This window comes from Streptopelia decaocto, assembly GCF_964273445.1.
Source record: "Streptopelia decaocto genome assembly, contig: HAP1_SCAFFOLD_58, whole genome shotgun sequence".
Taxonomy (NCBI): domain Eukaryota; kingdom Metazoa; phylum Chordata; class Aves; order Columbiformes; family Columbidae; genus Streptopelia; species Streptopelia decaocto.
Genome location: NW_028115117.1, coordinates 313,348 through 384,686, shown reverse-complemented (window position 1 = coordinate 384,686; position 71,339 = coordinate 313,348). Strand labels below are relative to the sequence as shown.

The 71,339-nt window shown below is 50.6% G+C and overlaps 3 protein-coding genes across 3 annotated transcripts; 1 reads left to right on the top strand and 2 right to left on the bottom strand.

Moving 5' to 3' along the window:
• Positions 1-7,612: 7,612 nt before the first annotated feature.
• LOC309452935 (olfactory receptor 14J1-like) lies at positions 7,613-8,545 on the top strand (the record flags this gene model as incomplete). Its single annotated transcript, XM_082077590.1, has 1 exon — positions 7,613-8,545. One exon carries the CDS (start codon positions 7,613-7,615, stop codon positions 8,543-8,545), a length of 933 nt encoding a protein of 310 aa, XP_081933716.1.
• Positions 8,546-18,645: 10,100 nt separating this feature from the next.
• On the bottom strand, positions 18,646-19,572 carry LOC309452934 (olfactory receptor 14A16-like; the record flags this gene model as incomplete). The annotated part of the gene is made up of 1 exon (XM_082077589.1): positions 18,646-19,572. One exon carries the CDS (start codon positions 19,570-19,572, stop codon positions 18,646-18,648), a length of 927 nt encoding a protein of 308 aa, XP_081933715.1.
• Positions 19,573-48,643: 29,071 nt separating this feature from the next.
• LOC309452933 (uncharacterized protein) lies at positions 48,644-64,415 on the bottom strand (the record flags this gene model as incomplete). The annotated part of the gene is given in 4 exon segments (XM_082077588.1): positions 48,644-48,670; positions 48,673-49,610; positions 54,924-55,002; positions 63,489-64,415. Coding segments are annotated over 4 exon segments (1,971 nt in total).
• Positions 64,416-71,339: the final 6,924 nt, after the last annotated feature.

Here is a 71,339-nt window from a genome sequence, read left to right as displayed (position 1 = left end):
CCTCACTACTCTATTGTCCAGACCACACCTCCTCAACTGAGCTGTGAGGATGCTGTGGGAGACTGTGTCAAAGGCTTTACTGAAGTCAAGGTAGACCACATCCACCACTCTGCCATCATCCATCCACCTTGTTACATTCTCATAAAAGGCTATGAGGTTGGTCAAGCATGACCTACCCTTGGTAAAGCCATGCTGACTGCCCCTAATAACCCTCTTCTCCTTGATATGCCTTGAGATGGCACCAAGGACAAGCTGTTCCATTACTTTCCCAGGGACAGAGGTGAGGCTGACCGGTCTATAATTACCCGGGTCCTCCTTCTTGCCCTTTTTGAAGACTGCAGTGACATTTGCTTTCCTCCAATCCTCGGGCACCTCTCCCGTTTCCCAAGACTTGGCAAAGATGATGGAGAGCGGTCCAGCAATGACTTCAGCCAGCTCCCTCAGCACCCGCGGATGCATCCCATCTGGACCCATGGATTTATGAATGTCCAGACTATTTAATTGCTCCCTAACCCAGTCCTCATCAACTAAAGCAAACTCCTCCATTGACCTGGCTTCATCCGGGGTCTCAGGGGTACGGGGCTCCCCAGGACAGCCTCCGGCAGAGTAGACAGAGACAAAGAAGGCATTCAGTAATTCTGCCTTCTCTGTATCTTCTGCCACCAGGGCACCCACCCCATTCATCAGTGGGCCTACATTGCCTCTGGTATTAGTTTTATCTGCTATGTATTTGAAAAAGTTCTTTTTGCTGTCCTTGACCCTTCTCGCCAGCTGTAATTCTAAGGAGGCCTTGGCTATCCTAGCTGCCTTCCTACATCCTCTAACAGCAGCCTTATATTCCTCCCAAGTGGCCAGCCCCTGCTTCCATGACCTGTAAACTCTCCTCTTCTGCTTGAGCATACCCAACAGATCCCTATTCAACCACGCAGGCCTCCTGGCTCCCTTCCTTGACTTCCTGCGTGTGGGGATGCTCTGATCCTGAGCGTGGAAGAAGCAATCCCTGAATGCCACCCAGCTATCTTGGGCCCCTTTTCCTTCAAGCAGTCTTGCCCATGGGATTTCCCCCAGCAATTGCTTGAAAAGGCCAAAGTTAGCCCTGCTGAAGTCCAGGGTTGCAATTCTACTTGCTATTCTGTTCCTGCCACACGAGATGCTGAACTCCACCATCTCGTGGTCACTGCAACCCAGGCAGCCCTCAACCTTTACTGCTTCGACCAGACCCTCCTTGTTAGTGAGGATGAGATCCAGCAGTGCACCTCTCCTAGTCGGCTCCTCCACCATCTGCATGAGGAAGTTCTCATCAATGCACTGGAGGAACCTCCAGGACTGTGCCTGGCTGGCTGAATGGTCCTTCCAGCAAACATCAGGGAAGTTAAAATCCCCCACAACAACCATGGCCTGTGACTGTGAGGCCACTCTCAGCTGCCCATAGAAGGCCTCATCAACTTCCTCAGCCTGATCTGGTGCCTGTAACAGACGCCCACAACAGTGTCACCCCTGCCAGCCTGCCCCTTGATCCTGACCCATACACTCTCAACTCGCTCCTCATCCGCTCCTGGGCAGAATTTAGTACATTGTAGTTGCTCTCTCACATAGAGAGCAACTCCACCACCCCGCCTGGCTGGCCTGTCTTTCCTGAAAAGGGCATAGCCATCCATGACCACATTCCAGTCATGTGAACTGTCCCACCATGTTTCTGTAATTGCCACCAGATCATAATCTCCCGACCGAACATAGGATTCTAGCTCCTCCTGCTTATTCCCCATGCTGCGCGCATTGGTGTACAGGCATTTCAGGGAGCGAGCAGAGCACACCAGTTTCTCCCTGGGGGCATAGGAGGCCACCCAGTCCTCATCAGTTTTAGAATGCAGCCCCACTGGGACAAGCCCAGCTACAACCCCATCCCCCTTCGAGCCTAGTTTAAAGCTCTCCAAATGAGCCCAGCTAATTCCTGCCCCAGCATCCTTTTGCCCCTGCGAGATAAACCTTTCCCACGTGACAGTGTCCGGACTGGTGTCTTATAAAACCAACCATTATCAAAAAATCCAAAGCCCTGCCTGTAGCACCAGTCTTGGAGCCAACCATTTAGAGAGTGAATTTTCCTATTCCGTCCCACATCATCACTTGAAGATGGAAGGAGTGAAGAGAAGATCACCTGAGCCCCTGAGTCTTTCACCATCCTTCCCAAGACCTTGAAATCATTCTTCATCCCCCTCAGACTACGGGAAGCAGCTTTCCAGTCATGTTCCCATGTATATCCTGTGGGTGACGTACCATCCCACTCATTCACAATCCCAGGCCCAACATTCACACATCAGACATATGAGGGTGGTTTTTTGACCTGAGATATCATTCTCACTGGCCTGGGCTATCACTTCCTACACTCATAAAAAACATACTTGTGTATAATCTGTTCAAGATCCTTTAGCTGGAACTGCACATCCTACCGTTCCCATACCCTGGAACACCTAAACTTGATGAGCAGAGCATGTGAGTCCTCGTTGGGAATCCTGGCTCAGCTCCTGACCCATGTGCTGCTTCAGGCTGTGAAGGGAATCAAAACCAACTTTTGACTGGGTAGTTTATTTTACATGTGTCACACAGGGCAGATGAAGGGAGCTCAGAGCTCCAATCTCTGGTGCACTATAAGGCTTGATACCCCATCCATAGGTACATATCTAAGTGGTTCAGATACAGGGTGGTCTGGCAAAAGTCACCCTTTGTGTCCCCAGGTGCAAAACACAAATACCCTCACAGTGACCACAGGCAGAGCCTGAGAAGTATAAGAGAGAAAAGGTCTCCTTGTCCTGGGGTCAGGGCTCTGCCATCCTGACAGTAAATAGACATGAAGGGCTCACATGGCATCAGAGCCACCTCCACATCACCTTCACCACCTGTAACCAGTGTCTCAAGGCTTTTGCTTCAGCAGCCTCCAGGGACAGGGACCTGCACTGGTTGTTTCCTTCACAGCTGTGTCAGTGATGCCCCTTCATGGGGTCCCAAACACCCTCAGAAACTTGGGGTTTGCTTCTGCCTTTCACTTCATTAGAGGTTTGTTCATTCTCTCAGTAGCTGCAGTTCAGGATCATGGCAGCAGAGGGCTCATTAACATACAAAATGCTCTTAGAAGCCAAGGCTCTGTGCATCATTTTCCTAAAGGCTTCAAGTCTGGTGTGGATGATTAGAGGGATTTCAGGAATAGCCAAACAGAGAGCATTTCCATAATAAATAGCAATTAAGCAGTATTTCTTCTATTTCCTTCCCTGCTCACCCTTCCCTCCCTTTCCAGAAAAGGTGGTCTCAGCAGTTTCCTGTTCATATTGTTCTGGAGCGTCTCCTGATAAAGACTGAATGTATCGGAAAATTGAGTGCCTAAATCACCATGTGAGTGAGGAGATAGTCTGGGATGCCTCAAGAGGAGTCACACTCCTCTGGACCGAGAGGTGGTTGTACCTAGGAATTTCAGGTGCCACAGCACAGCGATACTTGTGTTGAGGGAGCTGGTCAAGTGACCCATCTCCTGTTCTGTAACGGTGTCTGAGTTTGCTCAGGTCACCCCTGAACTGAGCCCCATCCACTGCTGGGTGTTCTCCAGACTCCTGCCTTCAGGAACAAAGGCCCAGGAGACCTTGCTGGAGAAGATGGAAGCAAAGAAGCCATGAAGTACGTCAGTCCTGTCTGATTCTACTCTTATGAAGTTCAGCAGCAGGTCCACATTCACCCTGTCTATTCTTTTACTGCAAGTGAAGCTGTGTCAGCTCATCTTGCTGCCCTTCCCCTGCAGGTAACAAGTCCAGAGCACCTTTGGCGTCATCCCCCCATCCATGGACAAGGTTTCTAAATTCCTCCTTTGCAGCTTCCCCTGCTTCCACCTCCTGTTTCTGCCTTTGTGCCCTGCAGCTCCATCAGTTCAGAGGAGCAGTCTCACAAGAAAAATGCTTCTTCTCATGGGTATCTGGAGACCCCATTCCTGTGCTTGTAGCAGCCTGTCCTGTAAGATTGATCAGATTTCGTGAGCTCCTTCACTTTTCAGACCTACTTCCATGTCACTACCTCGCCCGCCAACCCCCAGTATGTCAAAGTCTTCTCCTCCGGAACCCACCAGCCTGTGCTGTGCTGCTGGCCTTCCTCCCTCCCCTCTGCTGCCTGGGACCCCTCTGTGTCCTGGTCATAACAGCCAAGGCGGACACTGATGTTCACATCCCTCACCAGCTCTTCCTTGTTTTCCAGTTCCAGATCCAGGTGAGCATCACCCTTGTTGGCCCATCAGGCAGACATGTTGAGCAATTTGCCCAAGATCCTTTGGACTGTTGGCACCTACAGCTTTGCCTGGCCAGTGAATGTCAAGGCAATTACAGTTCCCCATAGGAACCTACTCATTGACTGGTGACTTCCTTGCGTTGCTGACAGAAGATCAGGAATTTGATTTATGTCAGACAGAGCCGATTTCAGCTGCTCCAAGATGGACCCACTCCTTGCCAAATCTGAGCCACTCACTGATGCCGGCAGCACCTCTGTGATATTGTATTTGAGAAAGGGTAAAAAATGCTGCACAAAAGCAGGTGGGAGAGAGGAGGGAGGAAATGGGAGAGAAAAGCTCTGCAGACACCAAGGTCATATCCCATAGGACCCAACAGGTCCCTCAGGAGGCCAAAGCTTGCTCTCCTGAAATCCTGCTCTTGACCTTGTTCTCGTCTCCCAGGAGCCTCAGCTCCACTTTCCCATCCCTGACTGTGCCATCCTGACCAACTCTTTCTGGTTTGTAAGTGTGAAGTCCCACAGGGCACCTCACCTCACTGACTCCTCAGTCACCCGTGTCAGGAAGATGTTGTCAATGAGCTCCAAACCCTCCTGGATGGCTGGTACACTGCAGATATTAGGACATCTTAGGTCTTCCAGGAGGACACAGCCTGGAAACACGAGGCTTCTTTCATTTGTCTGAAGGAGGCTTCATCTCATTCCCCTTCCTCATCAGTGAGTCAGTAGCTGATGTGCAGTCACCACAACATTGCCCATGTTGTTCTGCCCTCTCATGCTGACTCCTCAACGTTCAGCTGGCATTGTCTGTCCCCAGGCAGAGCTCCACACATTCCTGCTGCTCTCCCAATTGAAGTGGACCTATCCGTTTGAGTCCAGACATCTGGCATTATGAGCAGCAGGGCCCCAAGACCCCACATTTCCTCCAGGAGATGGTATTTGTAGTGTCCTGTAACTCCTCATGCTGTTATCTCTGAAGAGACACCCTCATCAGAATAAACCATCTGTGTGCAAACATTAAGAGCTGAGAAAATGGAGCTTCAGTCATGGGAGAGTCCAGACCTTGTAAATATCTGGTATTCACCCATCAGAAAGCTCTGAAGTTGTACAAGGAGAAATGAGCAGTTCTGGATCAGGGCAGGACAATAACCCCATCCCTCATGAGAGAGCAGGACCTGACACGCTGAGCAGTGACCCTGAGGAGAAGGGCCTGGGCACTACAAGGTCCCCACACCAGCCCGTGGTGCACGCTCACCATGAACAAGGCAGCTGCACACGGGGCTGCATGAGGAGGAGCGTGGGGACCCAGACACCTGCAGTTCTCATCCCATTCAGTTCAGCACTGGTGTGACCCACACACACAGGTGTGTGCCAGTGTGCGGCTGCCCAGTTTGGAGCAGCAGGGAGGAACTGGAGAGTGCAGGGCTGTGCCAAGGCAGGTTCAGCACCTTGTGCACATGGGGTGGGGTGCTGAGGGACCTGGGCTGCTTTGGCCCAACAGCGCTGGGGAGGCTGCAGCAGTGCAGGAGTAGCCTGAGAGCACTTGAAGGGCGGAGCAGCTCCTCTGCACACGCAGCAGCGCTGAGGGCTCTGCCTGGGGATCTCAGGAGACGAGCAAGGCAGAGAGAGATTAAAGGTGGTCAGGACTGGGAGGATGACTGAGAGCTCACTGGAGGAGAAACCTTTGCAGCCCTTGCCATGGTAAGTCTCTGGTGCAGGGCAGTGCAGCTGTAGCTCCTGGAGGCATCTCCTAAAACTGGCACAGGCACAGCTTGTGGGATCTGTAAGGACGGGGCTCTTGTCAGGCCATGTTGAACAGCTGTGAAGCCGGGTGATCACCCAGGGGTGCCCAGGGCTGTCCTGCAGAGCAGGGTCCCTGCACCCCAGGGCTGTGCCGGGGCAGGGACTCTGCCGCCTGCCAGGGTCAGCGCTCAGCCTGCCCAGGGAGATCCCAGCAACAAGGAGGGGAGAAGGTGTGGGGGAAGGAGTGATCCCAGGCAGGACAGGGTCCTTCTGCCTTTGAGAGGGTGCTGTGTGGATCAGAGTTGCTGACAACTCACCCCCAGGGACATTCCAAGAGGGACAACAAGGCAGGGATTATCTGAAGGGGAAGCAATTATTGCCTGTTGTCCTCTACTCTTGGCTGGCTGGCCAGGAAAGGTAAGATGGAAATATGTCTTGCAGTTACGCAGGAAGTGCTGACACTCCAAATATTTATTTTTCTCTGAGAGCGCAATTCAATGCACTCTGGCTCACAGAGCAGCAACATCTCCTCTGCAGCCCCTTTAGGGCTGGTGTGATGTTCTCAGCAGAATCCGCACACACATAGAGCTGTTCCTGGGCAGTGCTGAGCTGCCAGGAGGTTTGTGCAGGGAAGAGCTGAGCACACAGGGGGTGGGACAGACTGACACTGAGAGCAGTGACAGGGAGGAGACACAGGGACAGAGAAACAGCTTCGGGCAGGGACAGCTCCAGGCAGTGGAGACCTGGGCAGGGGGAGAGAGGGACCTTCTGCCAAAAGTGCCATCACAGGGAGAACTTGGGCACCTCCCTGCCATCCCCTGCAGTGTTGATGTCTACTCCTTAGCAGTGCTGCCAGGCTCCTCTCCCTTCTGTCCTCAGCTTCTGTCCTCAGGTCTGTGGTGTCTTGAGCTGAGGCACTTCCTTGGCAGCCCAGCTTCCAAGAAGGAGAAGCTCCTGAGGGCCTGTCCGTGTCTCCCTGTTCTCTCTCAGCAGGGGCGCTGGGCCATGTTTCCTTGTCCACTCGGTGGCTCCGCTGCCTGTGTTCTTCCCTCAAACTCTCTGCAGTTGGGCTTTCAGCTGAAGATCAGATACTGATGCTGCAAGTCCTGCCATGCAGATGTCTCTGTGGGAGCAGACTCCCTAAGCCCATCATGCCCTGTGGGGCTCTGGGATGTGCGATGTGTGGGGCTGGGGAATGAGCCCATTCTGTCCCAGTCAGAACAGCTTTAGGACATCCCAGTGCTTCCCTGGCACGATATTGTGAATTATGATTACGATATAAGTAGATTATGATTATGTATAAACACAAGAACTGGCCCCCTTTCCCAGGTCCTGGTGCTGTAGGGCAGGGCTGACTCCTTGGGAGCCCGCAAGAAGAGACCCTGATCCTCACTGAACAATCAGAAAGAACAAACCAACGCTCCAGCCAGGAAGATGACCACAGGGGCTGCCAAAAAGGAGAGAACAATTTGCATTTCTGTATGCGGTGGCATAGGTGGGAATAGAAGAGGGATGTTGGTTGAGGGGGGAAAGAGATTTTCTGGGAGACCTCTGTCCTGATTTGTCAATGTGCTCCCCTGTTTCCACAGTGCCCCATGCCCACAGGCGGCAAATGTCCAACAGCAGCTCCATCACCCAGTTCCTCCTCCTGCCGTTCACAGACACACGGGAGCTGCAGCTCTTGCACTTCTGGCTCTTCCTGGGCATCTACCTGGCTGCCCTCCTGGGCAACGGCCTCATCATCACCACCATAGCCTGGGACCAGCACCTGCACACCCCCATGTACTTCTTCCTGCTCAACCTCGCCCTCCTCGACCTGGGCTGCATCTCCACCACTGTCCCCAAGTCCATGGCCAATTCCTTCTGGGACACCAGGAACATCTCCTACAAAGGATGTGTTGCACAGCTCTTTCTCTTTACCTTCTTGGTAGTAGCAGAATATTGTCTCCTCACCATCATGTCCTATGACCGCTACGTTGCCATCTGCAAACCCCTGCACTACGGGACCCTCCTGGGCAGCAGAGCTTGTGTCCACATGGCAGCAGCTGCCTGGGCCACTGGGTTTCTCCATGCTCTGCTGCACACGGCCAATACATTTTCACTGCCCCTGTGCAAGGGCAATGCCCTGGGCCAGTTCTTCTGTGAAATCCCCCAGATCCTCAAGCTCTCCTGCTCACACTCCTACCTCAGGGAAGCTGGGTATCTTGTAGTCGGCTTTTCTTTCGCTTTTGGCTGTTTTGTGTTCATCGTGGTGTCCTATGTGCAGATCTTGAGGGCCGTGCTGAGGATCCCCTCTGAGCAGGGACGGCACAAAGCCTTTTCCACCTGCCTCCCTCACCTGGTCGTGGTCTCCCTGTTCATCAGCACTGCCATGTTTGCCTACCTGAAGCCCCCCTCCATTTCCTCCCCATCCCTGGACCTGGTTTTGTCCTTTCTGTACTCTTCGGTGCCTCCAGCAGTGAACCCCCTCATCTACAGCATGAGGAACCAGGAGCTCAAGGATGCTCTGAGGAAACAGATGACTGGATTTCTTCTGAAGCTGTAAACTGTCTCTAACTTCTTCTACATAAGAGTCCAACTCATTGCAGGTCGTCCTGTGTGCAGTATTTTTTGTTTCTCCTTGTGTTTGCTTATTATGAAAATATTTTAATTCCCTTTGTAATTCACTGCCTGCTTTTCTTTTCTCACTGAGTGGCTGTGTCAGTGAGGAATTTGTGCTCTTTGTGTTTAAGTAAAATAAAGGGACCTTCCACAATTTTTTTTTCTACTGACATCGTAACTCCAAGGCCTTTCTGGGGCTGCAGGGACAGTTCCTGTGATGGGAGGAGGGGAAACGTGTCCAGTATGGCAGCACTGTCAGGGAGCAGCAGCGCTTGTTCTTCCAGAGCTGTTCTGGTTCCACTCCACACTCTCCTTCTCATCCCTTGTGTTGGTGCAAGGCCTGAGTGCTCTGGCAGCTTGGTCACCGTCCTGCTGTGTGTCAGTGCTGTGGGCGCAGGCAGGGACAGGCAATGGGAACAGCTGTGACAGAGCTGGCCTCAGAATAGCCTTTCCAGGTAGAAAGGTGATCTCCTATGGGCAGTACATGATGGGTTATATCTTCAAGCATATGAGTACAAAAGTGTCCCACAGATTCAAACACCAGGGTACAGCTGAACCGCGTGTGTGTGCAGGGCTGGCACACAGCAGTGTCCTCTCACAGCCAGGCTCCTGCCAGAGACCTGCAGGACCAGCAGAGCAGGGGCTGGGCTGTGCCCCTGTGCACTGGACACCCCGTGGAAGGAGCCTCAGGTCAATCACCATGGACTGGCCCCTCACAACCACCATTTGCAGCCCTGGCCTATCTCCCCAGCTCACAGAGGTTACTCTTCCCTCCATGGAGGGACCCTGAAATCCATGTTTTCACTGTTCAGATGAGATGTGAGGTGACATGAACCTGAGTGAGGAAAAATTCCATCAGCTATTCCTGGAGGTTCCATGAAGGCAGGGACTGTCACTTCACGTTGGGAGTAACAGCCCATGGGAAACCACCCACTGGGATCTTCCTCCTTGAACTGAGGTCCCTGTGTCCATTCCTCATGATGTGGGACATCTCAGATGAGTGCAGAGCATGTGTCACACCACAGGGCTGAGGTGCATCCCGACCCTTTGGAATGGCAACAGGAGGCCAGAGGGACACTGTGACTCCTGCCTCTGTGTGTAAAAGGCACAGACTCTGTCTCTGAACATCCCTGGGTGCATAAGGCGTCCATGAGGTCAGGTCACATGTGGATGCTTGATGAAACCCTGACATTTCTGTGTGTGACTCCAGGAACAAACTCCACAGGCCCACTGAGATTCATCTCAGCTACCATGGACAGGCTCGTTGCAAGTGCTGCAGTCTCCTACCTCACCCTTGCACCTGATTCTGGATTGTGCTCTCAAAAGTGCCATAGAAACCAGAATGCTTCTGGACTCCTTAGAAAATGCAGACCTCAAACCCATCTTCAAGAAGAGCACAAACAAGAACTGGGATAACTACAGGCTGGCCACCCTTCCTCCCATTCTGGGAAAGTGTTGGGACATGTCCTCCTGCAGCCATGTCCAGTAATGTGAAGGCCAAGGAAGGGACTGCTGAACCCAAATGGACAGGGAAAAGAAAGGCATGTTGTGTACAGGGCATTTGCAAGGCTTAGACAAGGTCTCCTTCCGGCCATAGTGGTGCTGACGGGGCTCAAGAAGTGGATGCTGGGTGGGAAGTTGGCTGAACCATCAAGCCCAAATATCATCAGCGGTACAAAGTCCTCTGTGCAGCCAGTTACTGGTGTCATCTCTCAGTGACCAGCACTTGGGTCAACACTGTTGAACGTCTTTATTCCTTTATTCCTTTTAACCTCACCTGGTTCACCCTGCCCTGAGCAGGAGAGTGAGACAAGATGAGTGAGACAAGGGCTCTCTGCAAACCTGAGTTATTCTGTGATTTGAATGAATTTTTGCCCTGGAGAGGTTTCTGGAGAGAGAATAGGTAGAAGAACAGGAAAAAAAAAAAAAAAAGGAAATGCAGAAGAGCTAAGTTGAGGAGGTGTGGTCTAGACAATAGAGTAGTGAGTTGGGTTGCAAACTGGCTTAAGGAGAGAAGCCAGAGAGTGGTAGTCAATGGTGCGGAGTCTAGTTGGAGGCCAGTATTTAGTGGAGTGCCTCAGGGGTCAGTACCGGGGCCAATATTATTCAATATATTCATTAACGATTTAGACGAGGGAATAGAGTGTACTATCAGCAAGTTTGCTGATGACACCAAGCTGGGAGGAGTGGCTGACACACCAGAAGGCTGTGCTGCCATCCAGCGAGACCTGGACAAGCTGGAGAGTTGGGCGGGGAATAACCTAATGAATTTTAAACAAGGGCAAGTGTAGAGTCCTGCATCTGGGCAGGAACAACCCCAGGTTCCAGTAGAGGTTGGGAAATTACATATTAGAGAGCAGTGTAGGGGAAAGGGACCTGGGGGTCCTGGTGGACAACAGGATGACCATGAGCCAGCACTGTGCCCTTGTGGCCAGGAAGGCCAATGGCATCCTCGGGTGTATTAGAAGGGGGGTGGTTAATAGATCGAGAGAGGTCCTCCTTCCCCTCTAATCCGCCCTGGTGAGACCACATCTGGAATATTGTGTCCAGTTCTGGGCCCCTCAGTTCAAGAAGGACAGGGAACTGCTGGAGAGGGTCCAGCGTAGGGCAACCAAGATGATTAAGGGAGTGGAGCACCTCCCTTATGAAGAAAGGCTGAGGGCGCTGGGTCTCTTTAGTTTGGAGAAGAGGAGACTAAGGGGGGACCTTATTAATGTTTATAAATATGTAAAGGGTGAGTGCCATGAGGATGGAGCCAGGCTCTTCTCGGTGGCAAACAATGATAGGACAAGGGGTAATGGGATCAAGCTGGAACACAAGAGGTTCCACTTAAATTTGAGAAAAAACTTCTTCTCAGTAAGGGTGACAGAGCACTGGAACAGGCTGCCCAGGGAGGTTGTGGAGTCTCCTTCTCTGGAGACATTCAAAACCCGCCTGGACATGTTCCTGTGCGACCTCACCTAGGCATTTCTGCTCCAGCAAGGGGATTGGACTAGATGATCTTTTGAGGTCCCTTCCAATCCCAAACATACTGTGATACCGTGATACTGTGAAGAGGAGATATAGAAGGTGTTAACGGAAGTACAGCAGTTCCAGTGAGGAGTGCTTTTCACTCACAGTGTTAATAGGAAATATATTTGACAAATTTGAACTAGGTGAGGAAGCGAGATGGGTGTCTACAGCCTGTGGGAAAGAGGGGCAGGTGTAGGATGATGTAGAACACACTTCAGTCTTGGTCAGGTCCGGGGTGCTGAGGAGGGGGATGGATGAGTGTGGTATCAGGAGGTCAGTTGTGTCTCAGACACTCATAATCCAGTCAGAATCATGTGGCTGTGAAGGGGACTGTGGGGTCAGTTCTGTCTCTGGAGGTGACAGCCCAGCAGCAGGGACATGGCTGGGAAAGAACCTCTGCCTAAGTGCCCACAGGTCCTACCCAGGAAGAGGCCTTGGAGACGGGTTTTCATGTCCATCCCACCTGAGAACATGATGGGACAGCAGCAGGAACATGGTCATGTCGGTCAGAGAAGCTGGAAGGCCAGCAGCACTCATGGGATTTAGGAGATCATGGTGAGCAACAAAACAAACCACAAACAAAACAACAACAAAAAAGTGCGTCTTTCCAGGCAGACATCAGTCATCAGCTGTCTCACCATAAACAGCCAGTGCCATTTTAGGGCCCCAGTGTACCTGAGGTGCTGGCCTGGGATTGGCATCTATGACACAGGACCTGGGGAGACCAGAGCACCTTGCAGTGCAGGTGCAGCCTGGGCAGGGGTTCCCGGGGCATCTACACTGGCACCCGGTGTTTGTGTCCCTGGAGCTGAAGACATTTGTGTCCTAAATCTATTCCCAGTTCTGGAAAACTCTTTCCATTTCAAAGAAAAGACCACCTCCTCACCAAAGAAAAATAAAGAAAGGTGTGTTGACACCTTCCTTTGCTTTGTATCTTTGTCTTCAGTTCTTCTTATGTTAATTTTCATTGACGTCAACTGACATCTGATGGGCCTGCAGGCATGAAGCCAAGATCATGTTGTGTCTTGCACAGCGCCCCATGCCCTCTGAACCTTCCCTGCCCAGGACTCCTCACACATTGCCCAGAGCGAGTCACACTGAGGTGCTGGCTGGTTCACGGGCTGAGATGTTGGTTTAGATGGTCACCTACAGCACAGGTGGATCCTGCCCCATCATCGCCTGCTCTGCTCCAGTCTGAAACAGAGCCCAACATGACAATGGGATCATGAGAGAACTGAGGTTGAAGGGACCTCAGGAGTCTGCAGTCCAGCCTGTCACCAACTGGGTCACACCAAGGTGTTCAAGCCTTGATTCAATCAGAGCTTTAGCAGGACTAGAGAAGTGATCATCCCTTTGTACTGGGCACTGGTGAGGCTGCACCTTGAATCCTGGGGTCAGTTTTAGGCCCCTCATGGCAAGGAAGACATTGAGGTGCTGGAGAGAGTTCAGAGGAGGGTGACAAGACTGGTGAAGGGTCTGGAGCACCAGTCGGACGAGGAGCGGTTGAGGGAGCTGGGGCTGTTCAGCCTTGAGAAAATGAGGCTGAGGAGAGACCTTATTCTTCTCTACAGCTGCCTGAAAGGAGGTTTTATCATGGAGGGTGTTGGTCTCTTCCCCCAAGTAGCAAGTGATAGGACAAGAGGAAATGGCCTCAAGTTGCACACGGGGAGGTTTAGATTGGATATGAGGAAAAAATTCTTCAGGGAAAGGGTTTTGAAGCAATGGAGCAGACTGCCCAGTGAGGTTGTGGAGTCCCCATCACTGGAGGTGTTTAAAACACAGATAGATGGGGCTCTTAGGGACATGGTTTAGTGCCAGATTTAGGTTATACTTGGACTCTATGATCATAAGGGTCTCTTCCAACCACAATTATTCTATGATTCCATGATAAGTCATTTTTGCTATTTTCTTTCTCAGAGGACCATGCAGCCTCCCTGAGATCCAGGACTTTTCTGAGGGGTTGGAGAGACGTCTCACGGTCACACCAGCCAGTTCCACCAGCCCCTGTCTGTCCCTTCCCAGACCAAACCTTTTCTCCATATCCCAACCTTCCAGGCGAGTTTCTGGGACACAGCAAATGCTGTGCTGGTCTTCTGGGCCTGTTCAGAGAGAACAGCTTGCCAACATGTTGATGGGCTCTCTGTGCACCTCTAAGCTTTCCTGACCATTTTTCTCAAAGATCCACTTGGACCCAACCTTTCTGGTCCTTGAGCTGTACATGAGGGGATTGAGCAGGGATGTGGGGAAGGTGTAGAAAAAAGGCTTTGTCAAACTGTCTTGGGAGGGCTGTTCTGGGCATCCCACAGTCCAGGATGAGGCTGCTGTAGAAACCAGTGGCACAGGTGAGGTGAGAGCTCCAGGAGGAGAAGGTCTTGTGCCCGTCTACACTGGGGCAGAGCAGTGATGCATTCATGGGATGCCCATGTGAACAGGAAGGGGACAAATAGCTCTAAAATGCCTTCCAGCCAGTTCTTTACCCATCGCAGATACACCATCCAGGCCACGAGCTGCAGCTTCTCCAGGAGATGCTGTGGGACACGGTGTCAAAGGCTTTACTGCAGTCTAAGGACACAACATCCACAGCCCGTGTGGCGGATTCACTCCCCACGACAGACTTTCCCTCATCTGCTCAGCCGGTCACCTTGTCACAGAAGGAGATCAGGCTGGTCAAGCAGGACCTGCCTTTCATCCAGCCATGCTGATTGGGCCCGATTGCTCGTCTCGTGTGTGTGACCTCACAGTCCTTTGCCAGCCATGTTCCTGCTGTTGGCCAATCCCCTGCAGAGGCAGAAGTGACCTCACAGTGTCCTCCACAGCCATTGGTTCCTACCGGACTATGAGTTCCTGAGACACAAGTGACCACATGGCATCGTACCCACCATCACCCTCCTTGTGGTCCAGTGCGTGAGCAGATCAAACTGAGCTGCTTTCATCAAATGTATCTGATAGATTTCCTATCAAGGGTTTGAGTGGAGAAATGTTCCTCAGAGGAGCTGCTGTATTTACTCTGGGACATTTTACATCTGTGCTTCTGCCTTTGATTGTTACTCCTTCCTCTGTCTATTCTGACGTGAAAGATCTCTCCAAGATAAAGATTCAGGGAATCCTGCAATAACGCAGTGTCGAGGGTTAAGATTGCGGGGTGACAAAACCCTGGCAGATGTATTGTTAACCTCCTCTCCCCCCCGCCACTTCCCCCTTTTGCCCCTCCCTCTCCCCCCTTCCACTCAGCACAGGCGATCAGGAGGGAAAGAAGGACAGAGAGAAGAGAGTTGGAAAAAATTAAAGATGTTTTACTAATGCTACTAATAAGAATAGAGAAAATAATACAAAATATACAAAACCAATCCTGTAAGTCTCAGCAACTGCAGAGCCGGTACCCGAAGTCCTGGATTAGACTCTGCAGCCAACCGGAGCTGGATTTAGTCTCTCACTAGGCCTCATTTCGCAGAGACGAGTAGCAAGGTCCTCTCCTAATGTCGCCATAAGGAAAAAGGAGAAAAGGGACGAGATCCTTGTGATCTCCCACTTTTATATGAAGTATTCACGTGAATGGAATGTTATACACAGTTGGTCAGTTTCTTAGTCACTTGTTTCTCGTCGCCCCTCTCGCGAGATGTCCATCCATGCTTATCAATATGTTTGCATTCCATTGCTAGGTTTACCAAAACATGTGTCTGGTTCTCCAGGAAAATGCAGTTAATATGAAGGCTTTAGCTGACAGGCAAAATTCACTGAAAGAGAAACTTGTTTTTAACAAAACCAGGACACGCAGGGTTGGAAGAGATCTCCAAACACCAGCTCTATCCCACTGACCTTTATGGCACCCCAAGGAACAGCTGATGGCATTTGTGCTCACATGGGTTCATCTCACCACATGCACACAGTGGACATGCACATGATGTGTACATTTACATCTAATCTGTACAATGAAAACATGGACTTTTGACCTAGTGTTTCATAGAATCATAGAATGTCCTGATTTTGAAGGACCCACCAGGATCATGGAGTCCAACTCCTGTCCCTGCACAGGACACCCCACAGCTCACCCCGTGTGTCTGAGGACGGTGTCCAGTCTCTTCTTGAACACTGTCAGGTTGGGGCTGTGACACCTCCCTGGGGAGCCTGTTCAGTGTCCAGCACCTCTGGGTGAAGAACCTTTTCCTCATGTCCAACCTGAACCTCCCCTGACACACCCTTCTTCCGTTCCCTTGGGTATTTTCATTGGTCACCACAGAGAAGAGATCAGTACCATCCCCTCCTTGTCCCCTTGTGAGGAAGCTGTAGCCACCATGAGGTCTCCTTTGAGTCTTTTCTTCAGCTCTGATGCTCAGAAACCCCTTGGTTTGCTTTCTGAAGCAGAAAGGAGAAGCCATGTCCTCCAGGCAATGGGAAGGGGGATCCTGTCCCTCACACACGGCTCAGGGCTCTTCCTGGGACCGTGGGATGTGGGTGTGCAAGGCCCAGGGAAGGACAACACTGGTACAACAGCTTCCAGCTTCCCCATGGGGCTGCAAGGAGGCGGCGAGGCCCCAGTGCCATGAGGACAACATGTCTTCTCCTGGGCCTCAGTGGCAGAGACAACTGCCCTGGCCAAGGGGACACAGACCTGGGTTCTGTGGGTCCCTTCCAGCCTTACAGCGCCCTTTGCCATCTCCACCACAGGCTGTTCTACACGGTGCTACCCCTGCCCCTCTTTCCCTGCAGGCTGCAGACACCCATCTCGCTTCCCCACCTGCTCTCACCCCAGCATTTCTGCACCTTCACTGCTGTGTCTGCACCCTCACCAGCTGCTCTTTGGAACACAAACCATGGGCTGATCCAGCTCCCTCTGGGTCACCTCTTGCCCCACAGCACTGCCCTTCCAGTGACATTTCTTCCTCCTCATATCCATTCCTCACCTTCCAAGTAGACTTCTTTTTTCTCTTTCCTGCTTCTTCCCACTATCTAGGAAAGCTCGACCATCTCATAAACTGCCCTTCATGCAGGGAACCCAACCCGTTAGGCTTCTTGTGGTCTTTTACCTGACCAGAGAGAAGTCACCTCGCCATGATCTTCTAAATCCCATGAGTGCTGCTGGCCTTTCAGCTTCTCTGACAGACACGACCATGTCCCTGCGAAGTCCTGTCATGTTCTCAGGTGGGATGGACATGACAACCCGTCTCTCTTCCTGGGCAAGACCTGTGGGCCCTTGGGCAGAGGTCCTTTCCCAGCCATGTCCCTGCTGCTGGGCTGTCACCTCCAGACACAGAACTGACCCCACTGTCCCCTTCACAGTCAAAGTCTTTCCACTCAATTATGAGTTTCGGAGACTCAACTGACATCATTATCCCACACCCATCCATCCCCCTCCTTATGGGCTGCGACCTGACTAGATAAAACTATGCTTGTTTTATCAAAGTGATCAAATCTATTTCCTGCTAAAGATCTGAGAGGAGAAGCATTCTTGACAGGAATGTGAAATGTTGAAACCTTTTCTATGTCCTCTCCTACCTCTTTTATTTCTTATTGTTTTCCTTCTTCCTGGTTGCTCATGGTGAATTCGCTACCTGAGGTGCAAAGCCAGTCCCACACCCAGAGATGAGATCTTGTTTATTGCAGAGTTGTGCAAGTCTGGATGCTGGAATGAAACCAGCACAACAGACAGAGAAGGAACATCTGTTATATACAAATCTTATCCCTACATTCAGACCCTCCCGGCAGTCCTAAAGAGCCAAGTGTTCACACATTGGCATATTGGTTACATAGTCATTTCACCACTACACATGCTTGTTGAGAGAGGGTCCCGGGCTGAGCCTGGGGCTCCCATCCTGGGGATGTGTGTTTTAGTATTATAATGAGCGTAAAAGGAGCAAAGCTCAGCTAAAGGACACTTTATGTCACAGTCTTGAGACAGATGTTAAAACAAGACTCAGCTAATTGTGCAGGTTCCAGAGTGTCTGCGCTGCAAGGACAGTATTCTTTGCAGGTTCTGATTAGGTGTTTTAAACGTCACTTTTATCTTTGTTAGAGCAGCAGACTGACCAAAACGGAGAGGATTTACATATTTTAGGTTAGCAATTGTAGGATGGTGTTTTTGCTGACTCAGGTTCATGTCACCTCATGTACATGATGTGCATGCTCACATCTCATCTGTACAAAGCAAACATCAACCTCTCACCTACTCATTCAGTGTAATTCCATGGAGGGACAAAGACCTCTGAGCTGGGGTGAGAGGCCAGAGTTAGAAATGGTGGTTGTGAGGGGCCAGTCCATGGTGATTGACCTGAGGCTCCTTCCATGGGGTGTCCAGTGCACAGGGGCACAGCCCAGCCCCTGCTCTGCTGGTCCTGCAGGTCCCTGGCAGGAGCCTGGCTGTGAGAGGACACTGCTGTGTGCCAGCCCTGCACACACACGCTGTTCAGCTGCATGCTGGGGTTTGCATCTGTGACCACTTTGTTGGGCATGTTCTGAGAGTATTTTTTTAAGAAGAGCTTAACCTTCACACCCTGCCCATAGGAGATCACCTTTCTCTGTGGAAAGGCTGTTCTGGGGCCAGCTCTGTCACAGCAGTGCCCATTGCCTGTCCCTGCCTGCACTCACAGGACTGACACACAGCAGGACGGTGACCAAGCTGCCAGAGCACTCAGGCCTTGCACCAACACCAGGGGTGAGAAGGAGAGTTTGGAGTGGAACCAGAACAGCTCTGGAAGAACAAGCGCTGCTGCTCCCTGGCAGGGCTGCCAGGCTGGACTCTTTTACCCTCCTCCCATGAACACAGGAACCATCCCTGAAGCTCTAAAAAGGGCTTGCAGGAAGGATATAGTGATAAACAAGTCACTAAAGAGTCGCTTATTGTGTTTAGAGACAAGGAGAGCACGGCTTCTCATTTACACAGGCAACAGTTATAAAAGAAAAGCCAATAGTGAATTAGAAAGGGGATGGCAACATTATCACAATAAGAAAACAATTAATAACAACAGAAAATCCAGATGACAGGCTGGACCTGTAATTAGCTACATTAAAATGGCTATTTAGAAGCAGATGGGCAGTTTATTGCTTTACAAAACAATAAGATATGAGTTTCCTCAGGGCATCTTTGAGCTCCTGGTTCCTCATGCTGTAGATGAGGGGGTTCACTGCTGGAGGCACCACTGAGTACAGAACAGACACCACAAGGTCCAGGGATCGGGAAGAAATGGAGAGGGGCTTCAGGTGGGCAAACACGCCAGTGCTGAGGAACAGGGAGACCACGGCCAGGTGAGGGAGGCAGGTGGAAAAGGCTTTGTGCCGTCCCTGCTCAGAGGGGATCCTCAGCACGGCCCTGAAGATCTGCACATAGGACACCACAATGAACACAAAACAGCCAAATGCTAAACAGACACTGACCACAATAAGCCCAATTTCCCTGAGGTAGGAGTGTGAGCAGGAGAGCTTGAGGATCTGGGGGATTTCACAGAAGAACTGGCCCAGGGCATTGCACAGGGGCACTGAAAATGTATTGGCCGTGAGCATCAGATCATTGAGAAATGCAGTGGCCCAGGCAGCTGCTGCCATGTGGACACAAGCTCTGCTGCCCAGGAGGGTCCCGTAGTGCAGGGGTTTGCAGATGGCAACATAGCGGTCATAGGACATGATGCTGAGGAGATAAAACTCAGCTGTGATCAAGAAGAGAAACAAAAAGAGCTGTGTCGTACATCCCAAGTATGAGATGGCCCTGGCATCCCAGAGGGAATTGGCCATGGACTTGGGGAGAATGGTGGAGATGCAGCCCAGGTCGAAGAGGGAGAGGTTGAGCAGGAAGAAGTACATGGGGGTGTGCAGGTGCTGGTCCCAGGCCATGGTGGTGATGATGAGGCCGTTGCCCAGGAGGGCAGCCAGGTAGATGCCCAGGAAGAGCCAGAAGTGCAAGAGCTGCAGCTCCCGTGTGTCTGTGAACGGCAGGAGGAGGAACTGGGTGATGGAGCTGCTGTTGGACATTTGCTGCATGTGGGCATGAGGACCTGTGCAAGGAGGAAAAGATAGTGAAGTTTTAGATGAGACTTCTCTGGGAATTATCTAAACCATTTCCCACAGACCCTCCCACCCTGTCACACAAAGAGACACTTTTCTTTTTCCAGGAGAACGTCCTGGCTGGAGCCCTCGTCGGTGCTTGAGGAGTGTGCAATGAAGAGCAGGGTCTGTGCCCAGGGGCTCCTGAGGAGTCAGCCTGACCCTGTGTGATCGGGTGGGCAGGGGCCACTCCTGGGGTTCAGCTTTGTCAGCTGGAACCGCTCTTGGTGCAGAAGGGACTGTCAGCATCTGTACCCCCAGGCCAGAGAAACTGAGTTGGAGAGGTTTGGTGTTTCTACAGCTCCTTCTCCCCTCCCACCCTGGGGAGTGTTGTTGGGTGTCAGAAACCCTCAGCATTTGTGCTGCACTCAGGGAGAACAGAGCGAGTCCTGTGAGATCAGAGGGTGCCTGTGGGTCAGTGCAGAGTGAGGGCACCTGCTCTGTCCCTCTGTCCTGCTCCAGCTGCCCTGGGCTGGCACCTTTCTGACATGGGGGCTGATCACACTCCCATGTTACCCTGAAAAGCCACCAGGCACTGCTGAGAGCAGAGGGATCCACCCCAGACCACGACAGGTCTCAAACTTTCCTAAGGTCTCAGCACCCAACGTTTAGCCCGGACACACACGGCTCATTCCCCAGCCCCACAGACTGCATTGCCCACAGCCCACAGGTCAGAGCAAAGCTGGGACACGTGTGCCCATGGACACACCTGCAGGAAAGGACCCACAAGATCAGGCTGTGACTCTGCAGCTGAAACTGCCATCCCCAGAGAGCCTGACAGCAAGAACAAGATCCCAACAGCAGGGACCCAGAGCAGGGGAGCAAGAAGGAAAATGCCGTGAGGGTGGGGGTGAGAGAGGCCAGGGCACAGGCAGCCGGGCACTCAGACAGCGTCACCCTTCCCCAGCTGTGCAGCCACCTCCCAGACACCAACACTGCCGGGCAGCTGCTCTCAGCCCCTGTGCTCTGCAGAGGAACTGGAGCTCTGGCTGCACAGGAGCTGCTTCATGCCTTGGAGCCCCCGGCCCTGAGGGCAGAGGCTTTGCTGGGTGGGACAGGAGGCCAGGGGGCTGCTCACAGGAGGGATCTGCACTGCAGGGGTCACAGAGACTTTTCTCTGTTCTCCCTCTCATAACAATTCTGGGTTTGGTTTCCATCATTTCTGATCATTTCCCTGCTGCCTGGAGATTCTCCCCCTGGGAGGTGTTTCCCTGTCCATGTCTGTTCCCTGTCAGTGCTCACAGACCATCCCACCCTCTGTGCCCTCCCCCTGGCCCTACAGATCCTGCCTGTTCACAGGGCACTGCCTGGGGGCATCTTCCTGTCTGCAGGCTGGAAAACAGATTACAGTTTAAGTGTAAGGTGTCCAGCAAAGGTGATGCTGGTTCTGCATAGGCAGAGGAGAGGCAAGGCATGCCAGGATTCTCTTAAAGACCTACTGCAGTTTATGTGTCTGAAGTATTTGCTTAAAATTAAGAACAGCCTTCATCACCACCCATTCCCCAGAGTAGGAGACTGAAAACACAGACTCAGGGAGGTTCCTTATCTTTGTAGTACTCTTTGTCTTCTTCTTCTCCTTGAAACCTCCTCTTGTCAATATTCTGGAATGAGCTGGAGCTGTGAGCTGTGAGCATCTCCGACCCACGATGCTGGGTTCAGCAGCAGAAGGACCCTGCCCTGCCGGGGTCGCTCCTTCCCCCCACAGCTTCTCCCCTCAGTGTTGTTGGGCTCTCCCGGGCAGGCTGAGTGCTGACCCTGGCAGGCGGCAGAGTCCCTGCCCGGCACAGCCCTGGGGTGCAGGGACCCTGCTCTGCAGGACAGCCCTGGGCACCCATCCTGCACATTGACATTTACACCCAGAGCCACCCTGGGGAGAACGCAGCATTCACGTCTTGTCACTGACAGTGCAGAAGGCAACCCCTGCTCTGCAGCACATCCTCCCCTCTGATCAGAGAACCTCTGAGAGCTGTACTTACATCTCTCGCAGGCTCTGCAATGTGACAGCTTTCTGGGATCCTACCAAGACTTGCAGATGCAATGCCCTGCAGCCACAGGCTTCATATCTGAGAGGATTTCATTTCCAGTGACCTCTCAGCATCCTCCCAGCCCAGACTGCGTTTCCCTCTCTGTGCCTGGCTCCTGTGCCCTCGGTGCTGCAGGCAGAGCCCTCAGCCCTGCTGCGTGTGCAGAGGAGCTGCTCCTGGGCAGAGCTGTCTCTCTGCAGCGCTGCCGCTGCCATGAGCTCCCTGTGTCCCAGGAGCCCAGCCCAGCTCAGCAGCACAGGAGCAGCCCATGATGTCCCTTTCTCTGGGCTCCTCCAGGTGTCCCTCAGGCTCCAGGGGCACATCCTTTGAGACAACCTCAAGTAATCATTAATGTTAGTTGTGTCTGCTCTGCAGAGATACTTCTTGCCAGCATTGTATTCTTGCTAGTAAAAAATAAATTGGTATGAGAATATTCCAGGTGTGGTCTCCCCAGGGCAGAGCAGAGGGGCAGGAGAACCTCTCTGACCTACTGACCACCCCCTTCTAACCCACCCCAGGTACCATTGGCTTCCTGGCCACAAGGGCCCAGTGCTGGCTCATGGTCACCCTGCTGTCCCCAGGACCTCCAGGTCCCTTTCCCCTACGCTGCTCTCCAACAGGTCCTTCCCCAACTTACACTGGAACCTGGGGTTCTTCTTGCCCAGGTGTAATACTCTACACTTGCCTTTGTTCTATTTCATTACATTTCTCCCCGCCCAGCTCTCCAGCCTGTCCAGGTCTCTGATGGCAGCACAGCTTCCAGTGTCAGCCACTCCTCCCAGCTTGGTGTCATCAGCAAACGTGCTGACAGTCACTCTATTTCCTCATCCAAGACATTGATGAATATATTGAATAGTACTGGCCCCAGCACTGCCTCCTGATGCACTGCACCAGATACAGGCCTCAACTGGACTCTGCCCACTGACCATGACTCTCTGGCTTCTTCCCTTCAGCCAGTTCACAGTCACCTCACTACCTGTTCATCCAGCCCGCACTCCCCCAGTTTAGCTGTGAGGATGCTGTGGGAGACTGTGTCAAAGGCTTTACTGAAGTCAAGGTAGACCACATCCACTGTTTTGTCATCATGTATCCACCTCGTTATGTCTTCATAAAAGCCAATGAGCTTGGTCAAGCACGACTTCCCCTTGGTGAAGCCATGTTGACTGCCCCTAATGACCCTCTTATCCCTGATATGCCTTGAGACGGCACCAAGGAGAAGTCGTTCCATCAGTTTCCCAGGGATGGAGGTGAGGCTGACCGGTCTAGAGTTCCCCAGGTCCTCCTTCTTGCCCGTTTTAAAGACTGCAGTGACATTTGCTTCCCTCCAGTCCTCAGGCACCTCTCCCATTTGCCACAACTTAGCAAAGATGATGGAGAGCGGCCCAGCAATGACCTCAGCCAGCTCCCTCAGCACCCGCGGGTGCATCCCATCCGGACCCATGGATTTATGGATTTACCTTCAAGCAGCCTTGCCCACAGGATTTCCCCCAGCAATTGTCTGAACAGGCCAAAGTTTGCCCTGCTGAAATCCAGGGTTGCAATTCTGCTTGCTATCCTGCTCCTGCCACACGAGATCCTGAACTCCACCATCTCATGGTCGCTGCAGCCAAGGCAGCCCTCAACCTTTACCGCCTCACCCAGCCCCTCCTTGTTAGTGAGGATGAGGTCCAGCAGCTCCTCTCCTGGTTGGCTCCTCCACCCTTTGCATCAGGCAGTTCCCATGGATGCACTTGCTGAACCTCCTGGACTGTGTCTGGCTGAGTCGTCCTTCCAGAAACATCAGGGCAGTTCAAACCCCACGACAAGCAGGGCCTGTGACTGAGGCCGCTCTCAGCTGCTGGAGAGGCCTCGGCAACGGCCTCACCCTGAGCTGGTGGGTTGTGGTGGACACCACAGCAGTATCACCCTAATGCTGCCAGTGCTCCCAGTAACCCTCCCACTGACCCCTCCAGTGCTCCCAGTAACCCTCCCACACACCCCTCCAGTGCTCCCAGTAACCCTCCCACTGACCCCTCCAGTGCTCCCAGCAACCCTCCCACTGACCCTTCCAGTGCTCCCAGTAACCCTCCCAACTGACCCGTCCAGTGCTCCCAGTAACCCCTCCAGTGCCCCCAGTAACCCCCACTGACCCCTCCAGTGCTCCCAGTACTGCTCCCACTAACCCCTCCAGTGCCCCCAGTAACCCCCACTAACCCGGCCAGTGCTCCCAGTAACCCTCCTACTAACCCCTCCAGTGCTCCCAGTAGCCCCCAACTAACCTTTCCAGTGCTCCCAGCAGCCCCCATTGTTCCCAGTAATCCTCCAAGAACTCCCAGTTAACCCCCAGTGCTCCCACTAACTGTCCTTGTGCTCCCAGCAGGCCCCCACAGTGCTCCCAGTAACCATGTTGTGTTCCCATTAACCCCCCACTAATCCTCCTACTGTTTCCAGTAATCCTCCCAGTAAAGCTCCCAGTGCTCCCAGCAGCCCCCCCAGTGCTTGCAGTGAGCCCCAGCAACCCCCTCATTGCTCCCAGTAACCCCCCGCTAGCCCTCCCAGTGATCCCAGTAACCACCTAGTGCTTTCATGTGAGCCCTCAGCAAACCCCACTGTTCCCAGTAACCCCTCCCAGTGCTTCCAGTAGCCCCCACTAACCCCTCCAGTGCTCCCAGCAACCCCCATTGTTCCCAGTAATCCTGCAAAAACTCCCAGTAAACCCCCAGTGCTCCCAGTAACCCTCCCAGTGTTCCCAGAAACCCCTCACTAATAAACCTACTGTTCCCAGTAACCTTCCCAGGGCTCCCAGTAACCACCTAGTGCTCCCAGTAACTCCCCAGCAACCCCCAGTGTTCCCAGACACCTCCCCAGAGCACCCAGTGACCCCCACTAACCCCTCCAGTGCTCACAGCAACCTCCATTGTTCACAGTAATCCTGCAAGGACTCCCAGTAAACCCCCAGTGTTCACAGTAACCATCTAGTACTCCCAGTAACACTGAGGCAACCCCACATGCTCCCAGTAACCCTCCCAGTATTCCCAGTACTCCCCCACTAATCTTTCTAGTGTACGTAGTAACCCCCACTATCCTCTCCAGTGATCCTAGCAACCCCCGTTGTTCCCAGTAAACCTCCAAGAAATCCCAGTAAACCTCCCATGCTCCCAATACTCCCCCACAAATGTCCATCCTGGGGCCCTGGGCAGCATCCTCTGGGCACTGTGGGGCAGGGGCAGGGTTGGTTGTACACAAGTGGGTCAGCTCTCCACTCGGGTGGCGAGAGCTGCTGGGTGAAGCTGCCGGCCTGGCTCGCACAAGCCAGACAAGACCTTTTCTGGTTATCAGCATCGATGCATCCAGTCTTTCCTGTCACTGAATCCTAGAATCACAAAGTAGTTTGAGTTGGAAGTGACATTCACAGCCCGTCTGGTTCAGCTCCCCTCGGTGATCAGGGACATCTTCACCAGCTCAGGTTGCTCAGAGCCCCATCCAGCCTGGCCTGGGATGTCTCCAGGGATCGTTCATCCACCCCCTCTCTGGGAAGCCTGTCACAGTGTTTTACCACCCTCAGTGTAAAAAAATCTCTTCATTTCATTCCTTGACTCTCTCCTCTTCTAGTTTAAACCATCACCCTTTGTCCTGTCACAACAGCCCCTGCTCAAAAGTCTGTCCCCATTTTTCTTATCGGCCCCTTTTCAGTCCAGAAAGGCTGCAATAAGGTCTCCCAGGAGCCTCTCTTCTCCAGCTGAACACCCCAGCTCTTAATCAGGCAAACTCATGACATCATATTTTTTCAATACACTAGTGTCACAAAAGCATGAGCGCATCTTTTTATATAGCATTTTATATAGCATTTTATATAGCATCTATAGTCCCCCGTAGAGCCCAAATGTCAGCAGTGGTAAAAGTGCCCACAGAGCCAGTTACCAGTGGGATCCCTCAGGGACCAGCACTTGGGCCAACACTGTTGAACGTCTCTATTCTCCCCCTGTATGATGTGACGCAGTGAACCTTCAGCTCCTTAGTGGATGGTGCAAAGCTGGGCAGAGACCTTGGACAACCTCACCTGGGTCACCCTGCCCTGAGCAGGACAGTGAGACAAGATGGTGTTCAAACCTGAGTTGCTCTGTGATTCCAGGAATCTTTCCCTTGGAAACGTTTTGGAAGAAGGAAGCGGTGGAGGAACAAGAAAATAAAAATACAGGCAGAGGAGGAGACCTAAAAGGTGTCAAATAAACAGAGCAGTTCTGTGAAGAATGTTTCTCTGCTTAGATTGTTAGCAGAAAATCTATAACCAGCTCCCCAAACTCCCTGTTCTGCTCATTGGCCCCTGGGATTTCCAGCACATTTCTTTACATCAGATTCTGCACTGAAGTTTGCACTGATTGTTACAGCTTCTTCGCAGGAATTGCTTCATGTTTCCTTAGAGAACTGGATGTAAACAGGCACCGGGGAATTTTTAATTAGAGGAAACAGAAAAATAAAAAAAAAAAAAGGAAAACACAATAGAACTTAATGATGTTTCTCAGTTCTGTGGTTAAATTAAGTAGTTTCCAGAGAGGTCTGTTGCCGTAACTCAAGAGTTGTCTATAGGGAGTAGGAGAGCAACTGCTGAAAGACTTTACCTGCCTGAAGCTCAAAGCAGAGTGAGAGCTGAGAGGCTCTGAATGAGCCAAGAGTGAGAGGTGAAGAACCTCTGGGGAGCGATGGAAAGTGCAAATGTCCAGACAGGCTTCTGAAGAGATGAGTTCAGACACGGTGAGCTGGGCAAGGACAGGTGGAAACTCCTGGATGTCCAGGGGATTAAATACACGTAGTGATAGACAGGGTTCTGGCACTGCAAGCACAGGGAAAGGCCAACGGTTCATCTCCCACAGCCCATACACATTCTGAAAATTCATATTTTGGCAGGATAGAAATTCCACAGACATTTTATTGGAAAAATTGAATTATTTCATCTGATGAAAAAAGAGTGTGGAGTTTTCTGTTCTTTTTGTTGTTGTTGGTTTGGTTTTCAGTTTTGAGGGGAGTTCTCAGGTTTTTGGGCTGAGCTCCATGGTCTCACTATAAGCACCCAGTGCAAACCTCGAGAGGCCCCGTGTACCTGAGGTGTTTGCCTGGGACGGGCAGGTATCAGACCAGACTGATAGAGCGATGGCGCTTTCATCATTTGCAATTAGTATTCAACACTTGTGCATCTAATTAGCTAAGTTTCAGGACTGTAGGTGAAGAGGCAGACATGTGAAGAGTACTTAGAAGATGTGATAGAAGAATATTCCAGTTGATAATAGAGAATCATAGAATTATTTCAGTTGAAAGAGACCTTCAGGAGCATTGAGTCCAACCACAACCTAAATCTAGAACTAAACCGTGTCCCTAAGAACCTCGTCTAAACATCTTATAAACCCCTGCAGGAATGGTGACTCCACCACTGCCCTGAGGTGCCTGTTCCAATGACTGACAGCCCTTTCCAGGAAGAATTTTTTCCTATAATCCAATCTGAACCTTCCCTGGCACAATTTGAGGCCATTTCCTCTCTTCCTATCACTTGCTACTTGGGAGAAGAGACCAACACCCTCCATGTTCAGCCTACTTTCAGGCAGTTGTAGACAGTGATAAGGTCTCCCCTCAGCCTCCTGTTCTCCAGGCTGAACAGCCCCAGCTCCCTCAACCGCTTCTCATCACACTTGTGCTCCAGACCCTCAGCAGCTTTGTCGCCTCCTCTGCAATCTCTCTGGTGCCTCAATGTCCTTCTAATGAAGAGGGACCCAAAACTGACCACAGGATTCAAAGTGGGGCCTCACTAGTGCTGAGTACAGCGGCAGAATCACTTCTCTAGTCAAGCTGGCCACACCATTCCTGATACAAGCCAGGATACTGTTGGTGGCCTTTTTGGCCACCTGGGCACATGCTGGCTCATGTTCAGCCACTGTCATTCAACATCCCCACATTCCTTTCCACCAGAAAATTTCCAGCCACTCTTCCCTGAGCCTGTAGCGCTGCCTGGGGCTGTTGTGACCCAAGTGCAGGACTCGGCACTTGGCCTTGTTAACCTCAGACAATTGGCCTCAGCCCAATGATCCAGCGGGTCCAGATCTCTCTGCATGGCCTTCCCACCCTCCAGCAGATCAAAACTCCCACCCAACTTGCTGTCATCTGCAAACTTACTGACGCTGCACTCGATCCTCATCCACATCATTGATATAGAGATTAAACAAAATTGACCCCTATACTGAGCCCTGGGGACACCACTCATGACCGGTCACCAACGGGAATTGTCTCCATTCACCACAACTCTTTGGGCCCGGCTCTCCAGCCAGTTCTTTACCCATTGCAGATACACCATCCAGGCCACGAGCTGCAGCTTCTCCAGGAGATGCTGTGGGATACAGTGTCAAAGGCTTTACTGCAGTCTAAGGACACAACACCCACAGCCTGTGTGGTGGATTCACTCCCCACGACAGACTTTCCCTCATCTGCTCAGCCGGTCACCTTGTCACAGAAGGAGATCAGGCTGGTCAAGCAGGACCTGCCTTTCATCCAGCCATGCTGATTGGGCCCGATTGCTCGTCTCGTGTGTGTGACCTCACAGTCCTTTGCCAGCCATGTTCCTGCTGTTGGCCAATCCCCTGCAGAGGCAGAAGTGACTTCACAGTGCCCTCCACAGCCATTGGCTTCCTACTGGACTATGAGTTACTGAGACACAAGTGACCACATGACATCATACCCACCATCACCCTCCATGTGGTCCAGTGTGCGAGCAGATCAAACTAAGCTGCTTTCATCAAATGTATCTGATAGATTTCCTATCAAGGGTTTGAGTGGAGAAACGTTCCTCAGAGGAGCTGCTGTATTTACTCTGGGGCATTTTATATCTCTGCTTCTGACTCTGTTTTTTTTCTTCATCTTTATCTGTCTATTCTGACGTGAAGGAGCTCTCCAAGGCAAAGATTCATGGAATCCTACAATAACGCAGGTTGGAAGAGACCCCTGAACACCATCTCTGTCCCACTGACCTTTATGGCACCCCAAGGAATAGCTGATGCATTTGTGCTCCCTTGGGTTCATCTCACCACATGCACACACTGGACATGCACATGATATGTATGTTTACATCTCATCTGTACAAAGAAAACATGGACTTTTGACCTAGTATATCATAGAATCATGGAATGTCCTGAGTTGGAAGGACCCAAAGGATCATCGAGTCCGACTGCTGTCCCTGCACAGGACACCCCACAGGTCACCCCGTGTGTCTGAGGACGGTGTCCAGTCTCTTCTCGAACACTGTCAGGTTGGGGCCGTGACACCTCCCTGGGGAGCCTGTTCAGTGTCCAGCACCTCTGGGGGAAGAACCTTTTCCTCATGTCCAACCTAAACCTCCCCTGACACACCTTCCTGACATTCCCTTGGGCTCCTTCACTAGTCACCAGAGAGAAGAGATCAGTGCCTTCCTTACCTTCTCCCCTTGTGAGGAAGCTGTAGCCACCACGAGGTCTCCTTTGAGTCTTTTCTTCAGCTCTGATGGTGAGAAACAACTTGGTTTGCTTTCTGAAGCAGAAAGGAGAAGTCATGACCTCCAGCCTCCTTCCCTGCAGGCTGCAGACACCCATCTCGCTTCCCCACCTGCTCTCAGCCCAGCATTTCTGCACCTTCACTGCTGTGTCTGCACCCTCACTGGCTGCTCTTTGGAACACAAACCATGGGCTGATCCATCTCCCTCTGGGTCACCTCTTGCACCACAGCACTGCCCTTCCAGTGACATTTCTTCCTCCTCATATCCATTCCTCACCTTCCAAGTAGACTTCTTTTTTCTCTGTCCTGCTTCTTCCCACTATCTAGAAAAGCTCGACCTACTCATAAACTGCCCTTTATGCAGGGAACCCAACCCGTTAGGCTTCTTGTGGTCTTTTACCTGACCAGAGAGAAGTCACCTCGCCATGATCTTCTAAATCCCATGAGTGCTGCTGGCCTTTCAGCTTCTCTGACAGACACGACCATGTCCCTGCCCATGTCCTGGCATGTTCTCAGGTGCGATGGACATGACAACCCATCTCTCTTCCTGGGTAAGACCTGTGGGCACTTGGGCAGAGGTTCTTTCCCAGCCATGTCCCTGCTGCTGGGCTGTCACCTCCAGACACAGAACTGACCCCACTGTCCCCTTCACAGCCACATGATTCTGACTGGATTATGAGTGTCTGAGACTCAGCTGACCTCATAATACTGAACCCATCCATGCCCTCCCCATAGCCCGCGGCCTGACCAGATATTAGTGTGCTTGTTGTATCAAATTAAACAAATGCATTTTCTTCTAAATGTTTGAGTAGAGAAACTTTTTTTGCAGTAACTGTTGTTTTTATGTTGACATCATTTCTATCTCCTCTTCTGCCTCATCCTTTTTATTTATTTTTATTTATTTTTTTTTTCTGCAGATATACCATGTTGAAAAAGTGTCCAGGGGAAAGACTCATTGAATCATAGAGTCAGTCAGGTTTGAAGAGAGCCCTGAACATCTTCTTGCTTCACTCTCCTTCCCAAAGCAGGGTGACCAGGTGAGGTTCTTCAAGGTCTTCTCTCAGCTTTGCATCATCTCCATCACAGCACAGAAGGGACAATAAAGACCTTCAGCAGTTTTGGCCCAAATGCTGGTCACTGGGGGATGACACACTAATTGCACAGAGGACACTGCATCACAGATGATATTTGGGCTTGGTGTTTCAGCGAACTTCCCACCAAGCATCCACTTCTTCAGCACAAACAGCATCAATCGGGCTATAAGGACACCATGGGAGACCATGTCCAAGGCCTGGCACAATTTCATACACACAACATGCCTGTCTTTCCCCTGCCCATTTTAGTTCACAAGTCTCTTTCTTGTCCTTCAAGTGCCTGCAGATGGCTGCAGGAGGACTTGTCCCATCACCTTCCAGGGACAGAGACAAGCTGACCAGCCTGTGATTCTCCCCATTCTCCTTCCTGCCTTTCTTGAAGATGGGTTTGACGGATGCCAGGACCTCCTCGCTTGCACTGTCATTTTGAAAACACAATCCAGAATCACAGGGCAACTGAGGTGAATCTCACTGGGTCAGTGGGGTTTGTTCCCAGAGTCACACACAGAAATGTCAGGGTTGTGCCAGGTGTCCATAACTGACTTGGCTTTGCGGACTCTCACCTGAGGCAGAATCATAGAATCATAGAATACTCTGATAGGAAGAGAGCCTTGGGATCATTGAGTCCAACCATAACCCAGCTCTCACACTAAACCATGTCCCAGAGAACCTCGTCTAAACACCTTTAAACCCCTCCAGGGGTGGAGACTCCCCCACTGCCCTGGGCTGCCTGTTCCAATGCCTGACAACCTTTTCCGGGAAATACTTTTTTCCTAATATCCAATCTAAACCTCCCCTGGAGCAAATTGCGGCCAATTTCCCTTGTCCTATCACTTGCTACTTGGGAGAAGAGACCAAGACCCACCATATTGCAACCTCCTGTCAGGCAGTTGTGGACAGTGAGAAGGTCTCCCCTCAATCTCCTGTTCTCCAGGCTGAACAGCCCCAGCTCCCTCAGCCGCTCCTCATCACACTTGTGCTCCAGACACTCAGCAGCTTTGTCGCCTCCTCTGCACTCTCTCTAGTATTTCAATGTTCTTATGATGAAGGACCCAAAAGTGAACACAGGATTCAAGGTGCGGCCTCACCAGTGCTGAGTACAGCGGCACAATCACTTCTCTAGTCCTGCTGGCCACACTATTCCTGACACAAGCCAGGATGCTGTTGGTCATTTTGGCCACCTGGGAACACGCTGGCTCCTGTTCATCCACTGTCAGTCAACACCCACAGATCCCTTTCCACCAGGCAGCTTTCCGGACACTCTTCCCTGAGCCTGTAGCGTTCATAGAGTCGTTGTGACCCAAGTGTAGGAACCAGCACTTGGCCTTGTTAAACCTCAGACAACTGGCCTCAGCCCCATGATCCAGCAGGCCCAGATCTCTAAGTATGGCCATCCTCATCTCCCAGGTCATGAGGAATGGACTTAGGGACCTCATTTCAAGGCAGAACATCCAAGTGCTGCATTCAGGCCTTCATGGAACATGCAGGAATAGCTGATGGTGTTTGTACTGAGTGGGGTTCATCTTATGTACATGAGATGCATGCTCATATCTCATCCATACAGTGGAAACATTGGCTTCTGACCTACTCATTCAGTGTCCTTGTGTTGAGGGATGAACAACCTCTCTCAGCTGGGGTGAAGGGCCAATGCAGGAAATGGTGCTTTTGAGGGGCTGGTCTGTGCAAGAGCACCAGGGACAGGTGGAGAAACAGGGAAGGACACTGCAGTGCTACCAGAAAATAAAGCAAGGACAGAAAGGACAGAAAGGCTGACGGGCATGCTGTGGAACCTTCTCCTGACCCGGCTGTGCTGCTGCCACTCACATAATGACACTGGAGAGCAAGTATTTTTAGCACCTTTTTTGTGTACCACGTTGCAGGAACCCTTCACCTGGAGGTCCAGCTGCTGAGGTGGAGACTCGTGACCTGGACCCCATGGCTTTGGGGCAGAGGGTCTGCTGGGGAGGAGAGGAGACCAGGGGTTGCATTGGGAAATGTGTCTGCAATCGAGAGCATGTGAGAGAGGTTCCTAAATCGCATCCCCAGCATTTCTGGTAGCAGTTAACTCTCCCTGCCCATGTCTGTGCTGCCTGCAGCTGTGAGTCTGTCCCTGGTCTGCTCCCTGTCAGTGTCACAGACCCCGTCCCACCCGCTGTGTGCTCAGCTCTGTCCTGCTCACACCTCCTGGCACTGCCCAGGGGCAGCTCTGTGTGTGCAGGGGCTCAGGAGCAGCTCAGACCAGTCCAAACGAGAACTGGGGTCTCAGTGTCTTCTCCAAAGAGAGAAATAAATCCCCATCTCCCACTGCACACCCAGAAAACCAAGAGTGGAAAACTGAAAGCACAGACTCCTTCCCTGGCAGCTGTTCCTGTCTCGATGTCCTTGTTCTGAAGGACCCTCTGCCATGTCTGTGGGGGGATCTGGAGCTCTGAGCAGCCCTGACCCACACAGCCCCCTTCAGCCCCACAAGCTCCCTGCCTGCCCTGCCGGGGGTCGCTCCTTCCCCCCACAGCTGCTGCCATGGGATCTCCCGGGCAGGCTGAGCGCTGACCCTGGCAGGTGGCAGAGTCCCTGCCCGGCACAGCCCTGGGGTGCAGGGACCCTGCTCTGCAGGACAGCCCTGGGCACCCCTGGGTGCTCACCCGGCTTCACAGCTGTTTAACATGGCCTGACAAGAGCCCCGTCCTTACAGATCCCACCAGCTGTGCCTGTGCCAGGCTGCAAAGGTTTCTCGTCCAGTGAGCTCTCAGTCATCCTCCCAGTCCTGACCACCTTTAATCTCTCTCTGCCTTGCTCGTCTGCTGAGATCCCCAGGCAGAGCCCTCAGCCCTGCTGCGCTTTGCAGAGGAGCTGCTCCTGGGCAGAGCTGTCTCTCTGCAGCGCTGCCGCTGCCATGAGCTCCCTGTGTCCCAGGAGCCCAGCCCAGCTCAGCAGCACAGGAGCAGCCCAAGGTGCTTTAATGACCCCTCTGGTGGCTTTGGTGCTGAGTCCATGGACCTCAGACCCTGGAGGAAGGTGATGAAACTTCTCAAGAAGTCAAAGTCAGAATCAAACTTCAAAGTTTATTGTAAGGTTAATGGGTCCCACTGAGGGACACAACTGAGAAACAATATTCAGGTTTGGTTAGAAAAGAAAACTGGAGGCAGAAATGACAGGTCAGGAAAAGCAAAGTAAAGGTCTGTCTGATGCTGAGTAAACCTGGATGTGTTTCGTTATCCAAAGGGCCATGTCCTGACCCCCAGCCCTGGGAAGTCAAATCCTGTCCCTCCCACGTTACCCAGGGCCCTTCCTGGGACAGTGTGATGTGGGGCTGTGCAAGGCCAAGGGCAGGACTATGGTCGCACACCTCCCAGGTTCCTGGCTGGGGACAAGGAGGGGTTTGGAGCTCATTGACAACATCTTCCTGACATGGGTGACTGAGGAGTCAGTGGGGTGAGGTGCCCTCTGGGACTTCACACTTACAAACCACAAAGAGTTGGTCAGGATGGAACAGTCAGGGATGGGAAAGTGGAGCTGAGGCTCCTGGGAGATGAGAGCAAGGCCAAGAGCAGGATTTCAGGAGAGCAGGATTTGGCCTGCTGAGGGATCTACATGGGTCCTATGGGATATGACCTTGGTGTCTGCAGAGCTTTCTCTCACCAGGATATGGAACTGGGAAACAAGGAAGGGCTGGTGAGGGATGTGAACATCACTGTCCAGCTTGTTAGTTGTGACCAGGACACAGGGGCATCCCAGGCACCAGAGGGGAGGGAGGAAGGCCAGCAGCAGAGCACAGGCTGGTGGGCTCCAGAGGAGAAGACTTTGACATACTGGGGGATGGTGGGCAAAGTGGTGACATGGAAGTAGATCTGAATGGTGAAGGAGCTCAGGAAATCTGATAATCCTTACAGGACAGGCTGCTCCAAGCACAAGAATGATCTCTCCAAGTACCCATGAACAGAAGCATTTATCTCATGAGGCTGCTCCTGTGAAATGTTGAAGCTGCAGGGCAAAAAGGCAGCACACAGGAGGTGGGAGCAGGGGAAGCTGCAAAGGAGGAATTTAGAAACCTTGTCCATGGATGCGGGGATGGTGACAAATCTGACCTGGACTTGATACCTGCACGGGAAGGGCAGCAAGATGAGCTGACAGAGCTTCACTTGCAGCAAGAGAATAGACAGGGTGAACGTGGGCCTGCTGCTGAACTTCATAAGAGTAGAATCAGATGGGACTGAGGTTCTTCATGGCTTCTTTGTCTCCATCTTCACCAGCAAGGTCTCCCGGGACTTTGTTCCTGAAGGCAGGAGTCTGGAGAACACCCAGCAGTGGATGGGGCTCAAGTCAGGGGTGACCTGAGCAAACTCAGACACCGTTACAGAACAGGAGATGGGTCACTTGACCAGCTCCTGAACACAAGTATCGCTGTGCTGTGGCACCTGAGATTGCCAAGAACACCCACCTCTTGGTCCAGAGGTGTCTGACTCCTCTTGAGGTGTCCTGGACTATCTCCTGATTCACATGGTGATTTAGGTACCCACTTTTCTGACATATTCAGTCTTTATCAGGAGACGCTCCGTACCGATATGAACTGGAGTCTGCTGATACCACCTGTTCTGGAAAGGGAGGGAAGGGTGAGCAGGGAAAGAAATAAAAGAAATTTGGCTTTACTGCTATTTATTGTGGAAATGCTCTCTGTTTGGTTATTCCTGAAATCTCCCTAATCATCCACACCAGACTTGAAGCCTTTAGGATAATGATGCACAGAGCCTTGGCTTGTAAGAGCATTTTAGATGTTAATGAGCCCTCTGGTGCCATGATCCTGAACTGCAGCTGCTGAAAGAATGAACAAACCTCTAATGAAGTGAAAGCAGAAGCAAACCCCAAGTTTCTGAGGGTGTTTGAACCCCATGACACAGCTGTGAAGGAAACAACCAGTGCAGGTCCTTGTCCCTGGAGGCTGGTGAAGGGAAGACTTGGAGACGTTGGTTCTAGGTGGTGAGGGCCATGTGGAGGTGGCCCTGGTGCAATGTCAGCCCTTGATGCTTGTTCATCACCAGAATGGCTGAGCCCTGACCCCTGAGACCTGGTAGATTTTTCTCCAATGTTTTTCAAGGCTTTTCCTGTGGTCAGTGTGAGTGTTTTGTGTTTTGGGGTGGTGTTTATGTCAAGTGCTGTTGTTTTAACTGCAAGGCTCTGGTTTTCTGTGGAGTTGGAAATGCCTGTGAGTTCCTCACAACTCACCCAGCTTCTTTCATACACCTGGCAATGGTCACCAATCACCAAAATGTCCCAGTCCCGAACTTGCTCGAATCCCCTATTTGGATCCACACCCATTACTCCAGGAGGTTCATGGATCCACCAGGCTCATGGATGATTCCTGAGGACCATCCAAGTGTGGGCAGTGTAAGAGAGGAGCAGAGCAGGGTCAGCTCATGGGCCATGACTGAGCACAGCTACCCCAGCAGCAGCCGTTCCCCATCTCCCAGGCACAGCCATGCCCACAGCATGCAAATGGCACTGCCATACATGATTAGCCCAGAGAGGCCTTTCTTGCTTCCATATTCCCAGGAAAACCTTCATTCTGTTCCTCCTCCACCTGCAGACATCAACTACTTTCCATTTCTGGGCTCAGACATGGCTGGAAGGGTTCACTGAAGCCATCAGCCATCTCATTGCTTCTCCCTGACATGCCCTGACCCTCTCCCACACCTACAATGGCCAATCACGGCTGCTCAGGCCTCCCGCTCTTCAGAAGAGGCCTTGAGCTTCTTGGTTCTTCCTGGTGCTTATTATGAACTTCCTCGCTCTCTCCAGAGTTCATGGTGAGCTTTCTTGTCCATAACAGCCCTTTATGACCACGTATTACTAAATAGTTGTCTTTTTATGATGATTTGTGCAGAAAGGGCAGTCACAGGACAGCACCCAATATGTCAAAACTGATGCCGAGTGAAATGCCGTAAAGCCCTGATGAGTTCCCCTGTGTCTGTGTCTCTCCTGGAAGGAGTCTGTCCCGAGAAGGGGATCCAGCTCCTGCCACTCTCTGCAGAGGCACATGAGCAGTGTCCATCACCTGGGGACACAAAGGGTGACGTTTGCCACACCAGCCGTCATCTGAACCACTTACATGTTTGCTTGTGGATGGGGTATGAAACCTTATATTGCAAATGCCTATTTAATTGTCATTGCCAGAGGGGCTACCAGAGATGCAGAGTACTATTTTACAGATATTTAAATATAAACATATAAGACTGACATTCCTAGACAAATTACACAAACATTTGAAGGACTTTTCATGCCTTTTAACATGATTATCCTCAGAAGGCCACCAGCTTTCCATCTCAGGAAATGGGATCCAGAGTCCAAGGGCAGGATGGTTTGGGCTCTGTGCTGGGATCTGGAAACTGAAAGGTGCTCCCATCTCCCAGCCCCCTGCCCTCCTCAGTGAGGGTGTGAGACATTCTGCAGCGAGGGCTGAACTCACAGCCATGACCAGTATCTTATGTCCAACTGCAGCCAATGGTGTCCTGCCAGCTCAGGATTGGAGCTTCCATTGCTGGAGTTGTTTAAAAGATGTGGAGATGTGGCGCACAGGGATGTGGTTTATTGTTGGAGCTCTTATGTGGAGTTCTTATGTTGGAGTTCCATGTTCTTATGTGTCTTTTCCAAAATAAATGATTCCATAATTCTGTCATTCCATGATTGGAGTTTAAATATTTCATTTCTCACCACCGTAACATCAGTCCAGGGTGGCTCTGGTGTGGCACAACTGTGCTGGCTCTCCAGGCAGGTTGGGCACTGGTTTGGTGCCTGCATTGGAAGTTTTTCCCTTCCTCGGATAGAAGACTTGGGTCACAGATGTTTGAAGCAGTCCTGTCAAATACTGAGGGGGCTGAGCTTTGGAGCCAAGGGATGACAGCAACGTTTTCAAGGATGCTTTTGAATAGTGGTTCTATCACTAATAACCATAACAGAACACTCCATATTCTTGGTTATGGTGAGGAACTAAAGCTCCCAGCAGTCATTCTCACTTCTCAAAATACATATTGTCTTTCAATAGTTGGCCTAGTGTATGAAGTTCTTAGAACAGTGCTTTCTCTCACTTCTACCTTTTTTTTTATTGAAAGAATACACCTGTTTGTCAGAATTTCTCCCAGTTCATCCCTCTTCCATACATTTTCTCCTTTCTTTTTCTGGTGTGAGGGGCAGGTGGCATGGGGGAGTTGTTTCCTTTGTAGCCATAGAAAGCCAAGGAACAGATCCCAGGTTAGTGAAAAGGCACAAAGGAAGCCAGAATCTTTATGTGGTGTGCACAAATTCTCGCTTTCCTAAAGTTCAGATGTTCCCTGGAATCTCAGAAGACGAGTTGTGCCAATTGCTCAGTGCAAGGAGCTGGTCAAGAGCCTTGTCTCCATTTCTATAATGATGGATTTGATGTCTGGCTATTGTGCAGACTCTGTACATGGATGCTGGCACCTCTTGAACAACCTGCTCTGAAAGGGTTAACAAGATGAGCAGTTCTTTCTGGAAAGGCATTAGGACAACAAAAAAGAAGATTTTGGGTCAGGGAAAAGGAAAAGGATGGAAAAGTTGTGGTCATGGCTGTTTGGGGGCACTTGTAAAGCAGCCCTGCACCTCATGTGAATTATTCCTGTGCTCAGGGAGCACCTGGAAGCTTTGTCTAAATGGAAAACATGAAGGGGAAGGAAGGACAGCGTCATTCAGGCTCAAAGGGACCTCAGGAGGTGTCTTGACCAACCTCCTGCTCACAGCAGGGTCAGACCAGATTGCTCAGGGCTTGATCCAAACACATCTTGGTCACGTTCTGGGACAGAGTGGGTGCGCACTCCTGGGAAACAGCTTCCAGTGCTGGACTGTCCTCAGGACTGGAAAGTTTCTACTTTTACCTACTGTCCTTCTCAGCCCAACCATCCAGCTTGCTTTATAGCCATTTGTTTGAACATCAAAGCAGACCATAATATCCTGCCTTGGACACATGAATATTGCAGGGGATGATGATGGATGCCTTCCTGACTTGCAAGTAAAATACCATAACTATTGTTCCCAAATCCAGCAACCCTGTCATTTCCTCACAGAAAGCAAAGAGAATGGACAGGCACAATCCACCCTGAATAAACCTCTTCACATGTTTAGGCTGGGTTTTGATCTGAACTGTTGCTGCTGTCCTTGAGGACCAGAAGAACCTACTTCTGTCACCCTGCCTGGCAGTTCATTCCATCCGTGTCACAGCTCTGTCTGCAGCACTGACAGCTCCAGCTCCCCAGTCGGGTCCCTGGCTGAGGACATTGCCTCACATCTGGGCTGAGCCACCCCAGCTGTGGCACCAGCCCAGCTCTGACCTGCACAAGAAACCTGGTACCAAGTGTCCAAGAGCCCATGTGTGCAAAGGCTTTGAATCAGAGCACAGACATGACATGGCCAGAGATTGATGAATGTCTCTCTAGACCTAGGAGTGTAAAACCTGAACAAAATGCCTAAGTTCATTCAACTGAAGATATTCGTCCCCTAGCCTGGAGAAATTAGATCCTTTGCTGTAACATTCCTGGTGTCCTGTCTAATGATGGGACAAGAAAGATGATTCTCATACCAATTTATTTTTTACAATGAAAAATACAATGCTGGAAAGAAGTGTCTCTGAAGAGGAGAGAGAATCAACATCAGTGATTACTTCAACTTCGAAGCTGTGCCACTGGAGCCCCAGGGACACCTGGAGGAGCCCAGAGGGGACAGAGAAAGGGACATCATGGGCTGCTCCTGTGCTGCTGAGCTGGGCTGGGCTCCTGGGACACAGGGAGCTCATGGCAGCGGCAGCGCTGCAGAGAGACAGCTCTGCCCAGGAGCAGCTCCTCTGCACACGCACAGGGCTGAGGGCTCTGCCTGTAGATGCTGACGGGAGAGTAGCCAGGCAGAGAGAGATTAAAGGCAATGTGGGGTGGTTAGTTGCTGAGGGGTCATTGAGAGACAAATCTTCACAGTTCTAACATGGTAAGTCTCTGGCTGTAGGACAATGCAGCTGCATTTCCTGGAGGGAGACCTTAGGCTGTTACATTCCATGATTTACAGGATCTGTCAGGTGTCTCTCACAGTATCTCTGTTGTAGAGGAGAAGAACACACTCCAGAGCAGGGCTTCCCTGCTGCACTGTCAGAGGGACAGGGAATGATGACAACTTCTGCTGAGGGTGACTGCAGGGGGAGCACCCAGGGGTGCCCAGGGCTGTCCTGCAGAGCAGGGTCCCTGTCCGAGGGAGATCGCCACGGTGCTGTGGGGACAAGCTGTGGGGGGAAGGACCATCCCCAATAAAGGCAGGAAAGGTGCTTCTGCTGTGGAGAGGGTGCTGTGTGGGTCAGGGCTGCTCACAGCTCCAGATCACCCCCAGGACTTTTCCAAGGGGATACCCCAATGACAAGATCAATGTAAGGATTAGCAGACCTATAAGGAGCTTTCCTGAGCCTGTCTTTTCAGTTTCCTCTCCCAAGGGGTGGGGGGTGCAGGAAAGGATAAAATGAAAATGAGCTCTCATGCTTAAACAAGTCACTGAGACTCCTGACCTGCAACTCTGAGTGTTCAGTACATCTGTCAGAAGGCTCATGACATCCCTTCCCCACCCCTCTGCCTGTGCACAGCACCTGCATCACCTTGGCTGGACCCGGCAGCCTTAGTCTGACCTGTCCTGTTTTCCAGCCTGCAGACAGGAAGATGCCCCCAGGCAGTGCCCTGAGAACAGGCAGGATCTGTAGGGCCAGGGGGAGGGCACAGAGGGTGGGATGGTCTGTGAGCACTGACAGGGAACAGACATGGACAGGGAAACACCTCCCAGGGGGAGAATCTCCAGGCAGCAGGGAAATGATCAGAAATGAGAGGAAACCAAACCCGGAATTGTTATGGGAGGGAGAACAGAGAAAAGTCCCTGTGACCCCCTGCAGGTCAGATCCCTCCTGTGAGCAACCCCCTGGCCTCCTGTCCCACCCAGCAAAGCCTCTGCCCTCAGGGCCGGGGGCTCCAAGGCATGAAGCAGCTCCTGTGCAGCCAGAGCTGCAGTTCCTCTGCAGAGCACAGGTGCTGAGAGCAGCTGCCCGGCAGTGTTGGTGTCTGGGAGGTGGCTGCACAGCTGGGGAAGGGGGACGCTGTCTGAGTGCCCGGCTGCCTGTGCCCTGGCCTCTCTCACCCCCACCCTCACGGCATTTTCCTTCTTGCTCCCCTGCTCTGGGTCCCTGCTGTTGGGATCTTATTCTTGCTGTCAGGCTCTCTGGGGATGGCAGTTTCAGCTGCAGAGTCACAGCCTGATCTTGTGGGTCCTTTCCTGCAGGTGTGTCCATGGGCACACGTGTCCCAGCTTTGCTCTGACCTGTGGGCTGTGGGCAATGCAGTCTGTGGGGGTGGGGAATGAGCTGAGTCTCCCTCAATCAAATGCCATCACTAGGACCCTTGGCTGTCTTGTTGATGTTTCCTTCCAAGCTGTGAGCTTCCCTCCAGGATGCAAACCTGTCCTACAGTATCTCTGTGTTATCTGAAAGGCCCATGGAGAAGCACAGAGATGCTACAACAGATAAAATGCTGTTTGGTTTGTGAAATGAGCCGTGTCTGTCCTGCGCTAAACGTTGGGTGCTGAGACCTTATGAAAGGGTGAGACCTGTCATGGTCTGAGGTGGATCCCTCTGCTCTCAGCAGTGCCTGGTGGCTTTTCAGGGTAACATGGGAGTGTGATCAGCCCCCATCTCAGAAAGGTGCCAGCCCAGGGCAGCTGGAGCAGGACAGAGGGACAGAGCAGCTGCCCTCACTCTGCACTGACCCACAGGCACCCTCTGGTCTCACAGGACTCGATCTGTTCTGCCTGAGTGCAGCAGAAATGCTGAGGGTTTCTGACACCCAACAACACTCAGCAGTGAATATGGAGGTAGATGTAAAAAAACCTGGAACTCCTAAACTGCCTTCACCATCTCTGTTCCCTATCACTGGGAAAGCAAGTGCTGGCAGCCCTTCTGTGTTAGCAGAAGCAGGACAGTTCCCACTGTTCCCGTGGCCCCACTTCTGCAGAGCTGGGCTGACTTATCGACGGCCCATGGGCAGAGGCCCTGCTCTTGGTTGCACATTTTCCAGCACCGAACAGGGCTCCAGGCACAGTGCTGAAGAATGTTCTCCTAGAAAATCAAAAGGGTGTCTGTGTGTGACAGGGGAGGGTCTATGGGAGTTTGTATGATTTTTGTCAGAGGACTCTGCCCTGGATTCTCACTGTCTTTTTTTTTTTTTTCTTATGACAGCGCCCCGTGCTCAGGAAAAGCAAATGTCCAACAGCAGCTCCATCACCCAGTTCCTCCTCCTGGCGTTCACAGACACACGGGAGCTGCAGCTCTTGCACTTCTGGCTCTTCCTGGGTATCTACCTGGCTGCCCTCCTGGGCAACGGCCTCATCATCACCACCATAGCCTGGGACCAGCACCTGCCCACCCCCATGTACTTCTTCCTGCTCAACCTCGCCCTCCTCTACCTGGGATGCATCTCCACCACTGTACTCCCTAATCCTGGACCTGGTGGTTTCTGTTCTGTACTCGGTGGTGCCTCCAGCAGTGAACCCCCTCATCTACAGCATGAGGAACAGGGAACTCAAGGATGCCCTGTGCAAACTCATATCCCTCTGTTTTCTGAAGCAATAAACTGCCCATCTTCTTCTATACAGGAGTTTTAATTTAGTTAATTACAAGCCCAGCCTGTCAACTGGATTTTCTAGTGTTGTTGGTTGTTTTCTTATTGTGGTAATGTTGTCAACCCCTTTCTAATTCACTGCTGGCTTTTCTTTTATACCTGTTGGCTGCTTAAATAAGCAGCAGTGCTCTCCTTGTCCCTAAACAGAATAAAGGGCTCTTTAGTGACTTGTTTTTCGCTATATCCTTCCTGCAAGGGCTTTTTGGAGCTGCAGGGACAGTTCCTGTGCGTGGGTGGAGGGGAAAACAGCTCTGGCATGGCAGCCCTGCCAGGGAGCAGCAGCGCTTGTTCTTCCAGAGCTGTTCTGGTTCCACTCCCACACTCTCCTTCTCATTCCTGGTGTTGGTGCAAGGCCTGAGTGCTCTGGCAGCTTGGTCACCGTCCTGCTGTGTGTCAGTCCTGTGGGCGCAGGCAGGGACAGGCAATGGGCACTGCTGTGACAGAGCTGGCCTCAGTAACAGTACTTGCACAAGGAAAAGAGATCTTCTTTGAGCAGTGCATGATGGTTTATATCTTCTTGCAAAGTTTCTCTCAAGCTTATTCATACAGAAATGGCCACAGATGAAACAACAGTGTGCATCTGAGCAGTGTGTGTGTGCAGGGCTGGCACACAGCAGTGTCCTCTCACAGCCAGGCTCCTGCCAGAGACCTGCAGGACCAGCAGAGCAGGGGCTGGGCTGTGCCCCTGTGCACTGGACACCCCGTGGAAGGAGCCTCAGGTCAATCACCATGGACTGGCCCCTCACAACCACCATTTCCAGCTCTGGTCTTTGTCCCTTCATGGAATTACACTGAATGAGTAGGTCAGAAATCCATGTTCACATTGTACAGATGGGATGTGAGCATGCAGAACAGGTACATGAGTTCACATGAACTTGAGTCAGCACAAACACCATCCACTGTTCCTTGGGGTTCCATGATGGCCTGTGGGACAGACAGGGTCTCGAGGTCATTTCTCATTGGGAATAACATTGCGTGGAAACTGTTTGAATGCAGCACTGGGACGTGCTTCCTTTAACCGATGTCCCTGTGTCCATTCCTCGTGACGTGGGACATGTCAGATGATTGCAGAGCAGGTGACACACCGCAGGGCTGAGGTGTCTCCCGTCCTTTGGGAGTGGCAACAGGAGGCCAGAGGGACACGGTGACTCCTGCCGCTGTGTGTAAAAGGGACAGACTCTGTCTCTGAACATCCTTGGGTGCATAAGGAGCCCATGAGGTCAGATCAGATGTGGACACCTGACAGACACTGAAGTTTCTGTGTGTGACTCCAGGAACAAACCCCACTGGATCAGTGAGATTCATCTCAGCTGCCTTGGACAGGCTCATTGCAAGTGCTCCAGTCTGCTCTGTCACCCTTGCTTGTGAGTCCAGATTGTGATCTCAAAAGTGCCCTAGAAACCAGAATGGTTCTGCGGTCCTAAGGAAACGCAGACCTCAAACGCATTTTCAAGAAGAGCAGGGATACGAACTGGGAGAATAACAGGCTGGCCACCCTACCTCCCTCCCTGGGAAGGAGATGGGACACGTCCTCCTGCAGCCATTTCCAGGAATGTGAAGGACAAGGAAGGGATTGCTGAACCCAAATGGTGCTCTGTGAGTAAAGAAGTGGATGCTGGATGGGAAGTTGGCTGGATGATGAAGCTCAAACGTCACCAGTGGTATAAAGTCCCACATAGAGCCAGTTACCACTGGGATCCCTCAGGGACCAGCACTTGGGCCAACACTGTTGAATGTCTCTATTCTCCCCCTGTATGATGTGACACGGTGAACCTTCAGCTCCTTAGTGGATGGTGCAAAGCTGGGCAGAGGCCTTGGACAACCTCACCTGGGTCACCCTGCCCTGAGCAGGACAGTGAGACAAGATGGTGTTCAAACCTGAGTTGCTCTGTGATTCAAGGGATCTTTCCCTTGGAAACGTTTTGGAAGAAGGAAGAGGTGGAGGAACAAGAAAATAAAAATACAGGCAGAGGAGGAGACCTGAAAGGTGTCAAATAAACAGAGCAGTCCTGTGGAGAATGTTTCTCTGCTCAGATTGTCAGCAGGAAATCTATAACCAGCTCCCCAAACTCCCCGTTCTGCTCATTGGCCCCTGGGATTTCCAGCACATTTCTTTACATCAGATTCTGCACTGAAGTTTGCACTGATTGTTACAGCTTCTTCGCAGGAATTGCTTTATGTTTCCTTAGAGAACTGGATGTAAACAGGCACCGGGGAATTTTTAATTAGAGGAAACAGAAAAAAGGAGAAAAATAAACACAATAGAACTTAATGATGTTTCTCAGTTCTGTGGTTAAATTAAGTAGTTTCCAGTGAGGTCCATTGCCATAATTGAAGAGTTGCCTGTAGGGAGTACGAGAGCAACTGCTGAAAGACTTTACCTGCCTGAAGCTCAAAGCAGAGTGAGAGCTGAGAGGCTCTGAATGAGCCAAGAGTGAGAGGTGAAGAACCTCTGGGGAGCGATGGAAAGTGCAAATGCCCAGACAGGCTTCTGAAGAGACGACTTGAGACACAGTACATACACATTGTGAAAACTCATATTTTGGCAGGATAGAAATTCCACAGACATTTTATTGGAAATACTGAATTATTTCATCAGATTTAAAAAGTGTGGGGTTTTTTTTGTTTTGTTGTTGTTCTTGTTGCTTTGGTTTGGTTTCATTTGGTTTGGTTTTCAGTTTTGAGGGGAGTTCTCAGTTTTTTGAGCTGAGCTCCATGGTCTCACTACAAGCACACAACTCGAGAGGCCCCCGTGTACCTGAGGTGTTTGCCTGGAACTGGCAGGTATCGGACCAGACTGATAGAGCGATGGTTCTTTCATCATTTCCGTCTAGTATTCAAGATTGTGTGCTTAATTAGAGAAGTTTCAGGACTGTAGGTAAAGAGGCAGGTATGTGAAGAGCACTTTGAAGAAGAGATAGAATTTTCCAGATGGTATCAGAGAATCATAGAATTATTTCAGTTGGAAGAGAGCCTCAGTATCATTGAGTCCAACCATAACCTAAATCTAGCACTAAACCATGTCCCTAAGAACCTCATCTAAACACCATTTAAACCCCTCCAGGTATGGCAACTCCACCACTGCCCTGGGCAGCCTGTTCCACCACCTGACAGCCCTTTCCAGGAAGAATTTTTTCCTAATATCCAATCTGTACCTTCCCTGGCACAATTTGAGGCCATTTCCTCTCATCCTGTCACTTGCTACTTGGGAGAAGAGACCAACACCCTCCATGCTCCAAGCTTCTTTCAGGCAGTTTGGACAGTGAGAAGGTCTCCCCTCAGAAGGCGAGAAGGTCTCCCCTCACGCTGTTCTCCAGCGTGCACAGCCCCAGTTCCCTCATCCGGTCCTCATCACACTTGCACTCCAGCCCCTCAGCAGCTCTGTCACCTCCTCTGCACTCTCTCTAGTGCCTCAATGTCCTTCTTATGATGAGTGGCCCAAAACTGAACAGAGGATTCAAGCTGTGGCCTCACCAGCACTGAGAACAGTGGCACAATCACTTCTCTAGTCCTGCTGGCCACATCATTTCTAATACAAGCTCAGGGCTCTTCCTGGGACCGTGGGATGTGGGTGTGCAAGGCCCAGGGAAGGACAACATTGGTACAACAACTTCCAGCTTCCCCATGGGGCTGCAAGGAGGCACCGAGGCCCCAGTGCCATGAGCACAACATGTCTTCTCCTGGGCCTCAGTGGCAGAGACAACTGCCATGGCCAAGGGGACAGAGACCTGGGTTCTGTGGGTCCCTTCCAGCCTTACAGCGCCCTTTGCCATCTCCAGCACAGGCTGTTCTACACGGTGCTACCCCTGCCCCTCTTTCCCTGCAGGCTGCAGACACCCATCTCACTTCCCCACCTGCTCCCACCCCAGCATTTCTGCACCTTCACTGCTGTGTCTGCACCCTCACTGGCTGCTCTTTGGAACACAAACCATGGGCTGATCCAGCTCCCTCTGGGTCACCTCTTGCCCCACAGCACTGCCCTTCCCGTGACATTTCTTACTTCTGATATCCAGTCTGCACCTTCCAAATAGCACTTTGTGATATTTTTTTCCCTCTTCTGCTTTTTCCCACTATCAAGGAAAGCTCAGCCACCTCAGAAACTGCCCTTCATGCAGGGAACACACCCCGTTAGTCTTCCTGTGGTCTTTTACCTGAATGGAGAGAAGTCAACTCACCATGATCTTCTAAATCCCATGAGTGCTGCTGGCCTTTCAGCATCTCTGATACACATGGTCATGTTTCTGCTGCTGTCCCGCCGTGTTCTCAGGTGGGATGGACATGACAACCCGTCTCTCTTCCTGGGTAAGACCTGTGGACACTTTGGCAGAGGTTCTTTCCCAGCCATGTCCCTGCTGCTGGGCTGTCACCTCCAGACACAGAACTGACCCCACTGTCCCCTTCACAGCCACATGATTCTGACTGGATTATGAGTGTCTGAGACACAACTGACCTCCTAATACCACACTCGTCCATCCCCCTCCTCAGCACCCCGGACCTGACCAAGACTGAATTGTGTTCTACATCATCCTACACCTGCTCCTCTTTCCCACAGGCTGTAGACACCCATCTCGCTTCCTCACCTTGTTCAAATTTGTCAAATATATTTCCTATTAACACTGTGAGTGAAAAGTGCTCCTCACTGGAACTCCTGTACTTCCGTTAACACGTTCTAGATCTCCTCTTCTGCCTTTCTTTTTTTTTTTTTTTTTTTTTTTCCCTATTCTTCTACCTATTCTCTCTCCAAAAACCTCTCCAAGGCAAAAATTCATTCAAATCACAGAATAACTCACGTTTGCAGAGAGGCCTTGTCTCACTCATCTTGTCTCACTCTCCTGCTCAGGGCAGGGTGAACCAGGTGAGGTTGCTCAAGGCCTCCAACCAGGTTTGCACCTTCCTCAAAGGCACCGAAACTGCTCTCTGTTACATCATAGAAGGGGAGAACAAAGATGTTCAACAGTGTTGGCCCAAGTGCTGGTCACTGAGAGATGACACCAGTAACTGGCTGCACGGAGGACTTTGTACCATGCCTTGTACACAACATGCCTTTCTTTGTCTTTTCTGTTTAGGTTCAGCAATTCCTTGCTTGCCCTTCACATTCCTGGAAATGGCTGCAGGAGGACGTGTCCCAACACCTTCCCAGGATGGGAGGAAGGGTGGCCAGCCTGTAGTTATCCCAGTTCTTGTTTGTGCTCTTCTTGAAGATGGGTTTGAGGTCTGCGTTTTCTAAGGACCCCAGAAGAATTCTGGTTTCTATGGCACTTTTGAGAGCTCAATCCAGAATCAGTTGCAAGGGTGAGGTAGGAGACTGGAGCACTTGCAATGAGCTTGTCCAAGGCAGCTGAGATGAATCTCAGTGGGCCTGTGAAGTTTGTTCCTGGAGTCACACACAGAAATGTCAGGGTTTCATCAAGCATCCACATGTGACCGGACCTCATGGACTCCTTATGCACCCAGGGATGTTCAGAGACAGAGTCTGTCCCTTTTACACACAGAGGCAGGAGTCACAGTGTCCCTCTGGCCTCCTGTTGCCATTCAAAGGGATGGGAGGCACCTCAGCCCTGTGGTGTGTCACTTGCTCTGCACTCACCTGAGATGTCCCACATCATGAGGAATGGACACAGGGACCTCAGTTCAAGGAAGAAGATCCCAGTGGGTGGTTTCCCATGGGCTGTTACCTCCAACGTGAAGTGACCTCGAGAAACTGTCTGTCCCACAGGCCTTCATGGAACCTCCAGGAACAGCTGATGGAATTTTTCCTCACTCAGGGTCATGTCACCTCACATACATGATGTGCGTGCTCACATCTCATCTGAACAGTGCAAACATGGATTTCTGACCTACTGATTCAGGGTCCCTCCGTGGAGGGAAGAGCAACCTCTGTGAGCTGGGGAGAGAGGCCAGAGCTGGAAATGGTGGTTGTGAGGGGCCAGTCCATGGTGATTGACCTGAGGCTCCTTCCCTGGGGTGTCCAGTGCACAGGGGCACAGCCCAGCCCCTGCTCTGCTGGTCCTGCAGGTCTCTGGCAGGAGCCTGGCTGTGGGAGGACACTGCTGTGTGCCAGCCCTGCACACACACACTGTTCAGATGTACCCTGGGGTTTGAATCTGTGGGACACTTTTGTACTCATATGCTTGAAGATATAAACCATCATGTACTGCCCACAGGAGACCACCTTTCTATCTGGAAAGGCTGTTGTGAGGCCAGCTCTGTCACAGCAGTGCCCATTGCCTGTCCCTGCCTGCGCCCACAGCACTGACACACAGGACACAGCAGGACGGTGACCAAGCTGCCAGAGCACTCAGGCCTTGCACCAACACCAGGGATGAGAAGGAGAGTGTGGGAGTGGAACCAGAACAGCTCTGGAAGAACAAGCGCTGCTGCTCCCTGGCAGGGCTGCCATGCTGGACACGTTTCCCCTCCTCCCATCACAGGAACTGTCCCTGCAGCTCTAGAAAGGCCTTGGAGTTACAATGTCAGTAGAAAAAAAATTGTGGAAGGTCCTTTTATTTTACTTAAACACAGAGAGCACGAATTCCTCACTGACACAGCCACTCAGTGAGAAAAGAAAAGCAGGCAGTGAATTACAAAGGGAATTAAAATATTTTCATAATAAACAAACACAAGGAGAAACAAAAAATACTGCACACAGGATGAAGCTGCAATGAGTTAGACTATAACTCTTATGTAGAAGAAGTTAGAGACAGTTTATAGCTTCAGAAGAAATCCAGTCATCTGTTTCCTCAGGGCATCCTTGAGCTCCTGGTTCCTCATGCTGTAGATGAGGGGGTTCACTGCTGGAGGCACCACGGAGTACAGAAAGGACAAAACCAGGTCCAGGGATGGGGAGAAGATGGAGGGGGGCTTCAGGTAGGCAAACATGGCAGTGCTGATAAACAGGGAGACCACGGCTAGGTGAGGAAGACACGTGGAAAAGGCTTTGTGCCGTCCCTGCTCAGAGGGGATCCTCAGCACGGCCCTGAAGATCTGCACATAGGACACCACAATGAACACAAAACAGCCAAAAGCGAAAGAAAAGCCAACTACAAGAAACCCAGCTTCCCTGAGATAGGAGTGTGAGCAGGAGAGCTTGAGGATCTGGGGGATTTCACAGAAGAACTGGCCCAGGGCATTGCCCTTGCACAGGGGCAGTGAAAATGTATTGGCCGTGTGCAGCAGAGAATGGAGAAACCCAGTGGTCCAGGCAGCTGCTGCCATGTGGACACAAGCTCTGCTGCCCAGGAGGGTCCCGTAGTGCAGGGGTTTGCAGATGGCAACGTAACGGTCGTACGACATGATGGTGAGGAGACAATATTCTGCTACTACCAAGAAGGTGAAGACAAAGAGCTGTGCAACACATCCTGTGTAGGAGATGTTCCTGGTGTCCCAGAAGGAATTGGCCATGGATTTGGGGACAGTGGTGGAGATGCAGCCCAGGTCAAGGAGGGCGAGGTTGAGCAGGAAGAAGTACATGGGGGTGTGGAGGTGCTGGTCCCAGGCTATGGTGGTGATGATGAGGCCGTTGCCCAGGAGGGCAGCCAGGTAGATGCCCAGGAAGAGCCAGAAGTGCAAGAGCTGCAGCTCCCGTGTGTCTGTGAACGGCAGGAGGAGGAACTGGGTGATGGAGCTGCTGTTGGACATCTGCTGCCTGTGGGCATGGGGCACTGTGGAAACAGGAGAGCATGTTCACAAATCAGGACAGAGTTCTCCCAGAAAATCTCTTTCCCCCCTCAACCAACATCCCTCTTCTACTCCCACCTGTGCCACCGCATACAGAAATGCAAATTGTTCTCTCCTTTTTGGCAGCCCCTGTGGTCATCTCCGTGGCTGGAGCTGTGGTTTGTGCTTTCTGATTGTGCTGTGAGGATCAGGACCTCTCCCTGTAGGCTCCCAAGGAGTCAGCCCTGCCCTACAGCACCAGGACCTGGGAAAGGGGGCAAGTTCTTGTTTTTATACATAATCATAATCTACTTATATCATAATCATAATTCACAATATCATGCCAGGAAAGCACTGGGATGTCGTAAAGCTGTTCTGACTGGGACAGAATGGGCTCATTCCCCAGCCCCACACATCGCACATCCCAGAGCCCCACAGGGCATGATGGGCTTAGGGAATTTGCTCCCACAGAGACATCTGCATGGCAGGACTTCCAGCATCAGTATCTGATCTTCTTCTGAAAGGCCAACTGCAGAGAGTTTGAGGGAAGAACACAGGCAGCGGAGCCACCGAGTGGACAAGGAGACACGGCCCAGCGCCCCTGCTGAGAGAGAACAGGGAGACACGGACAGGCCCTCAGGAGCTTCTCCTTCTTGGAAGCTGGGCTGCCAAGGAAGTGCCTCAGCTCAAGACACCACAGACTTGAGGGCAGAAGCTGTGGTGGTTGGGAGAGGAGCCTGGCAGCACTGCTAAGGGGTAGACATCAACACTGCAGGGGATGGCAGGGAGGTGCCCAAGTTCCCCCTGTGATGGCACTTTTGGCAGAAGGTCCCTCTCTCCCCCTGCCCAGGTCTCCACTGCCTGGAGCTGTTCCTGCCAGGAGCTGTTTCTCTGTCCCTGTGTCTCCTCCCTGTCACTGCTCTCAGGGCCAGTATGTCCCACCCCCTGTGTGCTCAGCTCTTCCCTGCACAAACCTCCTGGCAGCTCAGCACTGCCCAGGAACATCTCCATGTGTGTACGGATTCTGCTGAGAACATCACACCAGCCCTAAAGGGGCTAGAAAGGAGATGTTGCTGCTCTGTGAGCCAGAGAGCGTTGAATTGTGCTCTCAGAGAAAAATAAATATTTGGAGTTTCAGCACTTCCCCCGTAACTGAAAGACATATTTCCATCTTACCTTTCCTGGCCAGCCAGCCAAGAGTAGAGGACAAAAGGTAATAATTGCTTCCCTGTCAGATAATCCCTGCCTTGTTGTCCCTCTTGGAATGTCCCTGGGGGTGAGTTGTCAGCAACTCTGATCCACACAGCACCCTCTCAAAGGCAGAAGGACCCTGTCCTGCCTGGGGTCACTCCTTCCCCCACAGTTTCTCCCCTCCTTGTTGCTGGGATCTCCCCGGGCAGGCTGAGCACAGACCCTGGCAGGCGGCAGAGTCCCTGCCCGGCACAGCCCTGGGATGCAGGGACCCTGCTCTGCAGGACAGCCCTGGGCACCCCTGGGTGCTCACCCGCCTTCACAGTGTTCAACATGGCCTGACAAGAGCCCCGTCCTTACAGATCCCACTACCTGTGACTGTGCCAGTTTCAGGAGATGCCTCCAGGAGCTACAGCTGCACTGCCCTGCACCAGAGACTTACCATGGCAAGGGCTGCAAAGGTTTCTCCTCCAGTGAGCTCTCAGTCATCCTCCCAGTCCTGACCACCTTTAATCTCTCTCTGCCTTGCTCGTCTGCTGAGATCCCCAGGCAGAGCCCTCAGCCCTGCTGCGTGTGCAGAGGAGCTGCTCCTGGGCAGAGCTGTCTCTCTGCAGCGCTGCCGCTGCCATGAGCTCCCTGTGTCCCAGGAGCCCAGCCCAGCTCAGCAGCACAGGAGCAGCCCAAGGCCCTTTAATGACCCCTCTGGTGGCTTTGGTGCTGAGTCCATGAACTTCAGACCCTGGAGGAAGGTGATGAAACCTCTCAAGAAGTCAAAGTCAGATTCAAACTCCAAAGTTTCTTGTACTGTTAATGGGTCCCACTGAGGGAACCTACTGAGAAACAATATCCAGGTTCAGTTAGAGAAGAAAACTGGAGGTCAGGAAAAGCACAGTAAGGTGGCTGTGATGCTGAGTAAACCTGGTTGTGTTTCTTTAACCAAAAGGCCAAGCCGTGACCCCCAGCCCTGGGAAATCAGATCCTGTCTCTCCCACATTGCCCAGGGCCCTTCCTGGGCCAGTGTGATGTGGGGCTGTGCAAGGCCAAGGGCAGGACTATGGTCCCACACCTCCCAGGTTCCTGGCTGGGGACAAGGAGGCCATGAGGCCCCTGTGCTGCAAGGACAAGGTGTCTCCTCACAGGCATCAGAGGTGCAGACAACAGCCATAGCCAAGGGGAGAAGGAGCTCATGTCTGGTGGGGCTTTCAGCCTCTTTCCATCCCGTGATCATCTCCACGACAGCCTGTCCTGTGCTGTCCATCCCCTGCACCTCTGTCCCTGCAGGCTGGAGACATCCCCCCTGCTGCCCACCTTGCTCCTGTCTGAGCATCTTCCTTCCTTTGCTGAGATCTCTCCATCCTCCCCAGCTGGTCCTTGAAGCACAAAGCCTTGGGCTGATGCAGACTCCCTCTGCTGACCTGCTCCACCACAGCACTGCCCTTCCATCACATTCCTTTGTGCTCATGTCCAGCCTGGACCTCCCCAGCTGCACTTTGGGCCATTATTCCTTTCTCAGGCTCTTTCCCACTATGCAGAAAACCTCCACCATCTCTGAAACCGCCCTTCAAGTGCTCTCAGGCTACTCCTGCACTGCTGCAGCCTCCCCAGCGCTGTTGGGCCAAAGCAGCCCAGGTCCCTCAGCACCCCACACCATGTGCACAAGGTACTGAACCTGCCTTGGCAGAGCCCTGCACTCTCCAGTTCCTCTCTGCTGCTCCAAACTGGGAAGCCGCACACTGGCACACACCCGTGTGTGTGGGTCACACCAGTGCTGAACCGACTGGGATGAGAACTGCAGGTGTCTGGGTCCCCACGCTCCTCCTCATGCAGCCCCGTGTGCAGCTGCCTTGTTCATGGTGAGCGTGCACCACGGGCTGGTGTGGGGACCTTGTAGTGCCCAGGCCCTTCTCCTCAGGGTCACTGCTCAGCGTGTCAGGTCCTGCTCTGTCCTGATCAATGGGGTTATTGTCCCACCCTGATACATCACTGCTCATTTCTCCTTCTGCAAATTAAGAGTTTTCTGTTGGGTAAATCCCAGATTTTCTCAAGGTCTGGACTCTCCCTGGATTGAATCTCCATTTGCTCAGCTGTTAAAGTTTGCATGCAGATTGTTTATCCTGATGGGGGTGTATCTCCCAACATAACAGCATGAGGAGGTATAGGACACTATAAATACCATCTCCTGGAGAAACTGTGGGGTCTTGTGCGTGTGGTGCTCATAATGCCAGAGGTCTGGAGTCAAAGAGAGAGGTTCTGTTCATGTGGGAGAGCAGCAGGAATGTGTGGAGCTCTGCCTGGGGACAGACAATGTCAGCTGAACTTTTAGGAGTCAGCATGAGAGGGCAGAACAACATGGGCAATGTTGTGGTCACTGGACATCAGCTACTGACTCACTGATGAGAAATTGGAATGAGATGAGGCCTCCTTCAGACAAATGAAAGATGCCTCATGTTTCCAGGGCCGTGTCATTGTGGCAGACCTGAGATATCAGAATATCTACAAGGTACCAGCCATCCAGGAGTGTTTTGGAACCCATTGACAACATCTTCCTGACACGGGTGACTGAGGAGTCAGTGGGGTGAGGTGCCCTCTGGGACTTCACACTTACAAACCAGAAAGAGTTGGTCAGGATGGCACAGTCAGGGATGGGAAAGTGGAGCTGAGGCTCCTGGGAGATGAGAACAAGGCCAAGAGCAGGATTTCAGGAGAGCAGGATTTGGCTGCTGAGGGACCTGCTTGGGTCCTATGGGATATGACCTTGGTGTCTGCAGAGCTTTTCTCTCACATCTCCTCCCTCCTCTCTCCCACCTGTTGTTGTGCAGCGTTTTTTACCCTTTCTCAAATACAATATCCCAGAGGTGCTGCCGGCATCACTGAGTGTCTCAGATTTGGCCAGGAGTGGGTCCATCTTGGAGCAGCTGAAAGCAGCTCTGTCTGATGTTGGTCAAACCCTGTTTTCTTCTCAGAGGTGACAACTGTAGCACACCCACACTCACCCCCAGTTCCAAGGCTTTGCCATGTAAGCCCAGTACAGGGTGACAACATGTGTTCTACAAGTTACTTGATCATGGAGAAGAAATGGATCTTCTGTCGGCAACTCGAGCAACTCACCAGTGAATGAGTACGTTCCTATGGGGAACTGTGATTGCCCTGACATTCACTGGTCAGGCAAAGATACAGGTACCAACACTCCAAAGTATCTTGGGCCAACTGCTTTACGTCTGCCTGGTAGGGCAACAAGGGTAATGCTTGTGTGTATCTGGAACTTGGAAGCAAGGAAGAGCTGGTGAGGGATGTGAACATCAGTGTCCATGTTGGCTGTTGTGAGCAGGACACAGGGGCATCCCAGGCACCAGAGGGGAGGGAGGAAGGCCAGCAGCACAGCACAGGCTGGTGGGCTCCAGAGGAGAACACTTAGACATACTGGGGGGTTGATACATGTGGTGCCACGGGAAGCAGCTCTGAAGGGTGAAGGAGCTCAGGAAATCTAAACAACCCTTACAGGACAGGCTGCTCCAAGCACAAGAAATGATCTCTCCAAATACCACTGTAAAGAAGCATTTATCTCTTGAGACTGCTTCTCTGATCTGATGGAACTGCAGGGTACAAAGGCAGCACACAGGAGGTGGGAGCAGGGGAAGCTGCAAAGGAGGAATTGAGAAACCTTGTCCATGGATGTAGAGATACCAAAGCTCCCCTGGACTTGATAGATGAAGGAGAGATTGAGGGCAGCAAGATGAGGTGACAGAGCTTCACTTGCAGTAAGAGAATAGACAGGGTGAACGTGGGCCTGCTGCTGAACTTCATAAGAGTAGAATCAGACGAGACTGAGGTTCTTCATGGCTTCTTTGCCTCCATCTTCACCAGCAAGGTCTCCTGGGCCTTTGTTCCTGAAGGCAGGAGTCTGGAGAACATCCAGCAGTGGATGGGGCTCAAGTCAGGGGTGACCTGAGCAAACTCAGACACCGTTACAGAACAGGAGATGGGTCACTTGACCAGCTCCTGAACACAAGTATCACTGTGCTGTGGCACCTGAGATTCCCAGGAACGCCCACCTCTTGGTCCAGAGGAGTGTGACTCCTCTTGAGGTGTTCTGGACTATCTCCTCACTCACATGGTGATTTACTTACGCACTTTTCTGACATATTCAGTCTTCATCAGGAGATGAAACACATCAGTATGGACTGGAGTCTGCTGATGCCACCTGTTCTGGAAAGGGAAAGAGGGGAGAGCAGGGATGGAAATAGAAGACATTTGGCTTTATTGCTCTTTATTTTAGAAATGGTCTCTGTTTGGCTATTCATGAAATCTCTCTAATCATCCACACCTGACTTGAAGCCTTTAGGAAGATGATGCACAGAGTATTGGCTTGTAAGAGCATTTTAGATGTTAGTGAGCCCTCTGCTGCCATGATCCTGAACTGCAGCTACTGAGAGAATGAACAAACCTCTAATGAAGGGAAAGGCAGAAGCAAACCCCAAGTTTCTGAAGGTGTTTGGACCCCATGAAGGGCCATCACTGACACAGCTGTGAAGGAAACAACCAGTGCAGGTCCCTGTCCCTGGAGGCTGGTGAAGGAAAGACGTGGAGACACAGGGTCACCAGCCCTGGCCCACTGGTGAGGGCCATGTGGAGGTGGCTCTGGTGCAATGTCAGCCCTTGATGCTTGTTCATCACCAGAATGGCTGAGCCCTGACCCCTGGGACCTGGTAGATCTTTCTCAAATGTTTTTCAAGGCTTTTCCTGTGTTCAGTGTGAGAGTTTTGTGTTTTGGTGGAGAGTTTTATGACAACTGATCTTGGTTTAATTTTAAGGCTCTGGATTTCTGTGGAGCTGGAAATGCCTGTGAGCTCCTCAAAATTCATCCAGCTTCTTTCATACACCTGGCAATGGTCACCAATCACCTCAATGCCGCAGTCCCACACTTGCTTGAATCCCCTTTTGGATCCATACCCATCAGCCCAGGAGGTTCATGGATCCACCAGGTTCATGGGTGATTCCTGAGGACCATCCAAGTGTGGGCAGTGTAAGAGAGGAGCAGAGCAGGGTCAGCTCATGGGCCATGACTGAGCACAGCCACCCCAGCAGCAGCCGTTCCCCATCTCCCAGGCACAGCCATGCCCACAGCATGCAAATGGCACTGCCATACATGATTAGCCCAAGAGAGGCCTTTCTTCCTTCCGTATTCCCAGGAAAATCTTCCTCCTGTTCCTCCTCCACCTGCAGACATCAACTACTTTCCATTTCTGGGCTCAGACATGGCTGGAAGGGTTCACTGAAGCCATCAGCCATCTCATTGCTTCTCCCTGACATGCCCTGACCCTCTCCCACACCTACAATGGCCAATCACGGCTGCTCAGGGCCTCCTGCTCTTCAGAAGAGGCCTCGAGCTTCTTGGTTATTCCTGGTGCTTGTTATAAACTTCCTCGCTCTCTGCAGAGTTGCTGGTGAGCTTTCTTGTCCATAACAGCCCCTTTATGACCATGTCACACTAAATAGTTGTCTCTTTATGATCATTTGTGCAGAAATGAATTCACCAATTACATAGAAACTGATGCCGAGTGAGATTCTGTCGCGGTTGAGACGGACAAACGACATGGACCAAGTTCTTTCAAGATGAAAGTAATAGGTGCCATTTATTGCTACAAGTGCATTTTTATACAATTCTACCAGTTCATGTGTCTTTTCACTATTGGTTACAAGTTACAGCACTAACATCTCATTGGTTAATTTTTCTATCATCCATGTTATTCTTCTATCCCTTTGTCTCTCACGGGTATATCTCTTCTCTCTCCGGATACTCCTTTACTCCCATCCTTCTCAAGGGTAAATCTTAATATCTTCAAGGCTGATCTCTACTCCCATATTTTCTGTCAAGGATTCCACAGACCCGCTGCAGTTTCCCACAATTCCCCCTTTTTTTATTTGTGCGAAAAATGCTGCCCTCATTGTCCGCTGCAGGGCCCTTTGCAGCAGAGAAATCATGCATGGCAACATTAGTAACACAACCACAACAATCACCAAAACGATCAGTCCTGTTTTCGCTACTGATAACAACCATCCTAAAAACCCTCAACCACTAAGCAATTTATTTAACAAATCCCATCAAAATCTTCACACCCATGTCCTTGAGCTAATAACAAAAATCTATCGTGGCTCTACTCTGCCGTGTGGCATGTCTTACAGAATCTACATCTAACAAAAGTCCACTTAAAGCCTTTGAAGTTCTGTTAGTTTGCTTAACTAGCCAGCATCCTAATTTTCTAAAATATTTAAAGCTTTTAGCTGTGCCAACACCAGATACAAGAGATCTTAAAACCCTTAACCTTGATCCCCAAAAATCTACATTATCATCACATTTTGACTCATATACATGCAAAAAGTGTTTTTCTCATCTTGCTCTTCTGTGATCTAGTATCATAGATACATTGGGTGTTAAGAGAGTTAATAGTCCCAAAATACACAGTCCTCCAACAGCATTAGAAGGAATTCCTGGTCAGGCTCTATCTCCACAGATCAAGAATACACCCTACAGGAGGTTTTGGGGTCGCTGTCCCACATTATCAATGACATCCCTTGGATTCTTCTGTGAGGCATTACACCATCGAGTTTCATTTCTATAGTCACCAATGGTAGCATTAACATTTTGCAGTCTTATCCATTCATGCTTTAGCATATTGTCCTGGCACTTTTCACAAACCAGCTGGATACAAGCATCCATGGGCATAGATGCCAGCAATTCCAGTTCCTGTGGTTCAATGTCTATTTCCGGGAGACAGTTAATCCAAAGTGCCATGTTAGTATTATTACAGTTTGTTGCAATGCCTTTGCATCGACCACTATTTGAAACAGTTGTATGATGCTGCTGTAGTCATCAAGGGGGATGCCAACCAAGCATGCGTGGAACGGGTTTTCCAGAGATGCCATAGCCAGGCATATAGAGTCCTGGTCAGTCATGTTGGCTAAAGTACTCCACATGTTAGTCTTTGCCTGTGCGGGCATCCAAAACACAGCAGCTGCAACAATCATTGTCAGGAAGATAACACAGGTTTCACGTTTTGTGCCAGCAACCATTGCGGCCCTTGATCTGTAAAGACACAAGCATAGCCTCTCCCCCAGGTTATCAATTGATGTGGCCTTTTCCATTGACTACTGATTTGACCATAACTAATGTAGGTTATTTCTGATTTAGCATGGTTTTGGGTCACACTTGCAAAGTATTTCATCACATACAATGCTTTTGACAATTGGTTTTGTGGTGTTTTCCCTACTTCTCCCCCCTTTTTGTTTTAAAAAGGAACAAAACCAAAACAAAAACACAGTTCAGAATCAGATACGTGCATTGGACCTTGACTACGTACTCAGAATCACAAATCAAATTTAGAGGTTCCTCCTTAAAAAGCTCTAAGTAATGTAAAGCTGTGCCAAGTTCTGCTAATTGGGTTGAACCTTCAATAATTTTTACAGAAGGATGCCAATTGTTATTTTTACACCAAACCACTACAGCTTTATGAGACTTCCCAGAACCATCAACAAATACTTTGCAAGTATGTAGGATCAGACCAAATACAAGTATGGCCTATGAACTGATGTTAAAGATTTGCAGGTTCTGCAGCAATTTACATTTTACATTTATGCATGCCAAAAGCTGTGCTGTTAAGAAAACCAGCTAGTGCAATTTACAAAGACAGAGATTACAAACGAAAAAAAATCAAAATTAAATTTCACAAATGGTACATATATGACAAAAGGATCATGGCCTATTGAAACTTAAATTCATTCCCTGCTTTTCTTGATCAGAGTAACAAGCAGTATATCAGTCTGCTAGCAATCTCATCATACTGTCCCACAATAGCCACAGGTTGTTTCTGTGTTGTAGCTATAAATAGACAAATCTGCAAGTCCAGTCGAACGCAGTCAGCCTGTAAGATTGTCATAAATTTATTCCTCAAAGTTTCCAACTCCATTTTGGCTGTCATATTTATTGGATATTGTTTTCCCTTACCAGATCGAAGTCCTGTTTCAGTTCTATCAGTGTAGTATTTGCATTATCAAAACATTGGCTGTTAATACTAGTGGAGATACAGCATTTGAAATTTCCTTGGAGATTTCTCACTTGCAGCAAGCAGATCTGCACCATCCAAGCAGCTTCTTGTAGGCCATGCAACTAAACAGAATTCTCAGAAAACGTTATTTGAGCTTACAATTTACTTAACAAATCTTAATCTAAGAGAGGTATAGGAGTTTCTAACAACTATAAGAATTCATGTATTAAAACTTCGTTCCAAATTTGGCATTCCATTTGTCTCAAAAAACGGCCTTTCTTTCGTTTTCTCTCATGACCTCAAAAACTAGCATGGTGAATTTACTAAGAAGTCACTTACAACTAATTACCACAAAATAAGTCTATTAACAAATTTTTGGTTTAATTTTCCAGTTTCATTAGAACTATGGATCCACTGGTGATGCCTTTAAATTTCACCCTCAGACTCCTTCATGCAGTATTACAGCTCTCTAGCAGTAACATTGCTTGAGGGAGGGGCGTGGGGGGGAATAAGACTTCCCTCTCGCCCCCATCTGAGATGGCAAGATGTCCAGCCCAGCATGAAAACACATCAGTTCGAACTCCACATTAAACCGATCTGGCTCCACTCCACACGCAAATCAGCACCAGTCTGACCCAGAGAAGCACTGAACACTGTGACCCCCCAAAGCTGACCAGTGTGAAAAGACTGACTTCAGCAAGGAGGTAAAATTATGAGCTCTTTTCCCCAGATGTGCCAAAACCTAGGAAACAAGACAGAAGCAAAAATAAACAACACCAACAACCCGATTCAAAGCCGAAAAACAACACAGTGCCACAGCAAAAATGGATGACAATACTTCAGGGAAAAAAAAATAGGGACAGAGGGGGGGAGCAAAGCCCCCCTTCCTCTGCTTAGCAGCGGGAAAACAGTTTTTTTTTCCTTTCTTCTTCTTTCTCTTCTCGCCGCAGTTCAGATATAGTCAAGGCCATGCAGCTGGTATAATCACTGGTACGAAGTGGGAGGCTCTGGCAAACTCCTCAGTTACAATGAGTTGCACACAGGCCTGGGATATTTTGCTGTTTTGTTTTCCCATTTCATTCCAGCCATAATACACTTTATATACAGTTTTAAGTAGCTCAGCAATAGTTACATTCCTTAGCTCCATTTACCTATTACAATTTAGAAATGTCAAAAAACAGTATAAACCAGTATAATAACATAAATCCATTATTCTATTTTCCTAGATCCAAATCAGTTAATATTCTAGCAACTTTTAAATACAACTTCTTCTAAATTCACATCTATCATAGCATTTTAACAATTTAAATGCTTTTCTAACAATATAAGCAATTATTCTAATGTGTAAGGATGCATCCTAAGGGGAGGCAAGGTGGAATTTTAGTAGTGGAACCGGTCCCCATTTTGGAATTATCTCCCCAAACAAGATTCTTTTGGTACCAAATATGAATATGCAAACTAAAATACTGAGCTCAGATATGAAAACCATATACCAAGTTCAAATATGCAGATGGATCACAGTTACACTAATTTAAAACAATATCTCAATTTTTGCATTGCACCTTTGAACCACTCACTGCCCGGCCAGGTAGCAGTGCCTCTGGGTCTCCCTGACAAAACAGGTCAGCGCGCGCCGGAGCCCATCGGTACTCGCCCCCCCGCCGTCTCAGCGAGCTGAGCTGGGCAAGGCCTTGTTTTGTTTTGTTTTGGTTTGGTTTGGTTTCTTTTTAGTGTCTCATCTGATGCGCTACAGCTGTTATTCCAAAGCCAGGATTTTTTACGTGATGTACATACGGAAAAACCAAATCCAGCACAGCGAGATGAGACACAGCTTGTCACAGAGTTGCACAAGTCTGAATGCCGGAATAAAGGTAGCATGCTAGCGAAAAAAAAAAATAACAGCTACTACACACAAAATTTTATCATCACATTCACGCAGTAAAGAACTAAATTACTTATGATCTTCTGTATTATCACAAAACACACATTTTGAGTCAACGAATTCTCATGATTTAACAGACTGTGAACTTATCGTACCATATAACGAGGACCTACCAAAATTGCAACACGCTTAAACCGATACCCACAAAGAAAACGAGTTAATGAGGAAAGCATCTTGCAGACTTTAGCAAGTTTACTGTGACCTGTGTGTTATCAGTTAACTCTCTCTCAGCTTGTTGACATTCAAACCATTCCAGCTGTAAAACTGTCTGTAATGATCTAATGATCTCTTGTAGAGATTTATTTTGTCCTGCTCTTCTCACCTTAAAAACGACATTAATTGCAACAAAATTCTATTCTCCAGACACTTTTCCCAATCATTTAACTTAAACAGCGGCTAACACTGATTTCAATATTTAACAAGATCTTCCTTCCTTATAATTCCGAGTGCTTTCCTAAGTTTTAAAACACCTCCCAATACTGATTTTTCAGGAACACAACTGAAAACAATTATTCCTGACCCCATCTTACAAGTAAAAACCTTGAGAAGGGGGAGGGAGGGAGGGCTGCTGCTTGCAGCACTACTGGGAAAAATGGGGAGAGAGTTTTACGGCACACTTAAAAACAACTAGTAAAACAATTAACTCACATTCCTGACAAGCTGCTTGATTTTCAGAGAGGCAATACACAGAAACACATAATATGTACTGTAAAACTTGCAGATAACATGTTGATAGCAAACATTAGCATTCTCTACTGCTAATTTCAACACCAATGCTTCCTTAGCTTCTAAGTTTTCAACCTGCTTATTGATGGCCTCTTGAAGATGGTCAATAAATTGCATGTAATTCTCACTGGGACCCTGATTAATAATTGCAAATGATTTGGCTGCTTTGTTGGTTTCAGGCACCTTTGTCATAGCTTGATACGCGAGGTCTGTTGACTGCCTCAGGATTTCAGAAAGTTATTGTGCCTGTAGTTGTGGTGTGTCAACTAGTGTCTCTTCCAGAAACGCACAGGGTCCCGTGGTTTAACTGTAATCGAAACTGGGGGTAAATCCCAGCTTTTTGGTAAGTTCGGTTTACGCTCTGAAACTCTACCCTCACCCTCAGGAATTCAGTGCGGGTGGGAGGAGGGGGCAGGTTGGAGGGACCCAAATCTGTAGGAATTACGTTATTTGGCTCAGTCTGGCTCAACACGGGGGGGTCCTCCTCACCTAAATCTCCAGGCAAGGGGGGATAGGAAAAAAAATGTCCATTTTTTTCTTCCGCGACTGATAGCGGCGGGGCAGAGGGTTGAACTGTGATTAATGGGGTGACGCAGACGGCAGAACCGCGGTTGATGATGGTAGAGGAGAGTTTTGAGCCGTGATCGATGACAGCGGAGCAGTCAGCCGAACGCATTGCTCTGACCGGTGCTCTGACCGGTGCTCTGAGGGCCCCTCCCGAGACCATGCACAACCCAACACTGTTTTTTCATGTAAGTCTTTCATAGCTCTTATCTGATCTCGGGGCCACACATATGTATACGAGTCTTTCATAATTTTTTTCTGATCTCGGGGCCACACATACATATGCTCCTCCTTTATTCCTTTTAACTTTCCAAGAAAGTGCCGTGGATCTTTATCCGTGTCAGATAATATGGACTTGGGTGGTTTTGACGAATCTTTAGTAACAGGGGGGGTCGGAGCAGTACTTAATCTTGCTTTTTTCTCCGAATCTGGCCCAGAAGAGCCAGGGAGACCATCCCCCTTCGCCGCCTCTGCCTGTTGCTGTTTTAACTCTTTCAGAGTATCTAATAACAAGCGCCACGTCGTTAACAGTTCAGTTGCTTCCTTGGACCCTTGGGTAGCACTATCAAACAATTTATCTCCCAAGTCCATCCATTGTGAAACACTAAATGCTGTCACAGGATTAACCTCTAAACCTTGTGCTTTGCCCCATAGTAACATTTTTCTTAAAGTCAGTTCCGGAAGGCTAACACCCTGCTTCTTCAGAAGCAGCTTCCATGTGGATAATATAGGACCCACTTCTTTAGATAAGTTTCACCCCTGTTCCCGGTAGCTCACCTACTCCTCAGCGAGGTGTCTTTTCAACGATCCGGATCTTCGGCAGCTCTGCGCAGCTGCTCTCATCAGCTGTACCGGGCTCCGTCTCCACAGCTCTTCTTCGGCTGTTCACAGCTTCACGCTGTCACCTTGTTAGGCGAGATCCTCTTCAGGCAGGATCACGTCGGGGTCACCATATGTCGCGGTTGAGACGGACAAACGACATGGACCAAATTCTTTCAAGATGAAAGTAATAGGTGCCATTTATTGCTACAAGTGCATTTCTGTACAATTCCACCATTTCATGTGTCCTTCCACCATTGGTTACAAGTTACAGCACTAACATCTCATTGGTCAATTTTTCTATCATTCATGTTATTCTTCTATCCCCTTCTCTCTCATGGGTACATCTCTCCTCTCTCCGGATACTCCTTTACTCCCATCCTTCTCAAGGGTAAATCTTAATATCTTCAAGGCTGATCTCTACTCCCATATTTTCTGTCAAGGATTCCACAGACCCGCTGCAGTTTCCCACACATGACCAAACAAGCCTTCCCCCAACTCCAATCCATCATCTACAACTAAAAAATATAAAAAAAGACAGTTTGGACCTGTCATGAGTTATGTCATGAGTGATATGCAGAAGATAGGAAGTTTAATGCCTTTGAGAAGAATCCAGCCATGTGTTTCCTCAGGTCATCCTTGAGCTCCTGGTTCCTCATGCTGTAGATGAGGGGGTTCACTGCTGGAGGCACCAAAGAGTACGGAACAGACAACACCAGATCCAAGGATAGGGAGGAGATGGAGGGGGGCTTCAGGGTGGCAAATGAACCAGTGCTGACAAAGAGAGAGACCACGGCCAGGTGAGGGAGGCAGGTGGAAAAGACTTTGTGCCGTCCCTGCTCAGAGGGGATCCTCAGCACGGCCCTGAAGTTCTGCACATAGGAGACAAGAATGAAAATAAAACACCCAATTCCTAAACAGACAGCAATCACAATAAGAAAAACACCTCTGAGATAGGTATCTGAGCAGGAGAATTTGAGGATGTGGGGAACTTCACAGAAGAACTGGCCCAGGGCATTGCCCTTGCACAGGGGCAGTGAAAATGTATTGGCCGTGTGCAGCAGAGAATAGAGAAACCCAGTGGCCCAGGCAGCTGCTGCCATGTGGACACAAGCTCTGCTGCCCAGGAGGGTCCCGTAGTGCAGGGGTTTGCAGATGGCAACGTAGCGGTCGTACGACATGATGGTGAGAAGATAAAATTCTGCTGAAATGAAAAAGACAAAGAGAAAGAGTTGGGCAGCACATCCTGCATAGGAAATGGCCCTGGTATCCCAGAGGGAGTTGGCCATGGACTTGGGGACAATGGTGGAGATGGAGCCCAGGTCGAGGAGGGCGAGGTTGAGCAGGAAGAAGTACATGGGGGTGTGCAGGTGCTGGTCCCAGGCTATGGTGGTGATGATGAGGCCGTTGCCCAGGAGGGCAGCCACGTAGATGCCCAGGAAGAGCCAGAAGTGCAAGAGCTGCAGCTCCCGTGTGTCTGTGAACGGCAGGAGGAGGAACTGGGTGATGGAGCTGCTGTTGGACATTTGCTGCCAGTCATTATGGGGCACTGACACAGGAGCAAAAGACAGTGACAAGTTATGGGAGACATCTATTAGCAAAATCAAAGCCATTTCTCACACACCCTCCCCTGCTCCACACCCCCTTGTCCTTTTCCAGACCTTGCTCCAGCTCCGTGTCTGAGCCCTGGGTGGTGCTGGCTGGAGGTGCGTGAGGAGCAGGGCCTGTGCCTGCTGGCTGCCAAGGAGTCAGCCCTGCTCTGCAGCAGTGGGCATGGGAACGGGGGGCAGGAGACAGTCCTGGGGTTCAGCTGTGTCAGATGGAACCACATCATGTCTCATCCTTTCCAAAGGTTTCAACACCCCACGTTTAGCCCAGGACACACACAGCTTGTTTCACAAACCCAACAGCATTTTATCCATCACAGCATCTCTGTGCTTCTCCATGGGGCTTTCAGATAAACACAGATGCTTTAGGACAGGTTTGCATCCTGGAGGGAAGCTCACAGCTTGGAAGGAAACCCCAGGGATATATCCAAGTGTCCTAATGATGGTATTTGATTCAGGGAGACTCAGCTCATTCCCCACCCCCACAGACTGCATTGCCCACAGCCCACAGGTCAGAGCAAAGCTGGGACACGTGTGCCCATGGACACACCTGCAGGAAAGGACCCACAAGATCAGGCTGTGACTCTGCAGCTGAAACTGCCATCCCCAGAGAGCCTGACAGCAAGAACAAGATCCCAACAGCAGTGACCCAGAGCAGGGGAGCAAGAAGGACAATGCGGTGAGGGTGGGTGTGAGAGAGGCCAGGGCACAGGCAGCCGGGCACTCAGACAGCGTCCCCCTTCCCCAGCTGTGCAGCCACCTCCCAGACACCAACACTGCCGGGCAGCTGCTCTCAGCCCCTGTGCTCTGCAGAGGAACTGGAGCTCTGGCTGCACAGGAGCTGCTTCATGCCTTGGAGCCCCCGGCCCTGAGGGCAGAGGCTTTGCTGGGTGGGACAGGAGGCCAGGGGGCTGCTCACAGGAGGGATCTGACCTGCAGGGGATCAGTCAGAGATTTCTGAATTGTCCCTCCAACTTTATTTCTTGTGATACTTCCCTGTCATTCATTGAATTTGTCCCTTTTGCCATGAGATTTTCCTCCTGGGAGGTGTTTCCCTGTCCATGTCTCTTCCCTGTCAGCACTCACAGACCATCCCACCCCTGTACCCTACCTGAAGGGACGTTATGAGGCTTCTGGCAGATATACTGATAACTCAGAGATGCAGTTCAGGAGTCTCAGTGACTTGTTAAAGCTTGAGAGAGTCTTTTACATTTATACTTTCCTACAGCCTCCCTCCCCCTTGTCCTTCAATAGGAAACTGAAAAAACAGACTTGGGAAAGCTCCTTGTCTTTATAGTAACACCTGTATAGATCTTCTCCTTGAAAACTCCAATTGGAAGCAGTCTGGACTGAGCTGGATCTGTGAGCAGCTCTGACCCACGGAGAACCCAGCAGCAGAAGGACCCTGCCCTGCCGGGGGTCGCTCCTTCCCCCCACAGCTTCTCCTCTCAGTGTTGTTGGGATCTCCCGGGCAGGCTGAGCGCTGACCCTGGCAGGCGGCAGAGTCCCTGCCCGGCACAGCCCTGGGGTGCAGGGACCCTGCTCTGCAGGACAGCCCTGGGCACCCCTGCCTGCACATTTACATTTACGCCTCACAGCCACTCTGGGGAGAATGCAGCATTCATGTCTTGTCACTCTAACAGCGCAGAAGGCAACCCCTGCTCTGCAACACATCCTCTCCTCTGCATCAGGGAATCTCTAAGAGTTGTCCTTACGTCTCTTGTAGGCTCTGCAATGTGACAGCTATCAGAGATTCTGCCATGATTTGCAGATGCAATGTCCTGCAGCCACAGGCTTCATATTTGTGAAGATTTCTCTCCCAGTGATCTCTCAGCATCCTCCACCCCATGTTGTCTTTAACCTCTCTCTGCCTGTCTCCTGTGCCCTCGGTGCTGCAGGCAGAGCCCTCAGCCCTGCTGCGTGTGCAGAGCAGCTGCTCCTGGGCAGAGCTGTCTCTCTGCAGCGCTGCCGCTGCCATGAGCTCCCTGTGTCCCAGGAGCCCAGCCCAGCTCAGCAGCACAGGAGCAGCCCATGATGTCCCTTTCTCTGTCCCCTCTGGGCTCCCTCCAGGTGTCCCTCAGGCTCCAGGGGCACATCCTTTCAAACAACCTGAAGTAATCAGTGATGTTGATTCTCTCTCCTCTGAAGAGACACATCATTATGTTCTTTGTATTAAACAATTAATTAGTATGAGAATCAACTTTTCTTTTCCCATCATTAGACAGGACATCAGCAATATTACAGCAAAGGATCTAATTCCTCCAAGCCGGGGGAGGAATATCTTCAGTTGAATGAGTTCAGGCATTTTATTCTGGTTTTATACTCTTAGGTCTATAGAGACATTCATCAGTCTCTGGCCATGTCATGTGTGTGCTCTGATTCAAAGCCTTTGCACACATGGGCTCTTGAACACTTGGTGCCAGGTTTCTTGTGCAGGTCAGAGCTGGGCTGGTGCCACAGCTGGGGTGGCTTATCCCAGATGTGAGGCAATGTCCTCAGCCAGGGACCTGACTGGGGAGCTGGAGCTGTCAGTGCTGCAGACAGAGCTGTGACACGGATGGAATGAACTGCCAGGCAGGGTGGCAGGAGTGAGTTCATCTGGTCTGCAAGGACAGCAGCCTCCAAGCACAGCAACAGTCCAGATCAAAACTCAGTCCAGACCTGGAAGGCAATTCAAGGGCCCCATAATGAGCTGTTACTACTGCAGGAACAGTTAAAGGACAAACAAAGACACTGTGTGGCCACTGATGAATATAATAAGAGGTGAGAATCCCTGTGTCCTCTCGTTCTCCCTCTTCACCAGCAATGTCTCTCAGGCCTCTGTGACTGGAGTCAGAACAACCAGCAGAGGATGGGGATCAAGTCAGGGGTCACTGGAACTAACACAATCCTTTCCAGTCTATGGGACAGCAGGGGCAGCATCCCCGGAGCTGGGACAGCAGGACAATGTCACAGTGAGGCCACTCTCCACCATCTGTGAAAGCTCATGGAGACTGGGGGGACTCCCTGACCACTGGCAGCTCTCACACAGTGTGTGCACTTTTCAAAATGGCCAATGGGTGAGCAGGGGAACTAAGGGCTCTGCCCCAGAACACGTCCACTGGGACCCCATTTCTGGGTGTCTGGAAGAGAAGGTGACGGGGTTTGCCCAGGGCAGGTTGTGCCTGTCCATCCTCTTTGCTTTCTGTGAGGAAAGGACAGGGTTGTGGACGTGGGGAGAGCAGTGGTGGTCTGTTACCTGGAAGTCAGCAAGGCATTCAGTGTCATCCAGTGCAATATTCTTGTGTCCAAGGTAGGATATTATGGTCTGTGTTAGTGTGCAAGTAGATGGGTAAAAAGCCATCTGGATGGTTGGGCTTGGAAAGGTGCTGTAGAAAGGGAGCCCCTCCAGTCATGAGGACAGTCCAGCACTGGAAGCTGTTTCCCAGGAGTGCGCACTCACTCTGTCCCAGAAAGTGACCAAGATGTGTTTGGATAAAGCCCTGAGTAATCTGGTCTGACCCTGCTGTGAGCAGAAGGTTGGTCAAGACATGTCCTGAGCTCCTTTGGATCCTGAATGACGCTGTCCTTTCATCCCCTTCATGTCTTCAATTTAGAGAAAGCTCTCAGGTTCTCCCTGACCACAGGAATAATTCACAGAGGGTCCAGAGCTGTTTTACAAGGGCCCCCAAATGGCCCTGACTACATCTTGTGCATACCTTTTCATATGTCCCCACCCAGGGTTTTCTTTTTCACTGTCCTTATACCCTTCCAGAATGAACAGCCCATCTTGCTAATCCTTTCATAGCAGGTTGTTCAAGAGGTTTCAACATCCACGTACAGAGTCTGCACAGCAGCCAGGCAGCAAAGCCATCGTTACAGAAATGGAGATGAGACACTTGACCAGCTCCTTGCACCCAGATATCAGCGTGACATGTCTGCTGAGATTGCCGGGAACACCTGAACTGTAAGAGCAGAGCATGTGAGTCCTGGTTGGGTATCCTGGCTTGTCTCCTGACCCATGTGGTGCTTCAGGCTGTGAAGAGAATCAAAACCAGCCATTGGACTGGGGTAGTTCCATTTTACACGTGTCACACAGGGCAGGTGAAGGGAGCTCAGAACTCCAGACTCTGCTGCACGGTTTGGACTGCAGAGACTGGAAATGCAGGTGACAGTGTGTGTCAGTGCACACACATAAAGATTCTGGCTTCCTTTGTGCCTTTGCACTGACCTGGGATCTGTTCCTTGGCCTTCATTGTCTCAAAAAGAAAATATTCCCCTACACCACCTCCACTGCACACCACGATAAAAAAAGGAGAAAAGTTAAGAAAGAAGGATGATTCTGGGGTAATTCTGTCCAAGAGTTGTAGTCTTTAAATGATTAAAAAAAAAAAGTAAGAGAAAAATCATTGTTCTAAGAACTTCTTTCAAGACACAACTACTGAGGAGTAGGAGATGTTTTGAAAAATAAGAATGACTGTTAGGAATGAAATTAAAGAGCTTTAGTTCATCATCATCATCAGTGAGAAGAAGGAGTTCCCTGTTGCTGTTACTAGTGACAGTACCAGAGTTCAAAAACATCCTTCAGAGCGTCTCCGTTTTTCCTGGGCTCCTGTGGCACAATGCAAACCCCCCTCTCTCTCCCTCTCCCTCCTTCAGTATGGAAGGAGTAGGCACATCTCCCTCTCTCTCTGCTACTTGAGGCCAACAGCTTCTTTTGTTTGCCCCCAGAGCCCCTGGCCAGGGCCATTAGGAGAAGGGAGTGCCGAGGCGCCACTGAGCCACTGGGCACCTGCGGACAGTGTGGGGGATGTTTTGGAGGCTTCAGGGGCACCCACAGCCAGTGTGGGGGTGCAGAGAAGCTTCTGGAATGCCCACAGTCAGATCTGATCAACCAGAATAAAAACAGGATTCTCGTCGAGACTCCGCCCATTGTCGTGGGTCTCTTGGAGCACGAGCAAGATGCTGCCGCTGAGAGCCCCCCTCCCCGGGATGGTGACTGCGCTTGCCTTGCTGCCACGGCTGTGAGTAAAACTTCTCGCAGGATTGCGAGTATATTTATACTTTCGTGCACATTTGCACATGTACTTTCTGTGCACATTTGCACGTGTACTTTAAATTATTTCCTCGAAGAATCGCGAGCGGCCGCTGAGAGCCCCTCGCACAATCGCGAGTGTATTTTCCTTCTGTGCACACTTACACGCGTAACTTTCTGTGCTCAATACGAGCACGTGTATAAATTATTTCCTCGCACAATCGTGAGTGGCCGCCGAGAGCCCCTCACACAATCGCGAGTGTATTTTCCTCCCGTGCTTCCACATAAGCATGTGTAGGGTTCCATGCACACTTGCACGTGTAAGTAAATTAACCCTCGCAGGATTGTGAGTGTATTATAAATTTACCCTCACGGAATCACGAGTGTACACTTCCCGTACTCACTACGAGTACGTGTATCTCTTTAAAAATAATCCCACACTGTGTTTAGGCAAGTGTATTCATCTCTGACTCAGGGCCGGCTCCGGCATTGTTTTGGTGAAACCATGTGCATGCACACTGTGGACCGCCTGTTGTATTAGTTGCTGCCCCTTAATAATTTTCCTCAACTGATATCCGAACCTTTATTTAAGTCACTTTGGAGTGACTCACCGGTTTAATAAAAGTTGTTTTGGACCCTGTTGTCCCTTAAATTAACCTCGGGGTGCCTCCGTGACAGCTCCAAAGCTCATCCTGCTCAGGTTTTGAAAGGATTGCTGCAAACCCTGTGACCCAAATCTCTACAACTGTCTCTCCTCAAAAGCCTTTTACCTCAGGAAGGGGAAAACTGCCAATGCAGACACCAACCCAGTGCCCAACCTGCCTGGAGAGCCAGGACAGTTGTGCCACACAACAGCAGCCTCCGAGGGAAGCTGGAGGTGATGGAACTGAAATGGTTTCAATCCAAACCAGAGAATCAGAGAATCATGGAATCATTGAGGCTGGAAAAGACCCTTAAGAACATGGAGTCAAACTGTAAATCAAACACTCCCAAGTACTCCACCAAACCATGTCCCAAAGTGCCACATCTCCACATCTTTTAAACACCTCCAGCAATGGAAGCTCCAATCCTGAGCTGGCAGGACACCATTGGCTGCAGTTGGACATAAGATACTGGTCATGGCTGTGAGTTCAGCCCTCGCTGCAGATTGTCTCACACCCTCACTGAGGAGGGCAGGGGGCTGGGAGATGGGAGCACCTTTCAGTTTCCAGATCCCAGCACAGAGCCCAAACCATCCTGCCCTTGGACTCTGGATCCCATTTCCTGAGATGCAAAGCTGGTGTGCCTTCTGTGGATAACCATGTTAAGAATCACTAAAAGTCCTTCAAATGTTTCTGTAATTTGTCTAGGAATGTCAGTTTTATATGCTTATATTTAAATATCTGTAAAATAGTACTCTGCACCTCTGGTAGCCCCTCTGGCAATGACAATTAAATAGGCATTTGCACTATAAGGCTCCATACCCCATCCACAAGCACACATCTAAGTGGTTCAGATGAAGGGTGGTCTGGCAAACGTCACCCTTTGTGTCCCCAGGTGATGGACACTGCTCATGTGCCTCTGCAGAGAGTGGCAGGAGCTGGATCCCCTTCTCGGGACAGACTCCTTCCATGAGAGACACAGACACAGGGGAACTCATCAGGTCTTTACGGCATTTCACTCGGCATCAGTTTTGACATATTGGGTGCTGTCCTGTGACTGCCCTTTCTGCACAAATGATCATAAAAACACAACCGTTTAGTGAGACACGGTCATAAAGGGGCTGTTATGGACAAGAAAGCTCACCATGAACTCTGGAGAGAGCGAGGAAGTTCATAATAAGCACCATG